At 35.8% G+C, this 70620-nt stretch overlaps 4 protein-coding genes and 3 long non-coding RNA genes across 19 annotated transcripts; 6 read left to right on the top strand and 1 right to left on the bottom strand.

The window, feature by feature from the left end:
* The first annotated feature begins 3170 nt into the window (after positions 1 to 3170).
* Positions 3171 to 9032, top strand: LOC106416996 (regulator of nonsense transcripts 1 homolog). 3 transcript variants are annotated; one of them, XM_048768474.1, is made up of 22 exons: positions 3171 to 4278; positions 4420 to 4470; positions 4555 to 4647; positions 4717 to 4812; positions 4932 to 4976; positions 5056 to 5174; positions 5276 to 5384; positions 5553 to 5675; positions 5751 to 5822; positions 5978 to 6057; positions 6152 to 6221; positions 6358 to 6500; positions 6576 to 6847; positions 7018 to 7157; positions 7232 to 7359; positions 7486 to 7599; positions 7686 to 7783; positions 7856 to 7933; positions 8013 to 8135; positions 8345 to 8419; positions 8631 to 8753; positions 8831 to 9032. In XM_048768474.1, the coding sequence occupies exons 1-11, from the start codon at positions 4177 to 4179 to the stop codon at positions 6204 to 6206; spliced, it is 945 nt and encodes a 314-aa protein (XP_048624431.1). In that variant the 5' UTR covers positions 3171 to 4176; the 3' UTR covers positions 6207 to 6221; positions 6358 to 6500; positions 6576 to 6847; positions 7018 to 7157; positions 7232 to 7359; positions 7486 to 7599; positions 7686 to 7783; positions 7856 to 7933; positions 8013 to 8135; positions 8345 to 8419; positions 8631 to 8753; positions 8831 to 9032. The 3 variants fall into 3 exon arrangements, with proteins under 3 accessions (XP_048624431.1, XP_048624430.1, XP_048624432.1); XM_048768473.1 differs by having other exon boundaries at positions 7018 to 7359; XM_048768475.1 differs by having other exon boundaries at positions 6717 to 6847; positions 7018 to 7359.
* Positions 9033 to 10871: 1839 nt separating this feature from the next.
* LOC106418523 lies at positions 10872 to 18847 on the top strand. Of its 3 annotated transcripts, XM_013859247.3 has the most exons (23): positions 10874 to 11044; positions 11150 to 11973; positions 12081 to 12196; positions 12376 to 12584; positions 12726 to 12845; positions 12948 to 13076; positions 13157 to 13282; positions 13456 to 13511; positions 13617 to 13716; positions 14027 to 14144; positions 14317 to 14526; positions 14647 to 14971; positions 15274 to 15367; positions 15577 to 15685; positions 15762 to 16024; positions 16124 to 16248; positions 16551 to 16785; positions 16881 to 17069; positions 17153 to 17442; positions 17530 to 17737; positions 17830 to 18069; positions 18148 to 18233; positions 18394 to 18847. In XM_013859247.3, exons 2-23 carry the CDS (start codon positions 11261 to 11263, stop codon positions 18551 to 18553), a joined length of 4221 nt encoding a protein of 1406 aa, XP_013714701.2. In that variant the 5' UTR covers positions 10874 to 11044; positions 11150 to 11260; the 3' UTR covers positions 18554 to 18847. The 3 variants fall into 3 exon arrangements, with proteins under 3 accessions (XP_013714700.2, XP_013714702.2, XP_013714701.2); XM_013859246.3 differs by having other exon boundaries at positions 10872 to 11973; XM_013859248.3 differs by having other exon boundaries at positions 10872 to 11973; positions 17536 to 17737.
* A 2139-nt stretch (positions 18848 to 20986) lies between these two features.
* Positions 20987 to 23390, bottom strand: LOC106417745. Of its 6 annotated transcripts, none has more exons than XR_007328609.1 (5): positions 23043 to 23374; positions 22850 to 22966; positions 22258 to 22332; positions 22079 to 22126; positions 20987 to 21961 (listed from the first exon to the last, which is right to left on the bottom strand). It is a non-coding gene; the product is annotated as an uncharacterized LOC106417745 (long non-coding RNA). The 6 variants fall into 6 exon arrangements; XR_007328605.1 differs by having other exon boundaries at positions 20987 to 21995; positions 22079 to 22131; positions 23043 to 23371; XR_007328607.1 differs by having other exon boundaries at positions 20987 to 21949; positions 23043 to 23357.
* A 1022-nt stretch (positions 23391 to 24412) lies between these two features.
* On the top strand, positions 24413 to 26800 carry LOC106418578 (ATP synthase subunit delta', mitochondrial-like). The gene is made up of 2 exons (XM_013859306.2): positions 24413 to 24783; positions 26201 to 26800. The coding sequence occupies exons 1-2, from the start codon at positions 24517 to 24519 to the stop codon at positions 26543 to 26545; spliced, it is 612 nt and encodes a 203-aa protein (XP_013714760.2). The 5' UTR covers positions 24413 to 24516; the 3' UTR covers positions 26546 to 26800.
* Positions 26801 to 44240: 17440 nt separating this feature from the next.
* On the top strand, positions 44241 to 45817 carry LOC111212979 (E3 ubiquitin-protein ligase BOI-like). 3 transcript variants are annotated; one of them, XM_022714626.2, is made up of 4 exons: positions 44241 to 44572; positions 44668 to 44762; positions 44836 to 45104; positions 45199 to 45817. In XM_022714626.2, exons 1-4 carry the CDS (start codon positions 44556 to 44558, stop codon positions 45709 to 45711), a joined length of 894 nt encoding a protein of 297 aa, XP_022570347.1. In that variant the 5' UTR covers positions 44241 to 44555; the 3' UTR covers positions 45712 to 45817. The 3 variants fall into 3 exon arrangements, with proteins under 3 accessions (XP_022570347.1, XP_022570346.1, XP_022570348.1); XM_022714625.2 differs by having other exon boundaries at positions 44271 to 44572; positions 45190 to 45817; XM_022714627.2 differs by having other exon boundaries at positions 44280 to 44572; positions 44668 to 44735; positions 45190 to 45817.
* An 8770-nt stretch (positions 45818 to 54587) lies between these two features.
* LOC106416698 lies at positions 54588 to 56361 on the top strand. Of its 2 annotated transcripts, none has more exons than XR_001283263.3 (7): positions 54588 to 54781; positions 54884 to 54988; positions 55060 to 55169; positions 55425 to 55589; positions 55758 to 55850; positions 55942 to 56055; positions 56142 to 56361. It is a non-coding gene; the product is annotated as an uncharacterized LOC106416698 (long non-coding RNA). The 2 variants fall into 2 exon arrangements; XR_001283264.3 differs by having other exon boundaries at positions 54906 to 54988.
* Positions 56362 to 59036: 2675 nt separating this feature from the next.
* LOC125592883 lies at positions 59037 to 59429 on the top strand. Its single transcript, XR_007328610.1, has 3 exons — positions 59037 to 59058; positions 59163 to 59254; positions 59347 to 59429. It is a non-coding gene; the product is annotated as an uncharacterized LOC125592883 (long non-coding RNA).
* Positions 59430 to 70620: the final 11191 nt, after the last annotated feature.

Here is a 70620-nt window from a genome sequence, read left to right on the forward strand (position 1 = left end):
GTGTTGCTTGGTTAGGTGTAATGTGGCGTCTTGTGAAGTGGTTCTTTAATTCAAGGGGAAACACCTCGGGCTCGCATATCGTGAATCACTTGGTTTGTAAACTATTACAGTACGAGCTCCAGAGAGGAAGAGAGAGTTTGTTACGATCGAGAGAAAAATATATTGTATTTTCTTATCTGTATTTTACACCGTATACATGTATTTATACTCCTTTCTATACCGGTTTACTTAACATACTACCGGTTCAATCACTACAAACGGTTTAATCCCTATGAACTCCAATACCCTCCCCTCAAGATGGAAGACACAAACTGTGGAGTCCAATCTTGCCAATCAAACTCTTGAACAAAGCAGGTTGAACAGCCTTAGTAAGTATATCGGCAAGCTGTAGTTCGGAGCGAACATGAAGAGTCTTCAAGAAGCCACTCTGTAAACGTTCCCGAACAACATGACAATCAATCTCCACATGTTTCGTACGCTCATGATAAACGGGATTGGAAGCAATGTGCATAGCAGATTAATTGTCACAGAAGAGTGTTGCTGGAGCAACGGGAGAGCAGTGCATTTCTTGTAACAATGTCGTCAGCCAAATAAGTTCACACGTCGCATCTGCCATAGCACGATACTCTGCCTCTGAGCTGCTGCGTGAGACAGTTTTCTGCTTCTTGGAACGCCAAGATATCAGAGATTCTCCCAAGAAGACACAATAGCCGGTGATAGACTGTCGTGAATCAGGACATGCTGCCCAATCAGCATCAGAATAAGCTGTAAGCTTCAGAATAAGCTGTAAGCTTCAGAGTATAAGAGGCAGAATAAAACAATCCCTGGCTTGGATCACCCTTAAATAACGTAGAACACGATAGGCTGCATTAAGATGTGAATCAGTAGGAGCTGACATGTACTGGCTCAGCTTGTGAACGGCATAGGTGATGTCAGGTCTCGTATGGGTTAAGTATAACAACCGCCCAACAATGCGTCTGTACACTGAAGCATCAGAGAGTAAGGTTCCTGAAGTTGCAGACATCTTAAGGTTGGGTTCCATCGGAACAGATAGAGGCTTACACCCCAAGAGACCAGCCTCTTCCAGAAGTTCCAGTGTGTACTTGCGCTGATTCAACGAGATGCCAGTCGCTTTACGTGCAATCTCAAAGCCCAAGAAATATTTCGCAGGACCAAGATCACGTAGTTTGAAAGCTGCCTTCAACACAGCTTTAAACTTATCCACAGCTGAAACATCATTCCCCACAATGAGAATATCATCGACATAGACAAGAACAGCCAAGAAGACGTTGTCGACATATCTGATAAAAAGGGAATGATCAGAATGCGTTTGAGTAAACCCATCACCGAGAAGACAATTTCTGATTCCACTGACGGGAAGCTTGCTTAAGACCATATAGAGACTTATGAAGCTTACACACTGAGTTAGGGGGACACTTCTTGCCAGTGATTTCTTCATAACCGTCAGGGAGACGCATGTAAATTTCTTCATCAAGGTCACCGTTGAGAAAGGCATTGCTGATATCTAACTGTGAAATGGACCAATCTTTAGCTGCAGCAATACTCAGAAGAAGACGTAGAGTGCCAATCTTAGCAACAGGCGAGAATGTATCCAAGTAGTCTAAGCCCTCCAACTGTGTGTAGCCTTTTGCTACCAGACGACATTTGTGTCTCTCAATAGTCCCATCAGGATTGTACTTGATGGTATGAATCCATTTACAATCCACTGGGTGTTTGCCTTGAGGTAGTTGACAGACTGTCCAAGTTCCTGTATCCTCAAGTGAACCCATCTCAGATTTCATGGCAAGCTTGAACTCTTTAGATAAAACAGCTTCCGCATAGGTTTTAGGTAGTTTATTTGTGGTAATGGATAGAACAAACTGTTTATGGTCTGGGTCAAGCTTGTCATAGCAAAGAAAGGATGAAATGGGATAAGAAGTTGTATGGGTAGGATGGGTAGGTGGGTCAGAAGAATGATTTAACAGATAACAATGGTACTTATCAAGATATGCTGGTGCCTTAGTCTGCCTCTTAGTCCTTGTGTTATTACTAGATACTCCCGATGGTTCAATAGGAACAGAGACAGTACTAGGAATAGATGATGTGCTAGAATGAGACGTGTTAGGCATAGAATCAGTAGACAGAGAAGGCACAGCAGCATCAGAGACATGTGTGTTAGGAGACTTAGAAAGAGAAACAGGTGAAACATCATCATGACTAGCAGGAGCAGGAAACATTGAAGAATTCAAGTCTGGTCCTAAATCAAAGAAAGCAGGAAAGAAGAATCCAGAACATGCAAAGGAAGAACATCCTGATCAAACAAACTGCTTTCACGATGCAAAGATGAAGATGCATCAGCAAAAAGAAATTCCGATTCATGAAACACAACATTACGAGATATGACTATGTTGTTCGTTGTTGTATCTAAAATTTTATAGCCTTTGTACCCATGGGGATAACATAAGAAAACACCTGATATGGCACGAGGACTAAACTTATCTCTATCTTTCTGTAATGTAGAGTAGTAACATAAGCAACCAAAAACGCGAAGATGATCATATGAAGGAACGTTTTGTGTCAAAAGTTCAAATGGAGATTTGTTATCTAAAAGAGGAGAAGGAGTTCTATTTATTAGGTATATAGCAGTTTGAATACAGTCACCCCAGTAGATTAAAGGAACTCTAGACTAAAATAAAAGAGCTCTAGCAACATTTAGAATATGTTGATGTTTCCTTTCCACCACAGAGTTTTGTTGTGGTGTATAAGGGCATGAAAAATAATGTTTAATGCCATGTTCTTTTAACAGAGAGGTAAATGCTAATTCAGAAGCATTATCTGAACGAATTGCTTTGACCTTGCATTTATACTGAGTTTGAATGTATTTTAAGAAGTCAGGAAACACAGTAGCAACACAACTTTTATTTTTGAGTAGATAAATCCAAGTTACTCTAGTGCAATCATCAACTAGTGTAAAGAAATATCTATAACCATCATGTGTTGCTGTGTGAAAAGGATCTCATACATCAATATGAATCAAATCAAATGGAAGTTTGGAAAGATGAGGGTTTGAAGGAAAAGACATGCGTTTTTGTTTAGCTAAGGGACAAATTTTACAATGGCTATCATTTTTACAAGAAGACAAATGAAGAGTCTTGGAAAGAGCTTGTATTTTGCTGAAAGACGGATGACCCAAACGCTGATGCCAAACTTCAGAAGAAATACTCAAAACCGAAAGAGCTGTAATAGGCGTTGAAGAAGAAACATTTCGAGAAGGATGAGAAGCGTCCAGGACATAAAGATTGCGTTGGAGGTTACCCTTCCCAATCATGAAGTCCTGAATAAGCTCCTGGTTTTGAAAAGGATTTTCAGGAAAAATGTAACATGAGTCAGAAGAAAATAGAACCGCCATATTGCTATTTCGAGTTAAAGCACTGATACTTAAAAGATGAAACTTGAATGTTGGAATGTATAAAACATCAAAAAGAGTGAGCTTGGAAGAAACAATGATAGTGCCAGAGACAGTGACAGGAATCCTAGAATCCTTTATCTTGAATTTCTGTAATCTGTTTTGTTGATCTTCTTCTGTAGAATCCTTTATCTTGAATTTTTGTAGTTTGCCTTGTGGTTAAGGCTGGTTGGTATAGGTATCTGGTTTGATTTGTTTGCCATGATAAAGGATTACCTTTTCAATCCTTGGTTTGCGAGGGATTGCATCCTTTAAGATTCTAAATGGATTTCATTTTGTCTGTTAATTTAAAGGTTCGAGCAAAACACAAGGAAGTTTGTCTCCATAGAGACAGTCTGCTAGGGGACACGATTCTTGAATGCTACAACTGTGGGTGTCGGAATGTCTTTCTTCTTGGTTTCATCTCGGCTACTACAGACAGTGACTGTTGTTGTCCTTCTCTGTAGAGATCCTTGTTTATACGTAAATGCCCTGAATGATTTGAACTTGGATCTAAGTCAGTGGTGGCGTCCCTTGATTGACGATAGGTGTTGTCTCCCTTGGCTTGTTAAGGTTACGTTTCTATCCTTCCTCTTTATTTATTTTTTCTTAATTAGACGTTGCATTATTAATTATTAATTCTTTATATTTTTTTTGCAGGTACCATCAAGGCAGGAACAGCCGAGGGCACGCCAAATTAGTGAACAGCAAATAAACAAAATAGAGGAATTATGGAAGACAAATCCGAATGCTATCCTTTTGAAGACTTTGAAAAACCTAGTGTAGAAGATGAACCTCAGCCTGTTCAACTTAAGTATGAAGATGCATATGAGGTATACCTATTCTCAGCCTTTTCTGAAACAAAAATAAGCAACTCTTTGTGCAACAGAAACAGTTAATACGTTACGCCAGTTAATTGAACGAGGTCAGTTTTAGTATTATGCTTAACCTTTTTGGGTGGTTTCTTTCTGCAGTATCAAAACGTGTTTGCACCTCTTATTAAGATCGAAGCAGATTATGGCAAGGTCTGTGTGTTGTATTTATAGGTTATTTTTCATGTAGTTTCTATACTTGTTCTGTTGGGACTTATCATCTGGATTCTGCTGTAGATGATGAAAGAGTCTCAAAGCAAGGAAAACCTCACAGTTCGATGGGATATTGGTCTTAACAAGAAGAGCGTTGCATATTTTCTCTTCCCAAAGGTGTTTGAAACTTATTGGTCGCTAATTAGACTTGACTGAAATATTGTCTGATTTAAACTTTTGGCGCAGAAGGAAAATAAGTTGCGATTGGTACTGGGTGATGAACTACGTCTGCGCTACTCGGGAGATGCTGCTCATCCAGCTTGGAACTCAGTTGGACGTGTGGTATCCCTCCTTCCTGGTCTTGATGTTATTACATACGTTTGATTCTGTTAGCAGGATGGATCCTGTAAGTGAGAGCGGTTAGGTTCTTACCAATATTTTTTCAATTTATTCATATCAAGCTAACTGCACAAGAGGAGGTTTCTCTTGAACTCCGAGATAATCAGGTGAGTTTAATTCAATTGTTAGCCTTGCTTATGACATTGAATCATGGAGGTATGTTCAACCTTAGTTACTCGTGTATAGGTCGTTCCAGTTGACGGGAACCATGGATTCTGTGTTGATTTTGTTTGGAAAAGTGCAACCTTTGATCGAATGCAGGGAGCAATGAAGAACTTTGCTGTAGATGAAACAAGTGTGAGTGGGTAAGTCAGTCAACAGAAAGCCTAGTTCCTTCCTGGTGTCTGTCTCTATGTTACTGCACGCTGATTAACCTCTGAATTACTACGTTTTCTGTTCTTTGAAGTTATATTTACCATCAGCTATTGGGACATGAACTTGAGGCCCAGATGGTCCGGAACACACTACCTCGGCGTTTTGGGGTACCTGGCCTGCCAGACTTGAATGCATCTCAGGTAATTAATGGCTTTCCGCTTTATCTGTTTCAAGAAAAATGTTTTGTCTTAACTGCTTTTTGGAACTATCAGCATCGTTTTGATCCCATTTGCCTTGTTAACAGAATGACTAGTTATTTTTGTATCTGTATAACGATATCTAACAGGTTATGTCGTATCCTTGATCAGATTAATGCAGTGAAGAGTGTCCTTCAGAAGCCCATAAGCTTGATCCTAGGTCCAGCTGGTACAGGCAAAACTGTGACTTCTGCTGCAATTGTGTGTCACATGGCAAAGCAGGGCGAGGGGCAGGTAAAGCTGATTATTGATCTTTCAGGATGCTTTTTGTGAGTTAACAATCAGAGATTTAAAAGTACTGCCTGGCAGGTTCTCGTTTGTGCCCCAAGTAATGTTGCTGTCGACCAACTAGCTGAAAAAATTAGTGCTACTGGTTTAAAGGTGAATATTTGGACTCCCAATAGTTCCTTTTTATTTATATTTTCATAAGCCGCTGGACACTCACTCTTATTCATCATTCATTTTTGATAGTTTATTTGAAGAGCTGAAAATATTCATGTTAAATTACTTTTTAACCTTGTTTACTCTGATGCCAGGTTGTTCGCCTCTGTTCAAAGTCACGGGAAGCAGTAAGTTCTCCTGTTGACCATTTGACCCTTCACTACCACTCTACCAGGTTAGTTCAAGGGTGGCATGCTTAAGTCTGATTCGTGATGTCCCTTTGTTCTTTTTTCTCTTTGAAAATAATTCATATTACTGGTTGCTTGCAGGTACGGCATTTTGACACTTCTGAGAAGAGCGAACTGCATAATCTACAGAAGTTGAAAGATGAACAAGGAGGTCCCACATTTTCAGCTTATTATCTGTCGTTGACATTTTTCAATCTTCATTTACCTTTCTACTGCCAGTTTTTTTCTTTGTAATTGATTTGTTGTTCTGAAATGAACATAACTTTTACCGTTTTTATTGTCACTAGGTGAGCTGTCAAGCAGTGATGAAAAGAAATGCGAAAGTATAAAAAGAGCAACTGAACGCGAGATAACCCAGAGCGCTGATGTCATTTGCTGCACTTGTATTGGTGCTGCGAATCCTCGGTTGTCAAATTATAGATTTAGACAGGTTAAGATTAATTAATTATTTAACTTTAAACATCTCTAGTTCTGTGAAATCTAATATGCCTGCTCTCTCTGATAGGTACTTATTGATGAGTCTACTCATGCAACAGAACCTGAGAGCCTATTGTCCTCGGTGTAAAGCGGCTATTAGGGTTCTCAACGAGCTGGTTTGTTACGGTTAATTATTTATTGATTACTTACAGGAAGTTTTTTGCACTAGGTTGTTCTTGTTGGTGATCATTGTCAGCTTGGGCCCGTCATAATGTGCAAGAAAGCAGTTTGTGCTGGTTTGGCACAGTCTCTCTTCGAACGCCTTGTGTGCTTATTGGTATTAAACCAATTAGATTGCAGGTACTATTTTAATCTTTTAGCAGATTTTACCACTTATACTGGAATTTTATTTGTTCATATTTGATTTTCTATAAGAATTTCATGAGACTCACGAAGATAAGATATGAGATTTTTTTTTTTTTTTTTTGGTAAAATGTTAAATATTATACCAATTTTCAATTTTTTGACAGCTATTACAAGAGAAGACTGCTAGGGAAATAAAATAAAAACAACACAACACGAGAATTGACTACAGAGTCAGACAGCAAGCAAGGACCGGGCTGAACAACAACGCAGCGAAAGCCGTAAAACAGAGTGATAACGAGATCAGGTTTGTTACCATTAGGACCTTGCAATCAGTGTTGTCATATTCTTGATTTCAGGTTCAATATCGTATGCATCCAGCTTTGTCCGAGTTTCCATCTAATAGCCTCTACGAAGGAACACTATGTAATGGAGTCACAATTATTGAAAGGCAAGGGATTGAATTTCCGTGGCCTGTGCCTAATCGACCGATGTTTTTCTATGTCCAGGTATCAAACTTCGCATTGGAGTAGTTTATAACGTTTAAAAACATGGTCTAATAAAGCCACAGCCTACACCATCCAAAACCCAATTAAAGCAAACGTGATCTCTTTATCTTGTCTTTCAATATGCAGCTGGGGCAAGAGGAGATCAGTGCTAGTGGAACATCATATCTAAATAGAACTGAGGCTGCTAATGTGGAGAAACTTGTGACCGCTTTCTTAAAGAGTGGAGTTGTCCCCAGTGAGGTGAGTGTGTACTAGGGTTGATTACTGGGTCTAGTAAATTATTTTTGGGATCAGTTGACGTTATGAGTTATGCGCAATGTTACCAGATTGGAGTGATAACTCATACGAGGGACATAGAGGATGCATTGTTAATTACATGGCAAGAAATGGGTCTCTCCGACAACAACTTTACAAGGAAATTGAGGTATTGTCAAAGTTGGATTCGAAAAGGTTTATTTGGTTCTGTCATTTACTTAACAAGCTCTCGAATTTACAGGTTGCCAGTGTTGATGCTTTCCAGGGAAGAGAAAAAGATTACATCAGATTTTCCTGCGTGAGAAGTAACGAGCATCAGGTTTGTGAGTGCTCTTGTACATTGCTTCTGAGAAATATTATTGGATTTGACTGGTAACTGCTGATTTTATGGTTTTCAGGGCATTGATCCACGGAGGCTTAATGTTGCACTTACACGTGCTCGTTATGGGATTGTTATTCTTGGAAACCCAAAGGTTCTTAGTAAATAGCCGCTCTGGAACAGCTTACTGGCATATTACATGGTACACGTTTTTTATTAAAAAAGAAGAAAAATAAATTGAGTTCTTTTACGAAATTTTTATTTGTCACTTTCTGCTGCGACTCAGTTGTTGCAATCGTTCTTTCTGAGGCTTTGGGATGTTATCCTTTTTGATTCCAGAATGTATTGAGTAATATGAATGATTGTATGATACAAGCTTGAACTTTTTGTTTGTTTCCCTTATATCAACAGGAATATGGGTGCTTGGTTGAAGGACCTCTTAATAATTTAAAGCAGAGCATGGTACAATATTAGTCGCCAAGAAAGGTTTGGTTTCTCTTCTGCCTGCTTTCGTGATTAGACATGTCATACTTTGGATATAGGACTATTTTGGAAACTTCAAACCTCTCCTACATTAAGGGGTTGGGACAGATCAATAAAACTATGTGCTGCAAAGTTAGTTAATACCTTTTGAAAGCTTTTTTCGATGGGTTATAATTGTTACCATGTATTATTTAATGGTATATATGTCTCGCAGGGAGGATATGCTGTTGATTATGCCACACAAGGAGCCCGTGGAGCGTTTCCTGGAAACTTTATGGACAAGAATTCTCAAGGCGGTTATTCTCGTTTCAGTGGGAGTAATGATTTCATGTTTCAGGTGTGTTTCACCTGGCCATACCTTTTAACACTTTTTTTTACTTGCACCTTCTTCTGAGCCTTCTATTGCTTATGCAGGAATATATGTGAGCACAATGTCTTTTCATCCAAGCTGGTTTTACCGACGAATCCCAGGATGATGGATAATAAAATTATTTTGGTGTGAACAATCCTAATTTTCAGTCTCAGGTTTGTCCTTTTGATGTGAACAAATCCTAATTAATCCGTGTTCGTTCGGTTGCATTAATGTTCACAATCAGCAAAAGAAAGGTTTCCTTAAGATGGTGAAGTTGGTGGGTTCTTCTAGAGAAAATACAACCTGTAAATTTTAACGCAAACTCAGACAAACAATTGAGGCCTTACTAGTTAGTGTTCTCCCTCTTTATCTATGCACACATGTTTCTGGTCAAAATATGCTAATGACTCTTGTCGCTCAGGGTCTCCCAAACTCACTCTACTCGCAGTCTTTGATTTGTCACACTACACACAGTCACTATAACTTTCAGGCTCACAGCAATCTCAACCTCCTAAAGCTCACAAAACCTACGACTTCCTTACAATGGCTAAAGATGACAAAAGGCAAAAGTCGAATGCAAATAGGCAATGGGTTTTTAAACCCCTTTTGCAAATTCAGCAGCTGGGTATCGTGCTATCATGGCTCCTAAAGACTGGTGGCTTTCGGGTGCATGCAAGGTACGTGCCTGTCCTCCTCTTATTGCAGTCAGATATCTGAAGCTACCGATAGTTAAAAACTGGTGGTTGTGTCTGGTGACATTGCTATGATTACTACATGCTCTTTGTTTAAATTGTTTTTAAAATATATATTTTCGCGTAGTGCTTGTCTGAATCAGTGATTCGCTACACGTTTTGATCCAGACCTGTTCCTTGTGACATTGTACATGTGTCAACACGTCATGAGGCCTTGTTTTAAGAAGTACTTTGTCGGGACCTATTGGTCCCAGAAGCCTAAATATTTGAAAAGGACCGACTCGAAACGCTCCATTTGTTTCGGTTTGACCTGAAACAGACAAGAAACGCTCTCATGTGTTGTTGGCTATATATCATCATCATTAGGTTTAAGTTTTACCGTTAAATCGAATAAATTTTTGGAAGGGACTCTCTCTCACGGGCTGGAATTTAGAAAAATAAACGTATGGAAATGCAAGATGCCGTGAGCTCTTTTATACCTGCTCTCACCAGTCACTAGATTCAGAATCCAGTTGGGCCTTCTAAATCAATCTTTTATTAATTTTTTTCCCAACTATCTCTCATATCCGTTGATATTGGCTTTTGTCACACTCACCTCAACTAGAACATGCCAAAATTATCTGAGCTGCGACACATTTTATATTATTTTTTCTGACTATATAGGAGTCTTACGTCAGAATATTGACAAGAGCTGATCGATTAAGCTCGCCTCTATTGTTTAAACTGAAACATCAATCTTTAATTTGTTTTCTTTTGTGTATTATCTTGACCGTCCCTAATATTTTATTAGTCATGGACAAAAGAAAAGTGGTGCATCAAAAAGAAGAAGAAATTTTTTGCGTTAACGGTAGTGCATCAATCAGGCAAACTCATGATGGCAGTCTCGTAATTAATGGAAAAGATGTTGATCAGTGTCGTAGTCTCCGTCATTAAAATAATCTTTTTACTGAAAGTTGTGATTTATATGGACATAAGGGCCGTTCTTTTGGTGAACACGGGTAGTTGCGGCAGCGACTGAAAATTTAAGCTATCACCACTGCAAAACACAGCAACAATGAAACACCGCCAGCCTGCTTTTCTTGACGCTGCGGCTGATCGCGAGGAGTAAATGGAACGCTGAATATTTCAGCATCAGTTGCTTTTCCATATTTTGTACTTTCGGCAGTTTATCAGCGTTCATTTTAATTTCCGTGCCATTAAATTTGTTTTCCGTCTGACTATAATTTCAGTCGCTGCCGCAACTAGCTGAAGAGCCCTATAAATAAATCAACGATCGTAAACAGATTTGATTTACCTTAAGTTATCGAAAAATGAATAAAGCAACGAGAAGAAAAAAAGGTAAATATTTATTTATTTTTAAGATGCGGACTTACAGCTGTAGATTAGACTGTATAATGTATATGCGTAAACTTCAACTCCATGACAGTCTCTCTCTCTCTCCCCCTCGCAGACGCTGAAAGAAAAGAAAAGAAAAGAAAAGTAAAGCCCAGTAAACACAGAAAGAGACTATCTCTTGACTCTCTCGGGAAAGATCCAAACCTTCTTCAAATCAAACTCCATATTCTCTTCCTTCTTCAAAATCAGGTTTCATCAACTCTCTTCTCTCTAATTACGTGATAAATAACGTATCGCGGAGCTTCTCTTGCGCCCCTCATGCGATTGTTACTCCTTGTTTGTTTGCGGAGATAGCTGCGAATTAAGATTACTACGAACCTTAACGGAATCGAAACGATGCCGTTTACTGTATCCTCGGTTTCTCTGGGCTAGTGGGTGCGACTGATACTCGATTCCCTTGTGGTGATGCTCGAACTCGTGTTCTCGTGCGTCCTTTTGGTGCTAACGCCATGCCTTAGCTTATCACACTCCCCCGTGACACTACCTCGCAGTTTCACCTCAGTGACGTGTCAAGACCTAAAAGGCGTTGGATCGTTGAACACCACTTGCACACTGAACTCAAATCACCGTTTCGATTCCGATACGTACGTATACGGAACGGGGAATCTAATCATACTACCACACGTCTTAGTTGATTGCCCCATCCAAGGATGTACGATCGCTTTCAACGTCTCCGGAACCATCCACGTCACCCAATCGGCGAGAATCCTCGCCGGATCTGTGATTCTCTCCGCTGTCAATTTAACCATGGAGAGCAATTCCTCTATCCACACGACGGCGTTGTCTGGACCCCCGCCTTCTCAGACTAGCGGGACACCTGTCGGTGGAGATGGTGCGGGTGGAGGACACGGTGGGAGAGGTGCTTCGTGTGTGAAGAGTAATGTGTCGAGTTTTTGGGGTGGTGATGTTTATTCCTGGTCGAGTTTGGATGATCCGTGGAGCTATGGGAGCGAAGGAGGGGCTAAGTTGAACGCAGGAGGTAAAGGTGGAGGTCGTGTTAGGATAGTATTGAAGGATACGATGCTGTTGAATGGTTCCGTTTCTGCTGAGGGCGGTGATGGTGGAGAGGAAGGGGGTGGAGGATCTGGAGGAAGTATCTGTATTCGTGTGGTTAAGCTGTGAGTTCATTTGAGTCTTATCTCAATCATGAAGTTTATCTTACCTTGACGACTGTAACAATTGTTTTGGTATACTTTGAAATTGATGGTAACATTTGGATTTGTAGGAGAGGTTACGGTAAAATATCTGCATCGGGTGGGAGGGGATGGGGTGGAGGTGGTGGAGGAAGGATCTCCCTTGACTGTTACAGCATTCAAGAAGATGTCAGAGTTCTTGTGCATGGTTTGTATTTCTCTTTTGCTACCTTTTAGCGCTCATGCAAATGACATAGGTCTTTCACATGCTGTATCTGTCATCCGCGCAAATAGTTATATCCTCTTCTTTTTCCTGTTGATATAGGCTGTGTGTTGAATATTTGACTAGTTTTTGCGTACTGAATTATTTTGTTCTGTTTACTGGAGGTGGTGCAAGTCTCGGATGCCCCAAAAATGCTGGAGCAGCTGGAACGTACTTTAATGCAGAATTGTCGAGTTTAAGGGTTGGAAATGATAACATGACTACAGAGACTGAAACTCCTTTGCTCGATTTTCCTACGAGGCCTCCGTGGTCAAACATCTATGTAGATAATCATGCTAAAGTTTTGGTTCCGTTGCTTTGGACCAGGATGCAGGTCAGTTAATTTCTTGAATGTCTTATTTTCTCCGATAATGTCTTGAATCATCTTTTCTGCCTTGAACTTTTGTGATCCGCTTACACTTTTTTAATCCAATGTATTTGTTATGATCCTAAATGTTCTTTTCTGGTTATGAAGATCAGAGGTCAAATCAGTCTTTATCGGGGAAGCAGCATTGTCTTTGGGTTATCAAATTTTCCAGATTCAGAATTTGAGCTTGTTGCAGAAGAGCTTTTAATGAGTAACTCCGTAATAAAGGCAGGTTATTGTTCCTGACCATTCTCAGTAACAATCTTATGTCGCTTTTACCGTCTTTCTTTTCAGTATGCATTGTTAAAGTTGTTTTGTCCTTAAATGAAGGTTTACGGTGCATTACGACTTGTTACGAAGATACTGCTCATGTTGAATTCTGTAATTAAAATCGATGGCGAAGGAAACCCTGCAGTGCCTTCCTCTGTACTCGAAGTTCGCAACCTTGCAGTTCTAACGGTATACTTGTAAATCTTATCTTTTCCCTTTTTCTTCCGTTGATTTGATTAGAGGCCAGGTTTGATTTCTTCTTGTTGTAGGAAAATTCCATCATTACTTCTAATGCGAACTTGGGTGTATATGGTCAAGGAATGTTGATGCTCACCGGTCCTGGAGATGCAATTAAAGGGCAGAGACTTTCCTTATCTCAGTTTTACAACGTAACTGTAAGACTTTGTTGTTTTAACATGATTATGCTTCTGTTGATTTTTTTATATCTATCATGTTCTTGTATGCTATTATGAGATCATTTTCTGTCTCTCTGTTACAAACATTCACTTAGACAGTATCGGTGGAGTATGCAAAGCGCTTTTTTTTAATAGTTCCTTAAATTTTACAGGTTGGACCAGGTTCTATACTTCAGGCACCACTTGACGACGACGAAAGCAAAAACGCGTGAGTACTACTTCCTATACGTTTACATTATTTTTGGGAATGTAGTTAGTGCTGGACTTAGTAACTGAAACGCTTGTGCTAGAAAATCCCTTTCTTTTTTTACAGGGTTACTCATTCCCTTTGCGAGAGCAAGACATGCCCAGTAGACTTGATAAGTCCGCCAGATGATTGCCATGTTAATTATACACTATCATTTTCCCTTCAGGTAAGTTTAGTAAAGAAGTATCTTGATGATCCAAAATTATCTGTTAGGCAGACCTTTTACTACGTACTAGGTAGTTGCACAAGTAAATAATCTAGTATTAATGAATTATCTGGCTGATTGAAACTTTTTGCTAAGATAAGCCAAACAATTGTGACTTCCATTATCCTGTAACGCCTCTAGTTGTGGCATCGTTAGTCCTTTCTGTGTTTCTACCCTAGAGGAAAATCAGACTTGACTGCTTAAGTAGCTTTTCTTCTATTTGTAGCTTCCAACCAAATTTTGATCATCCTTCAGCCTTTTAATTGTGTAGATATGTCGAGTTGAGGACATTCTTGTGAGTGGTATTGTTAAAGGAAGCATAATTCAAATCCATAGAGCAAGAACGGTAGTAGTTACTAATGAAGGCCTGATCAGTGCATCTGAATTTGGTACGTAAACCATCGAAACTCAATCTTCTATCCTTCTCAGCAAATTCCTATAGCTGTTTGCCCTTTCCCCACAGCAGGATTCTCACCATGTCTAAAAATTTTAAATACGTTTCTTTGTATTCAAGAAGATTAATTTGGTTTCTGATTCTATGCATAAAAATTGCTATGACAGGTTGCAGTGGTGGCCTGGGGAAAGGACTTTATTCAAATGGGGCTGGTAGTGGTGCCGGGCATGGAGGGCGAGGGGGATCGGGCATTTTCAATGGGAGAGTGTGCAATGGAGGTCATACCTACGGCGATCCTGATTTTCCCTGTGAGTTAGGGAGCGGAGCTGAGAGTCCAGATAAATCATATGGGAATGTGATTGGTGGAGGGATGATTGGTCAGTACTATTTCTCTATTAAACTAAGAAAGCTGCCAGACAATAGCACACTGTGAACTATCTGTTTACTCATCCGACACTGTCATGTCACATATACAAATTTGTTTTCCACCTTTTCAGTAATTGGCTCCATCCACTTTCCTCTTTTGACGCTTAATCTACGTGGATCATTAAGCTCTGATGGCCAGAGCCTTGGAAAGCCAATAACGAACGGTAACAGATCTTTGGTCGGTGGAGTTGGTGGAGGATCTGGTGGCACGATTCTTCTTTTCCTTCAGATGCTTGAACTCTCAAAGAACTCATCTCTATCAGTAAGAGGGGGCAGAGGTGGCCCTCTCGGGGGAGGTGGGGGTGGAGGTGGAAGACTTCATTTTCACTGGGACATGTTACACACTGGTGATGAGTATTTTCCTGTTGCAACTGTCAAGGGGTTCATTAGTAATAGGTATGCACCATTATCATGATAAGTGAAGCAATTTCCCTTGCATACTTGCTACTTTGTGGGTCTTTTGTAGTTACTAGGGTAAGGCATGCATATATAAGTTGATTCCTAGTCCTATAGCTCGCCATGGTTTTAGAGGATAATGGCTAGTGTTTGATGCTTGAAACTCTGCCTGCACTATTTTCTTTATGCCGAATTTGGAACGTATATTGGAACTCTGAATCTTACAGACCTTTCAATATGCAAAACTATCTTCATGAAATTTAAACACTGGCCTTGAATTGCTTGCTCTGTGATGTCTTCAGAGGAGGCGCAGGGGACAATGTAGGCCGTTTTGGGGAAGAGGGAACAATGACTGGAAAAAAGTGTCCGAAGGGACTCTATGGTACATTTTGCTTGGTAAGTCTTATGGTTTATTATGTTGTAGTTGGTTCCGCCCTGGTCAAGTCTTTTTTTAATTCTTCTTATCCTTATTTTCAGCTACAAGTCGGTGTAATAAATTAGAATTTAGACAGGCCCAATAGTGTTCCTTGACCATCATGGCAAATCTCTGCTTTTTTGCTTGTGCTTGATACTTCTAAATTTTATGGCTTTGTGTGTTGTTTCAGGAATGCCCCATTGGGACTTTCAAGAATGTTGAAGGTTCTGACAAACGTCTTTGTACACCCTGCCCACCTGAGCATCTTCCAAGCCGTGCAAAATTTGTATACGTACGAGGTATATTATCTTATAGTGCTCTTATATCTTCCATTCCCTGATTAGTCTTCTGATAGTAGAAGCTGTGAATCTGCAGGAGGAGTTAGCGAACCTTTTTGTCCCTACAAATGTGTGTCTGACAAGTACAGATTACCAAACTGCTATACACCTCTGGAAGATCTCGTCTATACATTTGGAGGGCCATTTCCATGTGCTCTTCTTCTGTGTTGTGTGGTGGTAGTCTTGGGTCTGTTGCTAAGCACGTTAAGTATCAGATTGCTAAGATCAAGTTTCTATAGTACCAGTTCCATCGAACACCAGAGTACTCATTGTTTACCCCATCTCCTGTCACTCTCTGAGGTATGGTGCTGCGAGTATTGTCTTGTCCCCAAATATTCTGTTGTTGTTATAAGACAACGAAGTCAACCAAACTCTCTGGCCTGTGTCTTATCATTATAGGTCCGAGGCGCAAAATCTGACGTTACACAAACCCACGCTTACCGTATGTACTTCATGGGTCCAAACACTTTCAGGGAGCCTTGGCATCTGCCCTGTTCTCGTCCCCATGCAATCATCGAGATGGTGTAAGGATATAACGTGACATGTTCAAATTCTGTTGCGATTGGATGCCATTGAGTGTGTGAATGAAATGGTTGTGCTAAAAACTCTTGGCTAAGTGACAGTCTCTTTTGTGCTACTTATTTATAACAACTACGTGTTTTCTCTTTCTCTTTACCTTTTCCGAAGTAATGACTGTGTATATCATTAATCCATATTCTGTTTTCTTAAGTCCTACTCTTTGCTGACCAATGTGACTTTGACGTTTGGCTCATTTCATTACAAGGCATGTCTTCCACTCATTGTTCTGTACACTTCTTGTTCGCAGGTACGAGGATGCTTTTAACAGATTTATCGATGAGGTCAACTCTACTGCGGCGTATGATTGGTGGGAAGGGTCTGTGCACAGCATTTTATCAGTTCTGGCAAATCCTTGCGCCTGGTCTTGGAAACAATGGCGTCGCAGGAGAAAAATTCATCGCCTTCAAGAATACGTAAAAACTCAATATGACCACTCTTGCCTCCGCTCATGCAGGTCTAGAGCTCTATACAAAGGCATGAAGGTTCGGATTCCTTATTATCTAATATACTTGTTCCTTCACAATCAGCTACCTTTTTTACTTTGCATTTTTACTGTATGTATCCAACGTTAACACAGGTTGGAGCCACTCCGGATCTGATGGTTGCATACGTAGATTTTTTTCTCGGCGGTGACGAGAAGCGTGTAGATATGGTCTCTATTATACAGAAAAGGTTCCCAATGTGCATACTTTTTGGTGGAGATGGAAGTTATATGTCACCCTATAGTCTTCATAGTGACGGACTGTTAACAAATCTTCTTGGCCAGGTTAGCTTACTTCTCTCTCTATATTATTTCTTTCAAAATCTATCCTCTGAGAATCTCCTAAGAGTTCCAAATCACTATTTCAGCACATCCCACCAAGTGTTTGGCACCGCTTTGTTGCCGGTTTAAACGCACAGCTTAGGACTGTGAGGCATGGATCAATTCGTTCAGCGTTACTTCCTGTCATTAGGTGGGTAAACAGCCATGGGAATCCTCAACTCGAATTCCACGGAGTAAGAATTGAGCTTGGATGGTTTCAAGCTACAGCTTCTGGATATTACCAACTTGGTATCTTGGTTTTTGTTGGTGATTTTCCTCTGAACACTGTGAACCAGTCGATTTCATTCAGCAGAAGTGACGACGGCGAGTCCCCTCGGTGAGCCACGATAGATTGTGCCTCTCTTTGACTTCATCTACTTATTGTCACTTCCTCAACCTGCGTAATCGTAACTCCATTTTCCAGGAACAGCTCTGCATGTCCCAGCAATTCTCTTATCGAGTTGCAACAAAACTTGATCCAACCAGGGCATGGGTTATCTCGGAAGAGAATCAATGGAGGAATAAACGGAGGCCTCATCAACGAGATCTCAATACAATCTCTGGAGTACAGGAAGGACTTGCTTTACCCGTTTTCTCTCTTGTTAAACAATACACGACCCGTTGGTCGTCAGGTTACATATATTCTCCACTCCTGAATCATTATTTTCCTGATTTTGCCTTTTGTTTTGTACTAATATAAGCAGAATCTTTTCATGATATGCAGAATACTCTTCTACGTTTGATCTCCATCCTTCTTCTTGCGGATCTTTCAGTTACAATCCTTGCATTGCTTCAGTTCTATTGGCTTGCTCTTGCAGCCTTTCTCGCTATCCTCCTGATACTCCCTCTCGCTCTGCTTTGCCCATTCCCCGCTGGCCTTAACGCTTTATTAAGTAAAGAAATTAGAAGAGCTTCACTTACTCGTGTCTACGCCCTTTGGAACGCTACATCTCTAACCAACGTCGTAAGTTGACACACATATTTAGCAACAACGTGACCTCGTTCTCGCTCTGTTGTCTCTTATTCCCAAGTATTTTTGCAGATTGTGGCTTTCGTTTGTGGTGTCATTCATTCCGTATTTTTCTCTGACAATCCAAGTGATAAGACAAACATCTGGAACGCCATAAGGTAATAAAAATAGTGTTTCTGTTTTGTTCTTTTGTCTTCTTTAATCATCCAACAGAATGAACATTTTGATCATAATCGGTCTTAATCTTAAGCTTTTGTTTATGGAACACCAAATCTCTTTATTATATTGAGTACAAAATTTGGTTTATGTATTTGGCAGAGATGATGATAAGTGGTGGGTATTACCAACAATGCTCTTGTTACTCAAGTGGATACAAGCTCGGTTCCTTGACTGGCACGTCGCGAATCTAGAAGTATCAGACTTTTCTCTTCTTTGTCCCGATCCAGATACGTTCTGGGCATATGAATCTGGAGCTTGACGATCCAAAATGAGTATAAAGGAAGACGATGAAAAGATGGTATCTTATTTTCCATGTAAATCTGCTAAAAAGTACAAGTAGGTAGTTCTCACTTCTCAGTGTTATCTGGAGAAGGGTTTTGCCAGACGAAACGCTAGTTTTATAAACTAGAGAGTTTAGATGGAGATCAAATTCTAAACCCTAACCGAAAGTTAAATTTATTATTTGTTTGGTACGTGAAAATTTCAGTGTATATTATACGTTCAAATGTAAGTTGGTTAAAGTTTAGGTATAAAGGCAGAACCATTTAAAACATTCAACCAAATCCGAATTCTACACCTGATCTAAGTTTCAGGAATCAAGATTGAGAGTTGTAGTTTGATACTTGTTCTTTTGCTGTCAACAATATAAAATATAAACGATCTAAAAAGATTCAGATAACCAAATCAACATCTGATATATGTATAACTAGTTTTGTCTCGTCTTATGGGCGGAATATACTTTACTTGCGATCTAGATTATTATTTTTGTATGATTTTATGGTTTATGTTTTAGGTTTGCATTTGTAAGTGATAGATATGATAATGATTTTTGTCTGTTAGAAATTTTTACGTGAGGAGGGATTAAATATGATAAGATATATTTTGCTTGTTTACAATAGTTGTTTAAGAGTTGTGGCATTGATATGTTGTGAGGGCTTCAAATGGTTTTTATGTTGTTTTCTTTTACAAAAATTTGATCTCATATTCGGTGCATTGTGGTTTGTAATATTTCGGGTTCGGAATGATTGAGTTGTGGATAACTATTTTGTGTATGTTATAAGAATAATTACTCTTTATGTTGAAATCATAATCTTTCGACATGCTAAAGGAGTGGAAGTGATGATTATTTGAAGTTGCATTTTTTTATTAAAAGTAGAATGTTATATTGAATCCAAAAAGGGTAATAAAGCAAAGTTAATCAAAATAAGAAAACATTGACACTCAAAATTATAAAGATCATTTTAGTTCTATAACATTTCTTTTCAATATAGAGACGCCACGTAAGGAACATTTAATCTATCTCCAGCATTTGCCAGCTCGAGACATGTCGGTTTACCGTTCATGACAATACATAAATTTCATGGATTCTTCATATTCTCATGTTCATAGCAAAATTATGGCATAGATATAGTTATCTTTACCACAATTGTTGTTTGCATATGTGAAGATGTATTAGTCCTTATTGCGGTTTGTTTCAATGTCAAATTTGTTTGTTTGTTTTCCTAATATTAATTCTTGTATAGAATAAGTAAAAATTTTCTTATTTAATCTCTCATACACTGACTTTTACAGTCATCGATCTGAAATGAATTGAACGGTTTTAGGATATTTTAAATTCTCTATGTTACAATTAAAAAAAGTAAAGAAAAACGCATTGGTTAAAATTTAATCGTATGTTTAAAGAGAATCCTGGACAGTGGTCCGTCTTGGAACTTCTACGTGTTCAGCGCCAAAGTAAATTATTAAGTTCTTTGTGAACTTTTATATACTATCATCTCTGTATACTTTATAACATAAAACTTCTACAATTACCTCTTTAAATATTTAGCATGCACATTTGGCTATTTTACTATGAAGATTCCATTTCTGACCTAAGTTTTTGTTTAAAAAATAATAATAATACAGTTATATCATCACAACTACATCATTCACAATTTACATTCGCATCCAGAATGCTCTTGCTGACGTGGCGCCCTCAGTTTATAATTAATATTTGATTATATTATAAAATTACTTACAAAATATGAAAATTATTTAATTTCTACAAATTGTTTTTAATTTAACTTAATAGTACAAATATTATGATATTTAGTTAACATATATTATACTTCCTTTTGTATCGAAAATCCACATTATAGAAAAAAAATGGTTTTAAAAATTTTTTTTTTTACATTTTCAATTCATTACTTAATGGTTAATTGTAAATTTCAAAAAATATAAATGTTTTTTATTAAAATTTTATTGGTTAAAAATTACGAAGAATAGTTAGTTTAGAAATTAATCTATTGATAATCAAAATTTCGTATGTTTTCTTAATAGTGGTAAAAGTTTTGAACCATATATATTTTTGAAATGGAAAGAGTATTAGATTAAATGGTTAACTAACGTGGGTTATTAAATCTTTAAATATATTGGGATTTATGTTTGTTATCAATTTTTTTTTTTTTTGCTCGTGACTCGTCACCAACATGTTTTTCGTTTTTGATGTTCAATAATATGTGAAAGTAGGTGTTTTTTTCTTCACATATTTCAACCGCGCAAATGTGGATCCGTTTCATTTTTGTTATATTTTTTTCTCTATTGTATAGTTGCTTGTATAAGGGTTATGTTCACCTTACCAAATTATATTATTTCTAGATCTGGTGTATTTGATAAACAGCGACAAAACCATAAGTTCTCATAACAGCCTCTGTACCCAGTAAAACCTTTAAAACACATCCAAAGCCAGGTAAATAACCGAAACAGGAAGCATTAACTTATTTTACAGTAAAGCTTAGAAGAGTCGGATCAAGACATAAATTAAAGAGTTAACAAAAGTCCAAAACCATCAAAATCCAAAACGTCTACGAAATCAGCGGAAGAACAAATAACAGGCTAAAGTCATTGAGTATCACTGTAAATTTCGGAGGCAAAAACCTACACAGTGCAGGTTTGACGCCTTTTTGTTTTTCAATTTTCATCTGATCCCATCTTTTTTACTCTCTTTGATCCTTTCTTCTTATCTTCCTCTTCCTCACTATATTTGCTTTCATAATTCTCTTCATTCTCATTTTCTTATTCCTCCTCCATGCCTTCTTCTGTAACCTCACCCTCCAAATCACTGGTTCTTTTCAAAACCTCAACTTTAAGTAATGTCTTTTGATCACAACTGATCCAAGCATCTCTTACGCCAAACTCATAAGCAAGTCAAATTATTAGTATCTTCTGCAAGTTTTTAGCGTTTCCCCATTTCCAATCTTGATCGGCTTTTAACCTTCTCTAACTTCATTGTTCTTTGCCTCGACGCTTGCTCCTAAACTTTTCAATGTCTAACAAACATCAGTTGAAGAAGAGTATAGCTTCAGCTCCATCCATGAAACTAACCTTTTGAAAGAGCCATACATTGTTTGAATCCGCAAGAAGAGCCCATAAGCCTTTCTCTTTGTGGTAAGGAGAGGGAGGAATAGCGCCTAAGAGTCAATTGAAAAGTTTTAGAGTGATCCAAGCTTGAACTATCACCTTCTGTTTTGCACGTGACTCCTACTTTCAAAGAAGGTATCATTTCTATACACCTTCTCGATGTCTACAACATTGCTCTCCGACAAACCAGCAACCCCCGGAGGAGTTGAAGACGTTCTTCCAAGTGAAGCTCTTGAAATTCTCGGAATGATCTAACCTGCAACGCAATCTTTTGAGCGATGAATTTACTGAGATAAGGGAGCCTACAATAAAAAAAAAACAACAATAATAAACCTGAAAATTGTAAACGTTCTGGAAAGTTAACTTTAAAAAAAAATCTTGATACCTTAACAATGCACTCATTTAATCTTAAAGCTTTATCCCCTTGCCAACACTGCTCTGTTTGCAAGTACCATCGATTAATATCGTGTTAATAATCACATATGATCGTATTGTAAGTGGCAACATCAGGCAAAACAATCACTATCAAGAATAAACATAGGCTTATTGGTCTCCTCGGATTACCAGAACAATTAGAAGTTATCACATCAGGATGACAGGAACAACACCAGAAACTTTAGGAAACCAAATCTTGTTGACCTGACCAGACCAGAAAACAATTAATCTGTGAGAAAACATTTCCTACAATATTATATGAAAATTCTTGCCATCATTAAACCCTGTTAGCCCATTAATCAATCTGATATAGAATCTATAAACAATCCATCACCGACATTTCCTACAGGTTAGTTCTCAATCTATAAGCAATTAAATTGAAAATAAGGCTAACTTTCTCTATAATTGACGCTTTACATTTCCAGTGGTTTTTTTGCAGTGGATAATAAGTTGGGAAGAAGGTAATTTCGAGGCCAAAGTGGTTTATTCTGCCTTGCATGTTTGAAGTTGTTCACCCTCTTTTAATTCAATTCCTTCCCAAGACTCTGTTAATTTCTCAAAACCTTGTAAGTGATAACATCAGATTTTCATAAAATGGTCAGAGAAGAAGGCTTAAAACAAAACCTCAAAAAACAATTTGTTCAAAGAATTAACGTTAGTTTCCTTTTGAAGAACTTCTATCAGATTTCATAAAGTAGTCAGAGTAGTATGAAAGCAAAACCTTGAAACTCGATCTACCCAGACTTTAGGTACTGCCGCTTCCAGTCAACTGATTCTTAAACGGTATTAGGGATTGAAACCGGGACCCTCAAAATCATTGTACGGAGCCTTCTTAGATCTGCAGCAAGAAAATTGTCATTGTATATCAAATCAATAAAAAAATTGCAGATGAGAGATGAGGATGAAAGAGTTACTCATGTTTTGATGAAGCCACGAAGACCTGGTTTAAAGCTTGAGTTGATTGCATCTCAAAATATCATGAACGCATGGAAGCTTGATCGCCCTTATGTTCACATATTTATACCTAACACACACCGTCTCGCAGAAATCATCGTGAGCGACTGAATCAATGAGATTTAACACGAAAGCCTTAAATCTGACCGTTTCAGATAATCTGAAGAAACTCAGGTGTCAACGCCGTCGAATGAAGGGGAGAGAATGTGTTTTGTCTTCCTGAGACACGTGTCACTTTTTAGAGCATGACTTTCTGACCTGTCTGCTGAGGTGGCGCGTTCTGGAGTGAATAAACTCTATTTTATATAAATAGATAGATAGAGAGATAGATAGATATATCTCCTAGACTATATTTGCGAAGTGATTTATATGTCGTCACTACAATCATTCTCGCTGAAAAAATGATGACATGACACTTAAAATAGATGACATAGTTTTAAAAAATAGTGACATGACATCATATTAATTGTGAGATGTAAAATTTCCTTATAAAAATTTAAATTTTTTGCAGAGATTTTAAATATGCTAATAAAAATAACTCATATATCATCATTAATGTCAATTTTCCATATAAATATTTATTTATGGTAAACTATTAAATATATTAATAATTCATATATCACAATTAAAATAATAATATATATGTATATATGTATCTCACATTAATAAAAATAAACTAAATAAAGTAACACTAATCCAAAAAAAAATTGATAGTTAAATATTTAAACATTATTTAAATTTATCCGTTCATCTTCATCATTTAAATTAACAAAAAGATTTTTCAGTTTAACTAAAACAAACAAAGTCTCAAATTTATTAGAATTATATATATATATATATATATATATATTTAAAATAAATAATCATTAAACACAATAATATAATTAAAACTATTTTTATAAAATCTAATTTTATCTTTATTAAAAATTAAATCAAATCAAATTGAAATAATTATACCAAATAAAAAAAAAAAATAAGATTACAAAAATACGTTTATGATTTTTTTATAACTATTGAAGTTAAAATATAAATTAATAATGTTGAAATATAAATCAAAATTTTCTTTTGAAATGAAAAATGTTATGTTAAAAACTTCTAGTATATATATATATTAGCAGTATAAGTGGCCTAAAATGATATTTGACCATCTACACTATGATCTGAAAATCTACACGACCAAAAGTTTATTGACTTGCCATCCACACAATAAAAAGGTCAATGTCAACCACAGGATTGACTAAGTAAATGGGTAATAAGTGGGCCTAACTGTCTAGGCCTTCCTAGTTTATGTGGGCCAAAGCTAAAAACACGCGCGCAACCAAAGCGCGTGAACCTCAGACTTACAGCATTTTTATTTTTAAAGAATCTCAAGGATCGACTCTCTCTCTCGTCTCGTCTCATCTGCAAATATTCCCGAGACTCCAAATCGCCGCCATGTTGAGACAAGCTTCCCGCCTCATCTCCCGATCCGTCACCGCAGCATCCTCCAAATCGGTGACTGCTCGTGCCTTTTCAACGGAGCTTCCGTCGACGATCGATTCGACTTTCGTGGAGTCATGGAAGAAAGTAGCGCCGAACATGGACCCGCCGCGGACTCCTTCTTCCTTCATGAAGCCACGTCCTTCGACTGCTTCTTCTATTCCGACGAAGCTCACCGTCAATTTCGTCCTCCCTTACGCATCTGAGCTTTCCGGGAAAGAGGTCAGTTTCCCATTTTCATTTCTAGGGTTTGATCCATCATTTTGGTCTATAGTACGAATCTGGAATGCTGGATGTTTGTGTGGCTTTTGGTTTGGGATTCATCTGCCCATTTGTGGAAAAGTCTTAATCACAGCATTTCGGATTTGATTAATGGGTAATGTATCAAAATGTGCCTTTGATTTTTGGTTAGATCTGACGGAGATATATTTTAGGGTTTTTGCTGACCTTTGCAAGGTAGGATTGAAAATTTTCTAGAGAAAAAAAGCTGCACTTGATCATAGTTGTGATTAAGAAAGAAAAATGTTGCTTGTTTAGATTTATTTATTTTTCTTTTCGGGACTGAAGAGCACACTACCTAGAAACTCTTTGTTGATCGATCGATCGATCATTAAAGTCAGATATTTGCATTGCAACTCTTATAAGAGATTTTTTTGTTTCTATTCCTAGTAATGATCCCAACTTTAAGTGTTTTCTGGTTATTATAGTTACAATGAGATTGAAAAAGTAATCATGTTTCGTATATATCTGTAATTTTCACGAGTTCCATCTCCCTGGAAAATAGTAATCTATTCGTATAGTATTTTACAGATGAATGTTAGTGTGCTGTTCGCTATGGTATCTCTCCCTAGGCCTTGGCGTTCGGGTCTCAGGTCGGGTTCGGGCGGTCCAGGTCCTTCGGGTCCTAAACATTTAGACCTAATAGGTATTTAGAAATTTTCGGTTCGGTTCTTTTCGGGTCCGGATCGGTTCGGGTTATAATTAAAATATCCATAAAATACCCGTAATATTTCGGGTCCATATCGAATCTGGGTCGGGTTCGGGTATTTAGGATCTAAAAAGGACATGACATATCCAACTCCATCAAATTTAGTCGATATGTGTCATATATATCTAAAATTTTACAAAATAACTTAAATAAAACTATTAATAATTAAAATATAACATTTTTGAACTCTAAATTTTACATTTTAAAGCTTCATATTACTTAAAGAATGTTACAAAATAATAACAAATGTTGTTAACAAAAGTATTTCAACTAAATCATAAAATAATATATATAAAATAGAACACAAAAAAATTATAGTTTTGGATATACATGTTTTTTAGTCGGGTACAAATTGGTTTTTATCGGGTCGGTTATTTTCGGGTTCGGGTCTATTCGGGTCGGTTCTTTTCGGTTCCGGTTCTTCCGGGTAAAAGAAATTTAGACCCAAAAGGTACTTGTAAATTTTTGATTCGATTCCGGTTCGGGTTTTCGGGTCCAGGTTAAAATGCCCAGGCCTATTTCTCCCTGTAGGGATCTTATCTTCCCAGACTTACTTCCTCATGCATTGAAAGCTTATATCATCTTCTTTGCAAATTGAATATCACCATCTCCATATGTTCATATACTAACCCCTACTTTGTCTACCTCAAGGTCGACATGGTCATCATTCCCGCGACAACAGGACAAATGGGTGTTTTGCCTGGACACGTTCCAACAATCGCTGAGCTGAAACCCGGTATCATGTCCGTTCACGAAGGCACTGACATAAAGAAATACTTCGTGAGCAGTGGTTTCGCGTTTCTCCACGCAAACTCGGTCGCTGACATCATAGCGGTTGAGGCCGTACCGCTTGAGAATATTGACGCAAGCCAAGTCCAAAAGGGTTTAGTTGAGTTCACACAGAAACTTGCTTCTGCATCAACGGATCTTGAGAAAGCTGAAGCACAGATTGGTGTCGAAGTTCACAGTGCTATGAACGCAGCTCTCTCAGGCTAAAAGAAGGTTCTCTTTCTCTCTCATTAAAACAAAATCATTTGGGTTTACAGATGATTAATGAAAGTCCCTTTTTCTTACTACAACAAAGGATGATTTTTCCTTGTTTTTACTGTGTTGGAGTTTGTTTGAATAATAAATTACTTTGTGGAAGGCACAAACCAACAACAAGTTTCTTGTGTTCATATTCTCTGTTACTTGTTTGTGTTGAGCAACTAAAAGTTTCCGAATTTATTTATGGTCTCCGAGTTTATGTAAGGACCAGTTTTAAGTTTTTTTTTTTTTTAACTCCTCGCTTTTCTGCATTTTTTAACGAAAATATATTAGAGCTAATGTTGAGAAAATTACGTGGGAGTGTATTTTAGAAACGGGAGGCCCAAAAAAACTAAAAAATACGAAGCCTAATGCATGTGCTCCAAAAAAAAAGACGAAGCCTAATGCATAAGCTGTGAGACACGTGAAAGAATATCGATCGTCACGTTCAGTGATAGAGAGCGTTACAAAAATATTAGACGGTTGCAGATGTGACAAAAACATATTATGATTTTGAACGACCATTTTCAGACATCGAACAACAACTCGTACCATGATTAACAAATCAAGTTTTGAGAGTACTGGTTTTGTGGAAGATGAGCAAGTTAAATTTAAAAGCCCATTTACATACACAAACTTACAATATAGATGAGATGTGAGTGAGAGGAAAACGAAAGAAGTCTCATTGCTCTTTTGCCCGATCTTCTATTTATTATCATATCTCTCAATTTCTTCTCCCAAACCTAGACTTCACATCTCCCTTCGTCCTTCTCCCGATCACCTCTCCGGTGCCGTTCGGCGCTGTGAGAGGGCCCTTGCCGACCCGTCATATCCAAATCCATCTCCGGCATGAAGATTTGTTGGTGTTGTGATTCTGCTTTTGGTCGTCGTCTTCGCAGATGACATGTTCGAATCGTCGAAGCTGAGAAGGATTCGCGACGCGGTGCCTCTAGCGACTGTGCTGCTGCTTCTTCCTCCTCTTCACCGAAGCTTTCGTTACTCCCGACTCCTGACTCTTCTCGCTGGACTGCAAAATAAAAATGTCGCTTCTTGGCCTCTGCCTCCAAAGGCTAACCGGGTACGCATCGCCTGAGCTAGAGGTCTCGAGACCTCGGAATGGATGCGATATGGTCATCTCTGTCACTCCGTTGAGTCAAGATTAGGCGATTAGCTATTGAGTGATGCATTAATTTAGCTCCTCTCCCCTCCTTTGTTGTTGGTGTTGGCGTTGCTTGTTAGTTTGGATTGGAATTGCAGGTTTATTCGAGCTGGGGTGTGGAGGTTCTTCGTTTTCTTGGAGCACCAGGTAACACTTTTCGGTTGGAGGAGGTAGTAAGACTCGGGAGGTAGTGATTCTGCCCCTTACTATGTACCGACGTAGAGGGCGAGTGCGGTCGAGTTGGTTGAGCGCTATTAAGCACCTGTGGTGTGTGTTGTCCTGTCTATTGCTAAATTCCGGGTTTAGTTCCTTCCCAGCCCGGACCTAGAGGACAGTCTTTGAGCGGGTCTGTTTCTGCTCCACTGAGGAAAGCAATTTGTGCAGGCGGCCGTTGAATCCACTTCCCACTGGCGTTGTGTCCCTCGTGTTCTAGGTCCTCGGGTCTCTCCTTTGATGTCTGTCTCGGCTCAACCTTCCATCTGGCTACTACAAGTTTGTATCGATACTTGATGTCATGTTCGCTCCAAAGCAGAAGGGCTTCAAGTTAGATTGTTTTCTGCTTTCTTGTTTTTACCTTTTTGCCATGGAAGTAGATTTTAGAGGTCTTCTAGTTTGTTAACACATCGTGTAAGCCTCAACAATTCATTTCTGAAATGATATTTACCTTTTAGCAAAAGAAAAAAAAAACGAAAGAAAGAAAGATGCACACATTCGGATGATACCTACTTCAAATGAGAGCTTTGGGACCTTTGCTATTGTTGTCATAATTTAGAGTGATTCCACAATGAACAAACCTACTTCAAATGTGTTTTCCAGAACGTCTTCCCTTCTCTTTGCCAATATTCACCTATTTGCCCATCCATTCTTTACCAATTTATGTCATCGTCGACCAACCCAATCTAGACTCAAGCAAAATATGAATCAGACCAGACGCGGTCCATGTGGGACCAATTCCGTAAAGACTGAACAGGACCATATTATACCTTGCAAAACCTGATTTTTTTCTTGTATTGGTGGTTGACTGGGGACTTATCCGCAGAACCACTTAGCCTTAACTCTAGAAAACGAAGGCAACCCAGAGCCCGACTTTAATATTGACCATCCTAGGTTGGATTAGCCTGAGCAAACATTCTTACTCCTAATATAATACCAAGAAATTAAAGTTTAAACCTTACCTCTAAGCTGGAAAGTACAGCGACTGGCACTTCAACCAAGTCCTTCGAGTTCCTCTGTGGTAGAATCTATTAGAGACCTCAGTCCATATAATTATTCAACCCCATGAGCTTATGTATCTAGGTTTCAAGTTGAGATAGAGTTGATATAAATATGTGTAAGGTCATTGTATTTTAGTAACCTTGGCTGTCTATAGTCGCAGCCACACCAAACTATCTTATGAAATCAAGCAAACTCTTTTAGTTTCTTCTTTCTTTAGTTTCTTGCATTTCAATAAAGTTTCTTAAAGCTCACTAGAGCTAGAATCATTCTTGTTTATGATCTGCTCATAGAATCACTCTCTTGATACCATACCGGTGTCCAGACAATATATGTTGATACATTAACCCAAAAAAATGTTACAAACAATTTTGTTTTTCTACCAAATGTGAAGTTGTGGAGGGATGCTAGAGCTAGAGTCAGCTTACCTTATCTTTGATGACAGGAACACATCAAGGAAAATTATGGGAAATAATAATAAAATGCATATTTGCAATGAAGAACTAACAATTATGTGATTTTCTTGCGACTATTTGTTAGCAATAAACTGCGCGGAGAATCAATTACTGTTGACATGAAAGTAAACAGTAACTCCGATTGTTTTGGTTGTACTAGTAAAATAAACCTACTAATAATATTGTAGTCACCATTGTAAAAATTAAGGAAATCACTTCTCTCCTTCTTCAGTTTCCAGCAAGTAAACTATTATGGATACGTAATCTAATTGGTGATAAGTGGATTGACACTATCCTTTAATTAAGGATTTATGATATTTGGGATCTAGGCTCTGATACCATGTTAGATTCGAGTTTATTATGAGCTTCCAACTTAAAACTAATTAGTGATAACTTGATTGATTGGTCATATTTATATATTATTTAATGTCCATTAGAATTTCATATGTGGAATACATACCCCTATATAAACTTTCTCTAGATCTCATAGTCTAACAATTACATTTTTAGCAAGATCTCAAAAACAAAAAGAAACTTCATTATCAGCCCGGTCCTATGTAGGATGTTTGTGCGGCTTTCGACCCAACTTAGATCGTTGGGTGTGCGACGATTTTTTTCTAAATGGAAGATGGAAGCTTTCTTAATGCTAAATTTTGTAACAAAAAAACAAGCCACAAACGAACTGACACATTAGGTCCCGTAGGAGAATTACAAAAGGAAGCTACAAAATATATCCTCTTTGAAGTATCAAGCAATTGTATATCGGTGGTCGATAGTTTCTTCCAAATGATTACAAGAGACTCTTCTCCAACATCATGATAGGAATGCCTCCGCTTTGTCCGTCCGTCCTATCTGCCCCCATATCTTCCCCCATATGTCTCGATTTGATAGCCTCCCAAACCTGCTTTGCTTTATCCAGTTCTCTGACTTGCAATATCATAGTTTCGGGTATGGATTGGAACAGCAGAGCAGTCGCCATATTATTTTTATCATTATCATCGGAGTCATGTTCAATAACCTCCCATACTTTATGCACCTTGAGTAGGATTTTTATCCTTATGGCCCACACCGTATAGTTCGTTGCATTAAGCATAGGGCAGCTTATCGAAAATGATCCCCCCTCTTTAGGTTTCATTGAAACCGTTGTAATGTCTCCCATTGCTTACAAAATCGCAAACTCCTGTAAGCTCGGATACCAATTATAGAACTCGACGATTGTGTAAATATAAAGAATTACTCTCTTTATTAATCTTGAGAAAATCACTCAAAACTCAAGAATTCAAGAACTCAAACACAATCTCTCAAACTCATAAGTTCATGCCACAACTCAGCATCTTCTTATATAGAGATCTCAATTTCCTAATCCCAATAGTTTAACTTATTTAGATGACTCCTAAACAAGCATATTTCCTATTACGATTACAAGAGACTCTTCTCCAACATAGGAATTCATGAATTTTGTTATTATAAAAATTAAATTCATTGAGACCCTCCTATTAGGCTATTAAACCAACTCGGCTATAGCTTTATAGAGGTTGGGTTACTTTGATATTTCTTGTTTTATTCACCCATAACTTTCGTTAAAGCTTGTTGGATTTAAATTATTTAGGCCATACCCTAAAATATGGTTGGTCCTAATTGGTCCCCCTTATAAAGGATTACAAGAATTTAAAGACAAGTAGAGGATGGATTGATGGTTGAGAATTTCTAACGATAACAACAACAGATCGTATTCTTTATTTAATGGTTTTCCTTCTGTGCCTTATCAATCCCCATCTTCATCAAACTTCTTTTATTTCTCCACCAATGTCTATTTTCTGTTTTCTTGAAGATTTGGTAATAGATCTTTCAAATCTTACTTGATACTTTTTATTTGGTACGTTAGAAAATATATACATACATTAATACATACACACACACACATATATTCTAGTGGTTTCATTGGGTCTATGCTAGTGAGGTAGATTATCAATTTTCTTTGGGCATATTATTTAAGTTATTTTATTTATGATTTGTTTTTATCCAAAACATGGTAATATATAAATTATCAGATGTTATAGTTACATTATCTTTTCATAATAAATAATGAAATGCAATATACATGTTCACTACAAGAAAACGTGTCCATAACAACGAACATTTACGACGAAAATATTTCGTCGTAAATTTACATGATGTTTACAACGCAATTAAGAGGAATCCAACTTTCGTCGTAAACGCCATGTAAATTTACGATGAATAGATTTCGTCGTAAACTCCATGTAAGTTTACGACGAATGTACGTAAAAAGAGAAATACGTTGTAATCATTACATCGACATTACAACGAAACATGTTACCGTTATATTTAGGTGAAAACGTGTATTCAATATGCTTTAACTTACCTAATTTCGTCGTAAAGTCGTTGTAAATAATATGTTAAAACCATGTAAAATATTCCTTGTAAAATCGTTGTTATATTTCAACTACCCAACTCGAAAATTTCTCTATATATATGTCATTTCCCACAACTCTCTTCCTCACAACACACAAACGGGAGAAAAAAAAATCCGAAAAAAAAATCAGAAAAAAAAATCTAAGAAAAAAATGGCCGGTGGCGGTAGTATTTACGAGTTACGGAGTTGGATGTATTTGCACAAAGATTCCGACGGGAGGGTGACGAACGCATTTCTGAGCGGGCTAGAGACATTCATGCACCAGGCGGGCTGTACACCGATCACACAGGAAAGCGGTAAGATGTTCTGCCCCTGTCGGAAATGCAAGAATTCAAAATTTGCACGTAGTGAAACTGTATGGAAGCATTTAGTAAACAGAGGATTTACACCACAATACTACATTTGGTATCAATATGGAGAGGGTTATGGGGGAAATGAAGCTAGTAGTAGTAATAATAATTTTGAGGATGGTCATCATAGTGAAGAACCGAATCATTTGCATAATGAATATAATTATCATCAAGATCATGAGCAGATGGTAGATTAGGGTTCAAGATATGATTAGTGATGCATTTTTAGAAACAACTACAACAATAGCTGATGGAACTGGAAATGTAGAAGAACCTAATTTGGATGCAAAAAGGTTTTATGAAATGCTAGATGCTGCAAATCAACCAATCTACACTGGTTGTAGAGAAGGTCTCTCTAAATTGTCTCTAGCAGCTAGGATGATGAATATTAAAATGGATCATAATTTACCTGAGAATTGCATGGATGCATGGGCGGAGTTGTTTAAAGAGTATTTGCCAGAAGACAACGTGTCTGCTGAATCTTATTATGAGATTCAGAAATTGGTTTATAGTCTTGGGTTGCCTTCGGAGATGATTGATGTTTGCATCGACAACTGCATGATCTACTGGAAAAAAGATGACAAGTTAGAAGAGTGTCGATTCTGCAAAAAATCACGATTCAAACCGCAAGGCCGTGGGAGGAATAGGGTACCGTACCAAAGGATGTGGTACCTACCAATTACAGACAGATTGAAAAGATTATATCAATATGAGAGGACTGCTGCGTTGATGAGGTGGCATGCGGAACATGTCCAGAGAGATGCTGAGGTTGCAAAGAATATTGATTTTTGACCATATTAATCCCTGGGTCGAAGCATCCAAAACGGTCTCTTGATGTTTTTCTTCAACCATTGATAGAAGAGCTAAAGCAATTGTGGTCAGAAGGGGTGAAGACGTACGATTGTTCCTTGAAAAACAATTTTACGATGCGAGCAGTTCTGCTGTGGACGATAAGTGATTTCTCTGCTTATGGGATGTTGTCTGGCTGGACAACACATGGAAGATTATCTTATCCATATTGTCTTGGATCGACAGATGCTTTTCAACTGAAGAATGGTAGGAAGAGTTGTTGGTTTGACTGTCATCGTCGCTTTCTTCCACTTGCCCATCCGTACAGAAGAAATAAGACATTGTTTCGGCACAAAAAAATTGTCAGAGACGGTCCTCCTCCATATCTCACCGGCCAGCAGATCGAAGCAGACATTGATTATTACGGAGCTCAGGAAACAGTTAAAGTTGGAGGAAATTGGCATGTTCCTGGAAATATGCCTGATGGGTATGGTGTGTCTCACAATTGGCATAAGAAGAGTATATTTTGGGAGCTACCCTATTGGAAGGATCTTCTCTTACGCCACAATCTGGATGTCATGCATATTGAGAAGAACTTTTTTGAGAACATCATGAATACATTACTTAACGTCCCTGGGAAGACAAAAGATAACAAAAAGTCAAGGATGGACTTACCTGATATTTGCTCAAGAAGTGAGTTACATATCAAGAGCAATGGAAACGTTTCTGTTCCCATCTTCCGGTTGTCATCAGAAGCCAAAACAACCTTGTTTGACTGGGTTGCATCAGAAGTTAAGTTTCCTGATGGTTATGTTTCAAATCTGTCAAGATGTGTTGAACGAGGTCAAAAGTTCTCCGGAATGAAGAGTCATGATTGTCATGTGTTTATGCAACGACTACTTCCATTTGCTTTTGCCGAGCTCCTTCCAGCAAATGTCCATGAAGCACTTGCAGGTAATTATAAAACGTTAATATATATACATATGTTATGAAATGTTATTAATTTGATTACTTTTGCAATATACAGCCATCGACGCTTTTTTCAGAGATCTCAGCACACGTACGTTCAAGGAAGAAGTCATCGAACAACTTCATCATAACATTCCGATCATATTGTGCAACCTGGAGAAGATATTTCCTCCTTCATTTTTTGACGTCATGGAGCATCTAGTTGTCCACCTACCGTATGAAGCATTGCTTCGTGGACCTGTTCACAACGGATGGATGTATCCGTATGAGCGACAGATGAAACATTTGAAGGGGAAAGCAAGAAATCTTGCAAAGGTGGAAGGTTCAATAGTTGCGGGAAGTTTGACAGCCGAAACATCTAACTTCACATCATACTACTTTGCTCCAACTGTTCGTACGAGGAAAAGAGTTCCTAGAAGATATGATGATGGTGGAGTACCGACATCATATCCAATTGATGGTGTTCCTGACATTTTCTGCGAAATTGCACGGTTTGGTGGTAAAACGAAAGAAGTATGGTGGTCATGTGAAGAGGATAAACATAGTGCCCACACTTATATTCTGCTCAACTGCGAGGATGCAGTGACCCGTTACTTTGAAAGGTAAATATTTTTGTGAATGTTAATTATATGAATTGCAGTTAATTATGTATGACTTGATTATTTGTTTAATTTGCAGCATGTTTGTATCTCAAGTTGAAGAAGCAATACCAGGAATATCTGCAACTGATGTGGACACACGTAAAGATAAGCACTTTGTCAAGTGGTTAAAATCACAGGTACGTAATATATCTCATACATTGATTAATTAAGTAAGTGTTTTGATACTTCAATATTAATTAAGAATAACTGCTTTTTGCAGGTTGATTATGACGATCCTTATTATCCCGTATGGTTTCACGAATTGGTTCAAGGTCCAGTTGCAAAGGTCACCACATCACCTATGTATTTCACACGAGGATTTACCTTTCACACATACGAGTATGGGAGACATCGGGCAACGAGTAACTACGGAATATGTGTGAAAGGTGAAACGGACTTTTACGGGATCTTGCAGGAGATTATTGAAGTGGAATTTCCGGGGTTATTGAAGCTAAAATGCGTCCTCTTCAAATGTGAATGGTTCGATCCTGTTGTGAACCGAGGGATTCGGTATAACAAATTTGGTGTTGTGGATGTCAATTTTGGGAGAAGATACAACAAATTTGAGCCTTTCATTTTAGCTTCACAAGCCGAGCAAGTTAGCTTCCTTCCTTATCCTCGGCTTCGAACTTCCGGGATAAACTGGTTAGCTGCTATCAAAATTACACCTCGTGGACGCATTGTCGCTGGAGAAGAACCGCCCTTGCAAGAAGAAGACGCTATCAATGAAGTTGAGGTACCAGAACAACCAACTGATGAAATCCTTTTGATCGACCCGCAAAACTTTCAATATGAAGATATTCCCGAAGATGCGACAGATGAAGCACGTGAAGACGAGTTCGAGAGAAGCGACGATGATGATTGTAATGATAGTGATGAGAACGAAAACGATTTAGAGTGATGTAATATTGATGAGAACGAAAACGATTTAGAGTGATGTAATATATGTCTCTGATGTTGTATTTCTCTATTGTAACGTATGTTTAAAGAAATATTGTTTTTTTACCATCCTAATGTATGTGTAACAAATGTTGTTTTATATAATATGTATTTGTGTTAATTTTAAAAAAATTATTTGGAGTTTTAGGGTTTTAGAGTTTAAGTTGGAGAAAGAGCACAAAGTAGTAGAGGAGAGATATGATGTTAGATGATATGTGACTTTGGGGTTTAGGGATTTCATTCTCGGTGTTTAGGGTTAAGCGTTGTAAAATCGTCGTAAATGGTTATCTATTCCACGTAATTTCGTCGTAAATGGAAAAACGCGGGCCTGGTAACTTCGTCGTAAACGTGGGCCTGGTAAATTCTTCGTAAACCGATGTTTCGACGTAATTTCGTCGTAAATCGAAAAAAGCGGGCCTGGTAACTTCGTCGTAAATGAAAAAACGCGGGCCTGGTAACTTCGTCGTAATATTACGTCGCGTTTACGACGAAACTTTTTCTATATATTGGGACGCCGAGACGAGGCTGCCTCGTCCATTCCTCCCAAACTCCTCTCCTCACCCTCTAAGCTACATTCTCTTTCCTCCTTTTTTTTTTTTTTAAGTTAGTTTAGGTTATTAATTAGTTAGGTAATTAGTTTAGGTGATTATTTAGATAATTAGTTTAGGTGATTAGTTAGATGACGGAATACTATAGTTTAGGTGATTAGTTAGGTAACGGAATAATTTTTTAATTATGTCGTCATAATTGATTAAATTTATTTAAATTTTTTTAGATGGCTCCTAGAAGGAAACCAGCAGCACCTACTTATGCCCAGTTGTTTGGCGATGGTTCCGGTACATCTTCTTCCGGTCCATCGTCTTCCGATGCAGTTCCAGACTCTCAGACTTCTCAGAGAGTTTTTTCGAGTCCTCCTCTTCCACCGCAGATGCCTCCACCTCCTCCTCCAGCGGCTGCACCTGAGCCTGTCCCAGAAGGTGCAGTTCATCCGGATTTGCGTGTGCCTTCATATGCTCCCTTCGCGAGATATACGGTGGAGGATTTGCTTGCCCAGCCTGGACGGGAGGGTTTGGATGTTCTAGACCCCGATAGACCCCGAGGAACTTATTGGTAAGTTATTAATTTTTATTACTTTAAAATTTAATTAATTTTTATTTTCTAACGGTTAAATTGTTTTTTTTCAGGTTTGGGGCTAACAACCGTGTTAGCCGGAGCGTTTCGGCGACGATTAAGGGTTACTACGACGGGGCATACCCGAACTGGAGCAAGACACCAAATCACGTTAAGATCACGTGGTTTAAATGTTTTGCGGTAAGATTTTTAAATTTAATTAAATTTTCATTTTAAATATATATATATATATATATATTTTTTAATATTTATTATTAATTGTAATTTTTTCAAAATTTTATGTTTCAGAAAAAGTGGCATTGGTCTTTGGGAATCACCGAGAGGGTGAAGGCGGAATTCGTTGCAAAGGCAAAAATACGCCTCTGCAACACAGTCTCTGATTGGAAGGACAAGTGGGAGATCTACGGGTATGAGGGAAAGCCCACTGAGCTCACGACGGATGTGTGGGATGGCCTCATCGCCTATTGGGAGCACCCCTCTTCGATCAAAAAGGCCAATTCGTGCTCGGCTTCTCGAAGGACGAAGGATAAAGATGGTCATTTGCCCATGCTTCACAGAACCGGACAAAAACCTCATGCAGGAGTCCGTCTAGAAGCTGTAAGTTTTGTTTTAAATATATATTTTAAAATATTCAATTAATATAATTTATAATATTTAATTTAATTTTTTTTTGTAGTTCGAGAAGACGGGAGTCTTACCTTCTCTGTCTGACCTATTCAAGATGACTCACGCCACATCCGACGGAGTTTTTGTGGATCCTGCATCTGAGAAACTCTTCCGAACAGTGGCTGGTCGGATTGAAGAACGGGAGACGCAACTAACCCAGGAGTCTCCCGATGGATTACCAGTCACATTGTCCACCGAAGAGGTCGACAGAATCTTCGAAGAGGTAACTTAAAATTTTTGTTTACATTATTTTAAATATTTTAACATAATTAACTATATTAATATATGTTTTGATTTTATAGGTGGCTCCTAAAAAGAAGGGACGGATAGTCGGTATAGGCTCTGTTAACGAAGTTGCAAGGACAACTTCGTCATACACTTCGAGACGGGATGAAGAGACTGCTCAGATGAAGGCTCGAATGGATAGCCAGCAGGTTCGTTTAGACTCTCTTGAGGATTTGCTAGACGTGATGGTCGTGGGAAACCCGGTTATGCAGAGAATGTTGAGTGAGAGACGAGCCGCTCTTGGAATGCCACCACGAGATCCCCAAGAGTCCGATCCAACCCGTCAACAGCCGAGCAACCCCACCAACTACTTCGAGAATATGTAGTTTTTTTTATTTTTCTGTTTGTATTATGAATTTAAATATTATTGTATGACTTTTTAAAATATGTTTTCCAATTTCATATTTCGTTTTAAAATTTAAATTATTTAAGTTCTGAATATTAAATATAAATTAAAATCTATTATATACTAATTAATAATAATATAATAAGAAACGATGTAAACTCCCCGTAAACATTACATGGAGTTTACATCGAATGTTTACGAGTGATTAACATAGAAATATTTACGAGGGTTTTACATCAAAATGTTTACGGGTGATTTACAACGAAAGTATTTACGTGTGCTTTACATCGAAATAATTATGTGGGCTTTACGACGAATATTTACATGGCTTTTACGACGAATTCTTTCCATGCGCTTTACGATGAATATATTTCGTCGTAAACGTAACGAGTCGTTTACGACGAAACCTCCGTTACGACGGACGTTTAACAACGAAACGTCTTTCGACGTTAATTCGTCGTAACACCCGGTTTACGACGAATTTACAACGAATACTGCCCTACTAAAAAATATGTTTTCTTGTAGTGGTTGGTTTTCGATCTGAGTACCAAACATCAAATTAATTATTCATATCGTAACTGCATATCCACACTGGTATATTACCATATATTTAAGACTTAGAATATCAAAATGGATGTAAATGGGTTTTAGATTATTAGATCGAATCTTATATATATCTTAGATTGTAGCTCTGTTATACTTTAGGTTTTGGTACCATATACTTTGCTAAGAAAATTATGAGCTAGTGGTGTTGGGTTTGATTTTGGATTAGTACCCAAAAAAATATGAAAGTTGATTCATATATGCAAAAAGGTCCAAAAAAATCGGGTATTGTCTTCCACCAAGTGAAGGATGTGTCTTGTCTTTCTCACTGGAATCATTAGCCTTCGAAATTCAAAAAGTGGGTCCAAAAAATAACATTATAAAACGAATTGGCCTCATTACTCCAACATTTAAGTTCATATTCGTGAATCCATATAATAGAGAAACTGGACACATACATGTATAGAGATAATCAAGATTTTCGGATCGGCTTCTTGATGATGATGAATAAAAACCTATATACATGCAATTGACTTGATCGTGACGTTGAATATATGAATATATCCCTATAAGAATCGCATACAAGAATCCCATGTAAGAATCTATAGCAATTCACATGTATAAAAATAAGACACAATTCTAGAGAGAGTGCTGATTAGTTAGTTTTTTGTTAGTTTGGTTTTTCTTGAAAGCTACAATTTGGCTAACTTCTGAATCCCTTTGATAGAGAAAACACACAGATATATAAAGAGATAGAAGAGAACAAATTAGGTAAAGTGTGACAAATCGCTAAAAAGAATTTCATAACAAAGGAAACTAAACTCTAGTTTGGTTATAAACAAGTTGTGTATATGATTTTGGCTAGCTAAGTAAACAAATTAAAGATGGTTTTGTTGATCTTATTTTCGTTTACATGTTCAAAAAGAGTCTTACGCTACATGTTACCATTATGCATTAAATTGGAGCGTTAATTTATCTTTACGTATTATAATATATTTCGTATTTTGTCAGGTCCTTACGTGAGGACATGAGCCATGGCGCATTGCCACATTTCTCAATAATATATAGACTATAAAATACAAATTTGACTCTTATTTTGTACTACTTTTCATATTTTCAACAAACAAAGATGGGCTCATGAAACTTAACCAGAAAATGGAAAGTAATAAATTGATAGGCTCAACATCCTAAGTTATGTTCAGTGTATGGTGCTTTTACTATACAATAAAATAAAATAAATCATAATCAGATTAATTAATCGAATAGAAAATTTTACTTAGTAAATCATGTATTGTCTCAAGAGATGCCATTCGTTTACATCAGTGTTTTTGCCTACCTGTCTAGCTCTTGCCACCACATTTCAGCTTCTATAACTTTTGTCCGTATACTTAAAATGTATGCGTGTGTGTATAGTCCATAATCATCTTATTTGTGAATTTAAGTAATAAGAGTCTAATATTCTTACATTTACCATTACTTCTCACAATTAGAGAGATATATTACCATATGATATACACGTATGCATGTGTTTATGTATAACCTTCGTTTTGAAGAAGGCGGAAATGACTTTTTTTTGGTTGAGAGTGTTTCTCAAAAAAAGAAGACTTTTTTGGTTGAGAATGTGATATTGCAAGTGTGAAGCAGCATTATTGTTACTCACGAGGAAAAGTGAAGGTGGACAAAAGGGATAATTTCTAAAATCCCATTTTAAGAAAATAATGATGTCTAATTGTGTATTTTGCATCTAATCAAATCTACACATTTGAATATATATTCACTCTTCTCGTTTTTACTTTATATATCTTAATTTGTTATTTCCCTAAATTTCCACTTTATTCCCACTCGTTTTTCATCATGGCCAACAAACAATCCAACTATAGGCTAAAGTTACACCTAGCAGATATGTACGTACACGATAAACATTATATAGAGAGTATTCTAAGTAACACCAAGCATCTCATTTATAAGTTATATAACTACTTGTTTCTAACCTTCACCAAATTACTCTCGCACTAGATATACACTGACGTTTTTGAAGACGCCTTGTCACATGCACCAACCAATAAAAATATACTATTTTCAGTTTGGAATCAGATATTTGAGTTTCGCTTAAGCATCCAGCTAATCTCAGATGTGATCAAGTTTTCGTAAGAAATAACTCGCAAACCTATCACATTTAAAGCACTAGCACCAAAATGTAAGGAACATGCATTGTCTTTTATATTTTGTGATGCATATATATTTATAATTTTGATATATGTATATTTAAAAGAATATGTATGGAATATAAGATTGTAGGGTGAGGCGTACGAGAGATTGAAAAGTGAGGATAACATGATTTAGGAAGAGAAGAAATGAATGTTTTTTTTTTTTTTTTTTTTGAACATTGAAGAAATGAATGTTCAAGAAGTTTTTCCCAAGAATTCACAAATTGGTGTGGTGGGCACCTGTCAAGGGAAGAAACAAAAGTGTGTTATGACTCCATTACTATCTTTCATTATTGTTCTTCTTCTTATAATTTGTTTATTTTACTGGCAATCACTATTAATACTCAGTTTTGGTCAAATCAAGACAATATATACTCCTTCTGTTCCTTAATACTCCTATTACATATTCTAGAAAAAAAATTTGTTAAAAAAGATCCATTTTTTACATTTTCAAGACATGTTTTATTAACTAATTGTAAATTTCAAAAAACTTAATTGCACTTATTGAATTGTTATTGGCTTAAAATTATGAAACAAAGATAAACACAAAAAAATATGCAAATTTAATGTGTTTTATTAAAATGTGTGAAAAATCTAGAATATGTAACGTTAAAAAACAGAGGGAGTATACAACACTCGAATGGCCATCTCTCAGCTAGGTTATAGTAGAATTTGATTTTTTGCATTACTCAATATTCTTATCATCAGTTATAAATTGTATGTCGGATGTATTTATTCAGAGAATTAGTCTCAACTTGAACCAAAATCCCTCCTATCACTCTATCAGTCAGTCATATATATGTTTCTTCCTCGCCTAATGTTTAAACTGTTTGGAAAGTTATTAGGTTAAGCGAAGAGCATCAACCCACCTAATATCTATGATAACATGCTCGTAACTTACAGTTTACTTTGATAAAATTTGTTGATTATCTTCGTTTTTTTTTTTGGTTTTTGTTCCATCATACTAAACACAATAATATATGTATATCTATTATATATTAAAAGAGGAACATCATAATAAATGAGTTCAGACTATAATAAACACGTGACAGTTTTTACACTGATTTGAAAATGAGCACACTGATGTATCACTTGCAGAGAATTTATCAGCCAAACTTTACATAAATGTGTTCACACTATGTATTTTACGTTTATTTTTAAATATAAAACTCACATATAAGGTTCCAATAAAACTCACACTATCCAGATTTTTCGATTCGAATCAAAACGGATAATGAATCGAAAGTCCAATTATACATATATTATTTTATTATTTATAGATAGGCTGAACAAAATTTTCGTAAATTTTTGATTCGATTCGTTATCAGTTTGATTCTAATCGAAAAATCTGGATATCCGTAACCTTACGAAGCAAATCAAATAATAAAATGCATTATCTGTAAAAAAACAAAGCAAATCACAAATAATAATATTTTTAGGAACGGATATCCAATTCGATCTGTTATATGTATATATATACATATATTTAAAGAATTATATATATAAATTATATATATTATAGTTTTATATAATTTTACAATATTTTATGAATTAAATTTATTATATTAGGTATTAGAATTTTAAAAGTTAAATAATAATTTATTTTTGCAATTAAATATTATTATTTTTATTATTTTTATATTTTTATTTATTTTGAAAATTTTATTTTATTTATGGATCAAATCAACACTAATACCTCCAAATACCCGAATATTCGATCCGTGTCCATCCTTATGTACGAATACAACTTGCTTTTCTTTATATGAAAGAAAATTCACTAATGTCTAGATTTATATTATTTTAAATTAATTTTATTTTTAAAAAATTATCTTTCATGTTCTATTTTGAATAAAAATCTCATTTAATATAAATTAACAGTATCTTTATATATTTACCGACCACTTTTATATACTTTAGATACACATATATGTAGATATTGATGTGATCACTTATATAACTAAATATTCACCACAGCTGAAGTATTTAATTCTCTTGGAAGTTGAAATATTCTTTTTAATATTTTTTTCACTATCGACCAAATTGTAGTGAAATGATTTGTCTTAATAATATTATTTTCATTTTCTTTAACTATTATATATTTAGAAACTATAATATGAAATCATTTCTTCGACATCAAAACTATATAAAATTCATATAACCTGAAACAAAACAAATAATAATAATTTTTGGTTATCACCAAAAAACCAAAAAAATCAACAATTTGAACTGAACAAACCAAAATAAATATCAATTTAGAATTATAACTATATTTTAGGAGATTAAAAACCAAAAAAAAATAACCTAAAATTAAACCGATATTCAGATTAAACAGATTTAATGTTTCTTCATTTAAAAAGTAACCAAACTAATAATCACATAAGCAGAGTTAGTATATATATATGTGTTCGCACGCAAATGTGTACAATGTCTCTGTCATGGACAAAGTCAGTTACCTGCAATGCCATAATTGTTAAATTCAATCACGTGTAAACTTAATTTGAATCTAATACATATTTCTTGGTCAAAAAAATATAATACGTATTTCAAAATCATGAATAATATGAATTGTATTTAGTAAAATAACAAAAAATGAAGCGCTAACAAAATAAGTATACAGTTAAAATAAAATAAAATAATAAGTATAAAATGCAAAATCGACAAAATAATACATTTCTATTATATATAAATAAATAAATATATATATACATATCTTTGATTTAATTATCCAACTAATTTACACCTTTACATTATTAATAAAATTTAAATTTGTGCTTGTATATATACTTTATTAAAAATAAAAATAATAATTATATATAAATGATTAAGGATAACTATAATTTTATTTTAAAAAAATTGTCAAAAAATAAAAAAATTATGTCAAAATTAAATTTGAACTTTGCTACTGCTCTAAAATATACCGAATATTATGTTGTCATTAGTTGGATTGACAAATCCCAATTCTTATGTTTTGATAGAGTTAAATTCTGATGAAAAATAATGGAGAAATGGACATTTTAACCACTTAACTAAATACACTTCTTCATCACCAAATATTAGCCAAAACATTTTATATTAAATATAAATATACATACATATTGAAGATTTATAAAATACCTTGTAAAAATTCTGTTGTTTCTTTAAAAAAATACTGTCTTTTCCTATAGGTATAGGGGAAAATAATATTTACACCTTTTATTTTGGTTTTCACTGAAAAACTATAAAGCAAGCAGGAAATTTGAATTATATAGTATAGTTAATATAAACTTAATTATAAGTAATGTTTCAGAAAATTTAATCATACGCTAAAGGAATTTATAGCCTAAACGAATTTAATTGTAATTTTTTTCTTTTCCAAGTTATCATACACGTACAAAGATCGAAATGTGATACTTGCAACTAGTTGCCCTTCTTATTTAGTTATTTTCGTTAGCAACATTTTTATATTAAAAAAAAAACTAATATTGACGAATCTATAGAAGTACAGTATAATACACCTGGAAAACGAAATATCCGTTTTCCATTAGAAAGTAAATAAATGTAGATGCGATTCAAGTATTCAACATTGATTTTATAATAAATGAGAATCATGCTAACTATATGTGCATTAGACAGAGACTTTAAAGCCTTCCCTTAGAAAACCTCTATTTCATTCCATTCCAGTCCTTAATTAACCTCTTCACCTCTCACAATATTTTTTGTAATATTTCTTCGACAAAACATAAAACTAGATTCCCGAAGCAAAGTTTCAATCTTCACCAATGATACAACCGTAGATATATATAACACATATTAAAGATTCTCATTAAAAAGCTTATTTCTTTGTTTTTCTTTTATCTTCTTCTGTTCATTCTACTATGTTCTTCCTCAACAGGTACTCTATCCCTCCCCCCCCCCCGTCACTCTCTCTCTCTCTATGTATATATATATGTGTATGTAATTCATATGTTCAATATTTCGATGTCTCAGAAACGGCCAAGAAGGGATTGATTTTTCACCGGAGCTGCAAAAGTCTCACTTGCCTTCAATCACCGCCGGTTTGCCTTCTAATTCCAAATCGAACGGTTATCATAAATAAATAAATAATCGGTTATCTGAAGAAATGAATCGGTTTAACGTTTGGTCGGAAAAAAACAGGGGTTGATAAAAGAAAGCGAGCCAGAGAAGATTATTCGGTGATTGATTTAGAAACCACGGCGGCTCCTATGAACCCGCCGCCATGTACACCGCCGCAGTTTATCAGCAGTCGACAAACTCTTAATGTAGTATCCACCGGTCTCCGTTTGTCTCAGGGACAATCACAGAGTATAGAACAGCGGTCATCATCTTCGCCGATGATAGACGGTAACTTCGCCGGAGAAATCAATGGGCAAGCGGATGAGTTAGATAGATTTCTTCAAACCCAGGTAACAATATTTTTACTGAAATATAAACTACCGTGTAAGGAAGTTTTTTCTAAAGACCGAGTTGAGTTTTTAAAAATTTGTAAAGGGAGAGCAGTTGAGGTGCATGTTAGCGGACACCAGCGAGAGACACTATCGTGAGCTTCTGAGAACGAGGGAAGAATCTGTCAGGCGGAGATTAAGAGAGAAAGAAGCGGAAATCGAGAGAGCCACGCGTCGTCACGCGGAGCTCGAAGCACGTGCTGCACAGATCGAAAAGGAAGCACGTGCTTGGCAGGTGAGAGCAGCGGCGAAAGAAGCCGAAGCGATGTCGTTACAAGCTCGACTGCAGCAAGTTGTTGCTCACGGCGGTGGAGCTACGGCGGCGGAACCAAAATTAAAAAGCGTAGACGGTGTGGATGAAGCTGGAGACGCTGAGTCTGTTTACGTTGATCCTGATCGATTCGAATCGAATGGATCGAGTTGCAGGATTTGTCGGCGGAGAGCGGCGACGGTGTTGGCTCTGCCGTGTCGCCATTTGATCCTGTGTAAAGGGTGCGACGGCTCTGTGCGAGTTTGTCCGCTTTGTCTTAGCTTGAAGAATTCAAGCGTGGAGGTTTTCTTCTTCTGATGGGTTTTTAACTTTTTATTTAATGGGCCTACCAAACTTGACGATGGCCTTTTATTAATTAAAAACAAAATCTATATATATGATTAAATACATCATTTTGTGATAATATAGCCTAGTTAGTTTTTGGCCAAATCTCCAAATTAGCATCTTTCTAAGTTTATATCACAAAAATAGCACTCAAAAACTAAAATGACCAAAATAGCACCTTTCTAAGTTTATCCTTTGAAAATTTTAATTTTTTTTATTTTTCAAAATTTGAAATCTTATCCCTAAAACCTCATTTCTCAACTCTAAACCCTAAACCCTAAACTCTAAACCCTAAACCCTAAACCATAAACCCTAAACCCTAAACTCTAAACCCTAAACCCTAAACTCTAAACCCTAAACCCTAAAATCTAAACCCTAAACCCTAAACCCTAAACTCTAAACCCTAAACCCTAAACCCTAAATCCTAAACCCTATCCTTTAACTCTAAACCCTAAGTTTGTGACTTTTGATAAAACATTAAGTGCTATTTTTGTGACTTTTGACCTTAAATGCTAGTTTGGAAACATAAACTTGATTTAGCGTTATTTTTGTCCTTTTCTCTTAGTTTTTCTTTGTACCTAAAGGTCAATAAAGGTGAGAGGTTAACATGTGTATACTACATAGCCACATGCACTGCTCTTGTTTTCTTCTTTATAATTCATTTTTGGGGATTTTTTTTGTTTTGTTTTTGACATTGCCATATCTCCTTTGCGCCATTTCCAATGAGATTCTATTTTTTCTTCTATAATTTACAATAAAATAAAATAATTCTATTATAGTGTAATTTTTACTCTAATGATATTACTCTATGATAAAGTTACTCTATTATAGAATGAAATATAGAAGAATGTCATATTTTACTTTACATTTAGAGTAAAAAAGTGACATTCCTCTATATTTAAAGTGAAAAAATAACTCTGTTATAGAGTAATACCATTAGAGCAAAAATTACACTATAATAGAATTATTCTATTTTGCTATAAATTATAGAAAAAAAAATAGAGTCCCATTCGAGATGGTCTAAACTTGCATCTTTTGTCAATATGTCATTTATTCAGTTATGCAATCACAATTAGAAAACTAATTACTGTGTACAAATAGGGCTCATAATTTTTATCCAAAAACGAATCCTAAACCAGATCTGACTCAAAATGGACATTCTGAGCGGTTTCGAAGATAGCCTATTTAACTGTTGGATATCATTATGAATATTTGTGGATATTGGTTTGATTTTCAGTTCCTACTCGAAACTGTTAGGATATTTGTTTAAATCAAAACTCAGATTTGAAAACACAAAATTTACTTTCTAAAGTTAAACTCAGGTTGAGAAGGCAAAATAACAAATCCATAACTATTGGGCTACTTCAGTTTTGTTACAATACTTTCATATTATAAAATATATACCATTTCAGTTCTTTTTAAGATAAAAATAAATAAGTAAAATATAATAATTCAGGTTTGAAATTGTATATCCAAATCAATACATAACTGGTTAGAATCAACACAGATTCGAACAGACACGGATTCAAATCAAAAACACTATCAAATTTTATATGGATATAATTTTTCTATATACTCTTTATGTTCTTAAATGTAAGATGTTTCAAAGAATTTTGATGTTCCAATATATAAGATGTTTTTAACTTTCTAAGTAACTTTTACTTTATTAAAAACCGTATAACTAATCATATTTAATCGTTTATTTTGCAATTAGTTGAATACAATTGTTTAATAGTTTTAGTGATACTTTCTAAACAAAAAATCATATTTTTAATATAGATTTTTTTTCTAAACATCTTAAATTTAGGAACGGAAAGAGTGTGATTTACTCGAAGTTGAAATCGAATGGATCTCATCCAGAACCACTACGGATATCTAAATCTCATCCCTATTTAGAAGAGATGGATACAAACTTCTACAAAGATTAAAAATGTCAATAAACTTTCGAGACTCAATTTTTAAAAAAATTGATAAGACTTTAACAAACAAAGGGATTTGTTCACATTTGAAAATGGTAAAACAAATGGATCATCAGAGCATCTTTATCGCTCTAAGAAAAGAGTTGTTTATGGTCTGGAGCCCCACCAAAAACACAAGCATCATCTTTTCTGTATGCAAAATAAGCACCGAGCTTTCTTTGTTGCTTGTAATATTCGCGGACTCCACTAACACATGACGGTCCGCGATTGATGCATTTCTTTTTTTATTCAGATAAAAAAAAAAATTTAAGCAACTTTTCATGGTTGGTGGTTGCTGGGATAACGATGCTTTTAAGTCGGTAAACATGAGACTGCTTTTGTCTTAAATCAAGGAAAGTGGAAGACCAACTCATACCTGCATAAATAAAATAAAATGATAATTATATAATTATATAGTCCTTTCCACGTCTCTACCCATATGCTAATAACTTAAAGTTAAACTAATTATGCGTATAACTTAAATATTATTATTTTTTTCAAAAAAAACTTAAAATTATGTTTTACAATAAAGTTGTACCTATATACAATTATGCCTAATCGTAAATCCCTTGAAATAATTTATCTAGTTATAAATATTGCTTACTTATGCCTAATCGTAAATCCCTTGAAATAATTTTAGTTATAAATATTGCTTACGAATGGATTCGTTTAGTGCTCGTTAGATGTGTGGTCAGTTCAATCAAACTTTTGTTAATTGTAATAGAGGTTTTATGATTTTGATTTCTATGACTATGGCTTCAAGGTGGGTTCTTGAAAATGTCCGAGTCTTTGAATTCAGCCATGTTTACAGATTGACGAAGGAATAAGAAGACCAAAAGCGTTTGTTTTGTTTTATTTTTATACAGTATGTTTTTTTTTTAAATCGGGCCTGGTTTAATTTTGAATTTGGTTTAGTTTTAGTTTATTACTAAAATTTTGATAGTTTTGGTTCATTATTAAAAATTCTAAACCGAGTAATTTAATTTTATGGAGCTAGAGATTTTGAACTTTTAATCTATAGAGATAAGTGTTAAGCTTAAGTTTTCATGGGGAACTAGGTCTCGAACTTCTATTTCGGGAACATTTGGAATAGTCATAGTTTAGAAAACATACCCATACGATACTTCAGGGAAATAGCTCGTCTTCTCTATAAAAAAGCTGAAACTTCATTTCTTTATCATAATTTCGAACCTATAAACCGTATTTTTTTCAATAATGACAACGTGGAACATAATTGGGACAAAACAAAAGACCAGAAAATATTAAATATAAACATAAAAGAATGCTACGATATGGAACACTATAAATTAGAGGGTCCATGAGGATGTGATAACGCACCGCCTAAACAATGATGCAAAGACATGAAGGAACGGTTCAATCAAAACATTAGTAATTAAATCGTATAAAATTAATTAATTTAGGAAAATAAAATAAAAGAAGAGAATTGATCCAACACTTTGATATATTCCAAGCTTGGTGAGACAGCTTTCTTTATGAGTTGCATCAATAGACTTTTAAATTTCACGTGACAATAATTCAATCAAACTGTTTATGTGAAAACAAACAATATGCAATATAACATGGCATCTAAGTGGTTCATATATATCTTTGAAAAAGAAACAAGTACATAAGGTATGCCCACATACGTAAAATTGAAGATAGACGCATGGCTTATTCGTCCATAGTTACGAACAGAATAGTAACATAATAATTCTTACATGATTTGAACCAGTTGATAAGCTTGTAAGCTTTATGATTGAGTATATGATAATATCAATCAAACAGTGGTAGTCTGATGGCAAAAAAAATCTGAAACAAGACATAAATTTGTCAATTTTGAGGTCGAATTATACCATGAACTAAATTATCATTTGCGTTATGTGAAATAAGACCATGGTCTATGCTCTATTCAGAAAATACAAGATTAGACTACTTGTTGGTTTAAACCTTTTGCGGAATAGTTTGGACTTTGGAGCGTAGACATCCACAATTACAAAGAAAAAGAATACATCCCCTGTATATAAATGTATGATATTAAAGATTTTTTACATACATTAAAAACATTAAAAACAATAAATATATTTTTTTATTATTACTTTTTGTTTTATCAATAAAGATTCATCATTCATAATTTTACTTTTTAATTTACATATTAGTTTTAAAAACAATATATTAAGTATATCCTCAAACATCAGTCTTTTGTATACAAAATAAAAGTTTAAAACATCATATCTTTGTTACTTTGTATACGGAAGGAGTATACGATAATATCAGCCGCTGGGGAGATGATGTTGCCGTCTCAATCTAAAAGTTGGGGAAAACCAAATGGTGACATGTGCCAAAGCTGGTGTTCGAGACCGATAGTTTTTTTAGTGCAGCCCAAATGGAACCCAATCAGTTGCGTTAGGTCACAAATGGCCCATAATTAACAAAATTAGTCCAGTGCCATAGTTTCATATGTCTCAATGACTCATTGTGTTTTGGTTTATTATATATCTACCCCATATTTTTTTTTTTGTCATCTGATGGATTTATATTAGATTCAACCAAGCATTACACTGAGCCGACAAAGGTATGTAACCAAAGGTATGTAACCTTTCCGGAGCCATAAGCCGGTGAGGTAAAAAAACCTACCGGAGTCAAAGTTTGAGACAACAACTTAACCGAAACACTAAAATAAAGGAAACAAGGTGCTTAAAAGCCACATTAAAGAAACATGATAATCTGCAAGAGAGAAGGAGCTGAGCAGTGCCGGAAGAAGATATAAGCGAGAAAGTGATGCCAATCTCTATTATTAGAGTTGGAAGATGATCTCCAAGAACGGTTTCCCTCTGGAAACCTAACAAACCACAACACACAAGCTGCTTCTTCAACAAGAAGCCACCAGAGAACAAATCTACATCTCGAGCAGCCAAAGAAGACGATGGTTGGCAATTAACTACTCCAAGACAACACGCAATTGAGCCACAGCTCCAAAGCCCCTTACAACCTAATTCAGAAAACCCGTTGGTTTCAAAACAAGGGACAGCACATCTACGCAACACAGAAGCTTCACCCACTGAAGATATATAAACCAAGCACTGAGATCGAACGACGAGGCCATACGCATACGAACGCCTCAAGAAACAACCAACCCACAATCCAAAGCAGTATAAAACACTACTCTAGAACATGAAGGAAGCCATCTTTAAACAGCCGAAAGACCCATCAAACTCTAACGAGCTGAAGAAACCTTGTTCACCTTTTTTAACCGCAAATTCAACATCTTTAACATAATCCGCTACACTCCCTCGAATTGCCTCCACAGAGCAGCCTCAGGATGAAGCTACACAAGATCACACCGGAACCGGCTACCTTGATGTAGAACCAAACTCATATCGGCAGGTGTTGGATGAAGACCACAGAACAGAGAACACAGACTAAACAACTACCCGAGACTGAGACCAAACGACATACCAAAACATAGACATGAGAAGAGATAAGCTTGACAATTTTCCAAGAACTAGCTGAGTCTTCTGCCTATCCAGATCCGATGGAAGAAGTACCACCCCACATCAGAGCCGGCATAACCTACACCGCGCACCAGAACAAGCTACGAATCTGATTAAACTACCCAAACCAGATACAAGGAGAAATCGAGGTCAGATCTAAACCCACAGATCTTCAAGGATATCAATAGCTTCAGCTCAGACTACAGACACAACAAAAAACATACACTAAAAGCCTTCTCACGGCACCGACGAAGCTCGCCGGCCACCGGAGAAGAAGAAAGCAAGGATCGTTTTTTTTTCTCTAGCGGCGCTTAGGGTTTTCTCTAGCGGCGGTTTTTTCTTCTGATCTACCCCATATCTAAACAACTACTTTTAGTTTTATAAACAACCAAATTGAAAATTTCACAAACAGAAAAAAGGTGAAAAGCTACAGAGTAATCTAGAGTTAACACAACTAAAGAGATTAACTAGACAAAACGCATTTCTTTTTCAAAACGCATTACTTTCTTTGACTGGTAACATTATATGAAATAGTGGATGAAATTAGTTGAACCTCAGCAGTTAATTATTTTACTGATTATGTTTTTATATATAATAATTGCATGTTTCAATATGCTTTTGAGGTTTCTACCGGCAAGAAAACATGAATTGTAGTATATAACTTTGAACCAGGCTGTCTTTTAGCATGTGTAAATGGAACTGTTCGAACAAGGTCTGAATCTAAGAGATTAGATTTTTTTTTAAAAAAATATCAATATCTACAATTTTAAAATTTTAAACAAATTTCTAATTTTTTTATGCTTATAACTTCAAAAATGTTAAACATATAAAGACCGGACGGTTAAATTTTAAAACTAATCATTACTTCGTTAATTATATCGGTAAATATTTTTTCAATATGGTAGAAAAATAATTTTGAGACAACACAAATTAGATGAATGTTATGTCGATGTTGAGCAGAAAAAAAAATATCTTGATAGCTTCTTTTTGCCGGCTGATAGCTAATTTAAATATGGTAATATCAATATATGTTCTCATCCCCTATATGTTAAAAAAAAAGTATTATAACATTTTAGTTAAGACACGTGTCATCAATAGAATGTTTATTAAAATTCTTAGAGAAGTATGTTGGGTCCACCAAACATATATTAAACTAACCATAAAATATAATTAACAATCTAAAATTAATATTTTTCTTTTTTCTTTAAATAAAAGCTACAAAATTACCAAAAATGAATACAATATATATTTGAAAATTATTGATTTTTATAATACAGATTTGACAACAATTTATATATCCTACATTATTTTTTTAATGTTATATTAGAAAAATAAATTAAACATTCATATTAACAATATAATTTAAATTTAAATTTTCTGTATATGTCATATTTTGAATTTTTAAAGCGACTATAAACTTCAAAAAAAAGTTAGAAGTCTCACAATGAAAATTTTGTGATAATTGGATAATTTTTTTTTTGTTATAATAAGATACAAATAATCATAAAACCATATGAAAAAATTACATTTAAATATTTAGATTATAAAAAATTTAAGCATATAATAAGACATAAAAATAATTTGTACATAAAATGGTCATTCCGCGTCAAACGCGGGTCTTAAACTAGTGTATTCATAAAATAAAAAACGAACATGAACATGTGTGATACATTTTCAAAACTACGACATGGGAGTAGAGTGGCTTTGAAGTCTAATTATTGTTTAGCCACAGCCCTGTTCGAAAGCAATACATTTCCAAAACAGATACACGCTATATGACATGAAGTACATAGCAAATGGTGCAAGGATAAAAACTCCAATAGCATAGCTGAAAAGAATTCAATATAAAAAAAAAACTTTAGCATAGCTGAAAAGAATTCAATATAAAAAAACGAACATGAACGCTGGAGGTCTCCTCGATTGAACCGGTAATACTGGAGAGGCTTGAGGAAACCCATGTCGAGCATATGGGTGAGTGGCCTGTGACATTATCCTTCTACTTGCACAACCTCCTAGCAAACCGCGAGAGCTGGGTCCAGATCTTTTTGATTTCCCGTGATGGCCTCTAGCTCTGTACGTTGTGTGAAGTGGGTGTTTGGCGCTCAGAGGGTGTTTGCACCGCTTAAGGGGTGCTTAGGTTCGGGTTATGAGGTTTCCTAGGAGGAGGGGAAGCGATATCAGTCTCCCGCAAGTTCTGAGAAGCAGCTTTAATGATTCCTGCAGCGGTTTTCTCCACTAAACCTTCCATCTCGCTTTGGAGGACCCTTTGTATTCTTTTCAGCTATGCTAAAGTTTTTTTTTTATATTGAATTCTTTTCAGCTATGCTATTGGAGCTTTTTCAGCTATGCTAAAGTTTTTGATATTCTTTGGCAGTTGGCGATTATGATTTTAGCCAATTGGCCTTCCACCTTTTACTCTTTGTTTTCGTATTTTTCTTTGCTCTATGTTTCTTAAATCAAAATGTTCGCTATTTTGAGTTGTGGATTTCAACGCAAAGTGTCACATCTGGAATTTCCGTTCTGTTGGAGTAGTAGCAAGATTTCCAATGAGACTAATGCTGGGAGAATTAGATCTCTAACCTTATTAACGAAATAGTTGTGCTCTGACGTAAACATGGAGGCGCATCTCTCCTTTCGATATGTTGGTGAGGTCTTTGGTGTGAAGATCTTCTACTAGAGCTATGTCGCTTATATTTGGAAACGATGGAAAAAGTTACCAGATCCGCAAGTCAGTTATCGGAGATTTTGAGGTTTATCCTCATTATCACAAGTTAGTCTGTTGACTGCTGGTGCATTTCAAAGATAACGATTTTCGAGATACATGTTTTTTCTATAGTGAATTTCAACTCTTGACAGATTGATCGTGGAGATGTGCATAGATTCTCGGATTTGTGTGATGGTAACGAATTAAAACAATAAAGGCGTTTAAGGTTTCGGGAGTCGGCTCTTCATTTGGAGTACCAACGCTTGTGGCTGGGAGACGCCTCTGATGGTGGTTCCTCTGAAGATACACCATTAATGAGTGATCGATCGGCTGGACTTAAACACCTCGACATAAGAGATGTCATGGATAATCAGATTTGCTAGCCATTGGTAGCTTGGTTTCTAGTCTTTTTCTCAGCCCTTGTTTTTTATGCTAGTTCTGTGTATTTGGATAGATTTACCTAATCTTTGTAACCTAGGTTTTATTGTTTCTCCGGCGTATCAGATGCGTACATTCGTTCTAACTCCATTCCCTCCCCTGAAATATTTAATTATTACTGATATCTTCTTTATATATAAAAGACTGTTTGCTTCTCTCACATGCCTCCACGTCGCGCGTTCTGGAGCCGCCACGTGTCCCCCTCCTGAAAAACTCACCGGTTTCGTACGAGTTTTTTTATTTTTGTTTTTGGCAAATTTGGGCTTCGGTCCGTTCGTGGCTTCCTGCGAATAACATCATAAAGCGTCACCCCCCTAAACCTAATTATCGCCTTCGTTCATCCGAGTCTGATCTCGGCGGCGAGAATGACGATCCATCGTTCTCCTTCTCCCTGTAACAGAACTTGACTTTAATGGCATCAATGCGTCCGTCGAGATCTCCGTTATAAATAGGTTAGTATTCACCCTTCTGGAGATCTTGCTCTTTTCATCTCTCTGTTGCTTATCCTTTATTCTTGATCTTCTACGATCATCTCTCTAAATGGCCATCTCTAGGTTTTTTTTTTCTGATTTGAAGACCAGGAAGTGTTCAAACGTTAAGCGGGATGGATATTGCGGCTTCATCTAATCTCTTTGCAACAGCTTCTTCCCCGTTTATCTGTAACATCCTCATCCTCAACATTATTAATACTATCCTCTTTCTTTTCGTGACAATAGTGTTTCTTTTTTAGCCGCAGCAAACAGGAATTGAGTTTTTATCCTCGCCAAATCATGCCCAGACAATCAGAGCTTCGGTTCGAACGATTCCAATTTTCACTGGAGACAAACCAACGAAACCCAGGTGCAAAGTCTGGGTCTTTTTATATTTATCAATATTAAATTCATTATATTTTGTGAAAGTCAATATCTTTTTCTTGGCTTCCATTGATGCTAAGAACATTAGTGTATGTATTTAAATGTTACTGGTCACTGTAAGTTTGGGAGCTGAGCTAGCTGTAGTTTAAAATCTACACTTGTGTATGCACGTCCTTTACATTACCTTTTGGTAAGAAAAATCTCAGAGTCTTCTTAGTTGGGTTGTGTTCTTGGTCTGCAGGGCATCAGCAATCGATGTCAAGGAGACAGTGAATGATGACATGTGTGTGCTTATCTCCAGCTTTAATTACCAATGCCTACACTTTGGTCTCTGTACAAAACGCAGATGCTTTAGACAAGAAACCATGAGTTTGCCGTAACTGCCAGGGCATTGGTACTGTTCTTTGTGAGTTACATTTTCTTAGCCTACTAAACTCTTATATATATATATATGATTACTCTGCGTAAGCTGACATCTTTCTATGTTCAAAGTCGTAACTATTCTCTGTTTCCGTTTGATATGCTTAAGCTTCAAGAGCTTAGCATTGATGCCCTTATGTGTTTATATGATTAGGTGATATGTGCGGGGGTACAAGAAAATGGAAAGCTCCCAACCGAAAACGAGCCAAAGATAGGTTTGAGTTTACAGAATGTCCGAACTGTTAAGGTTTGTCTCTCCCTCTTTCCCAACATTTATTTGTAATGTAGTTTGGTTTCGGTAACCCATGTTTTATTTGGTGGCTCCTGTTTGCAAACAGGTGGAGGATTTTCCCAGTCTGTTTAGGTACATGTTTACCAAACAACAAAGGACTCCTTAGAAGGTGGTGCTCGTACAATGTACAATGGTTGTCTTCTTCCCAATTCTTGAGCAGGTATATAGTACATGTCCTCATTTTTTCTCCACATAAAGATAATTGGTCTGTTTTGACTGGGAAAAATGTGTTACTTTTTCTCTCAGCACAATGGCAATAGTTATGATTATAGAAGAGGAAGAAAAGTAATACATTGTCGACGCATGGAAGCTATAGGAGAATGGGATGCTAGAACATGTTTTTGTAATGCTGCTAGAAATGTGTTGTTAATTCTTTACAAACCTAAGAGTTTTCTTCTTCCTTAGACAGTCTTGACGACTCAATTTCACATTCCCTACATCGATGACAACGATACAAACTTCAGTCCTCAGACATGAACCAGTCCCTGAGAAGAACCTCTTCCCTATGCATTTGAAAGAAAAAAATGTAACACCCCATCAGCCTTATATGTTGGATTGAGATATGACCGAAATTGATAGTGATCCGATATACTTATTTAAACTAAAATAACTTGACGCCTGATCCTTATAAGGGAAGGAAAAGACAAAAAAAAAAAAATAAATAAATAAGGAGGACAAGAGAAAAGAAGGGAATGAGGAGGAGAAAAAAACTAGACGACTGAAGGAGAGGAAGATGATGATAATGGCAGCGTTGATTTCTTTAGAAAGAGGAAGTTATAAATAATAATTTTTAGTCAAAAAAAGTTATAAAAAATTATGTATTGTCTTGACCAGAAAATAGGTACGTAGGCACACGTCTACACACAACACACAGTAAAACACACAGAGATGGTTTAAAAGTTAACTAATTCATTAAATAACTAATCGGTTAAGCAAATCAGGTCATTACAATTTTCTAAAACACAGAGAATGTTTCTGTTCAAAAGTTATTTCATTCATTAACAAAACTAATTGGTTAAGTAAATCAGGTTAGGTAAATTTTGGTGTTATATAATTAAAAAAAATTAAAGAATTTTTTACCTCAACATTCAAATTTTTTTATAATGATGAATCACATTATTTTATTATTTATTTCATATTCATATTTCATATTTTAAATTTAAATTTGCCTATTAACAATTTCCAGTTGATTATTTTAAAACAGCATTTTCATCAAAAATCCTAACAATTATTAAATCTAATTTTTTTTTATAATATTGCAAATGAGAATTTATTTTTTAAAGTAAATATAAATTCACTAACATTGTTAACTTCGTTTTCGTATATAATATTTACATATAAGATACTGTATAACGCAAATAAATGATTTTGTATAATAAAATTAATGTAAGGGTTATATAATATAAGTTAGTTAGTTATATATATAAATATTTTTTTTTGGTCAAGTTAGTCAGTTATATTTGTTTCAAAACTTCGAATTAATTATATTGATATCATGGTTGTTTTAGTTATAAGATAGCTCTGACATCTCTCCAGAACTGTTGGATTTTTTTACTTTCGAACCCATAAGAACTATAAGTACTATATTCAGTTTAGCGTAGTTTTTTTTAAATTGGTTTTATATTTTTACACTTTCACACCAGATGTTACATTTCAAAGAATAAATTCTCCTTGCCTACGTGTGTTGTCCTTATGCTTCAAATTAATAGCTATAACTTAATCTCCTTTAAAACAGAAATGAACAATTTTCTTAAAAACAAAAGACATACCAAACCGTAATGCACACTTTAGTTCCAACCCAATATATTTCAAATAAGTTTGTAGGTGTTCAGTATGCACCTTATACTCTAACATGCAAATCAAATATACACATCCACACATTTAAGAGCCCAAATTAGAGAAACCCACAATTAACCAACAAATTATAGATTAATAATTATAAATAAATACAATAAGAAAGTCCACATACGCCTCAAACATAATCTCTACAAACCCTAATATTATTTGAGACCATAAACGTCAAAATACACTGTTTTTGCAAAACAAACATAAAATACAAACAACGAAAGTATATAATTATATAGTTACATAGATCAGATGTAAACCAAATTCCGCGCTACCGACCCTAGTCTTTATATATAAAGATCTGTTTTATCTCTTCTCTTTCACCCACGTAAGCTTCCACATGGATAAGTCGACTTCCCTCGCACCGCCACGTGTCCTCTGCCTCGATACTCCGCGTTTCATTAAGTGAATGAAGTCTGAAAGCCCAGTAGAGTGTGAATCCTAATTGTATCGACGCAATTTCTTCGATGGATTCTAAGGTTCTTCGTCACAAAACTATTCTCTCTCTCTCACCACCTATTTTCCTAAGAGAGAAATTAAGTTCCGATTAACAGATCCTTCCATGGTTTATACCGGGTTTGTCAAATCTCTTTTTTATCTGAATCGTCGTATTGATTCAGATTGAATAATATAATTCCCACTTCGTTTTGATCTGTGTTTATCAAACCATCAATTTTGTTTGTGTTTGTCTTTCTCTTTCCTCGCCACAATCTCTTCTGATGAACACTACGAATCCCTTCTGATCGTTTTAGTCTTATCTACCACTGGCTCAACATAAACCATATGGAGATCGAAGAACTTTACTGCCGCCGTTCAGTGTTAAGCGGACTTCGTCGGAAGTGTACGGCGAAGATTCTCAGTGAGGAGATGGAGTTGAAATGAGGATGAGAGCTCCTACTTCTCTTTGAAGAAATTTATGGACGGCTCAAGAATATTACTCAGTTAGCGCCGTTGCAAAACGTATTTGGCTTTAAACGTAGCAAAAATAAGTGGCCATTTAGTTCTTGAAGTTGGAGTTTTTCTAATTGGATTTATATTTATCGTGATGGCGCTTGATCTCTCTGTTCTTGGCATAGGTGGTAGAGATGGCCACTTACGCATAAAAGGTCAAAGATGAAGGGGTTGTTTCTGCCGATCGAAGGAGCATTCGTGCTTGCCGACGTAAGCGAGATTCAATTCTTGAGTTATCATCAGTTGTAAAACGTATGATCAGGACGGCTATAGATCGTGATAGACTCATGAATGGGTTTATGAAGCATGGACCATTTGATTCAGTGAAGAAGAGAGTATGAAGCATGTACCATTTGATCCAGTGAAGGTTAGATTTCGCGTCTTTTACGTGTAGTGTAAGCTTGTGGTATTCTAATGTTGGTTTTGTTGAAAGTTGAGATTATTTAATCAATTTATATCTTTCTTTTACAGGTGTGTGAGCTTCATCCACAGGGTGTTGTTCTTATAAGATTCAAGGATCACAAAGATGCTCAGAAATGTATAGATGCAATGAACGGTCGATGGTACATATTCTCTCTCTCTGAGTCATTTCAGCTTAATCGCCATTAGAGATGTTGTGATATCTGTAGCTTATGCGCCTGTTCTGTTTATGCAGGTATGCAAAGAGAGATACATGCGAGCCTTGACGGTGGATCAGTGAACCACGCTGCGGTTCGTGACTTTGATTCAGAAGCCGAATGGTTAGATCAGTTTGCAGCTGAGCTCGAAGCTGAATAGAAGAGAAACAAAATCACAATAAATCTAAAAGCTCTTTTGTAGAATACACGATGTTAATTGTTCAGAGGTTTCAAGTATAACCATATTTTTTTCATTTTTTGTTGTTGAAAACTAACTTTTTCTTCAGGTAGTAAAACAAATATGTCTCTATTGATATATGAATATAAGGTAAGCTTCTCAATTATCTAGACCTTCGTACTCACTCACCAGCTCAGGTAGGAGCTTAGCATACATGTCGCTCCACAGTTTCTTCTGATTCGACATGTGGGCACACCTCATCAACCTCAATTGGTTCAACGAGTATCTTTGACTAAACTCATTAAAATATGAAATATAATCTTACAAGACTTGGTCGCCAAACCATTCATCTTCCTAATTAGGCAGAGTATCAACCTCATTAATATCTTTAAACTTCTATAATTTTATTAAAATATAAAATCTATATAAGATAGTCACATTTAAAAATCATTATTAAAATATAAAACCTATATAAGATAGTCACATTTAAAAATCATTATTAAAATAACTTCAAAGCTGTGTCCCTCTGTTTTACTTTTTAGCCGTTTTACAATTTATTTGTTTAATATTATGCAAAACTATTCATAATATCAATAAACTAAAATAAATTCATAAAATAACTTAATAGCATATAACTCAAAGATATTGGAAAATATGTTACGATGTTTCTGTAAATTGATTACTTAAGTGATGTATATCAGTTACTTAATTATTTTAAGTGAATAAAATATATAGTCTTATATATTCATACAGAAATAGAAAATTATTTTAATATGTTTTCATGATTTTTTAACACAAATATGTGTTCAATTTTTTATTTTTTTTACAAATTCATTACTTTTTGAATTTTTAAAATTGATTAATTTTTTTTTTGTTTAACCTGGGGTATCCCAGGCCAATGGAGAGGCCCGGACTAATCCCTAAGTGGAGGTCTAGTCCACCGATAGACCCTCTTTCCGGGTATTCAAATGGGCCCTGAAGCATAGGTCCATGTCCGTGTTAGATGATCAGGATAATTGAGACTTAGTTTCGCGTAGCAGAGATCGAACCTAAAACGTGTTGGCGTCTCAGTCCGGTTTTCTTATCACTCGACCACAGTCACCGGGTCAAATATATCCGGGAGTAGCACTCCAGTGTACCAAAAGCTAACATGTAAATTAATACATTTGTATGTTGATTAGTTCTGCTTTGCTGATCTTATCGCATTCAATGTTTCCATAGTTTTTTTTAATAAGAAATGCACTTTTTAATAAGAAATGCAACTTCTGTTTGTTAATTATGAGCGATATATTCCTACAGAAAAATCAACTTGATTATAAACAAACAAAAATTAAACGAACACAAAACATACATAACTAGACCAATGCCCGTCTGAAAATACACACATGTCATCTTATTTTCACTTTGTCAATAACAAATAAAATGACAATTCTTATGGGTAAGAAATTCTCTGGAACATAATAAATAAAATTTAATCATACTTCAACACTACTCATAAAACTTTCTTATACCACAAACTTTGTTCAGATTACACATCCTCTGTAACTGTTGGTTAACTTCAATAACAACTATTTATTTTACATTATATTTTTATTATTTTCCTATCCTCTTCCAATATTATACGTAGCATAAAATAAAACAATTATGAAATACAATCATCTAGAACACAATACATTCATACAAATGATAATCATAAGAACCACAAGTACATTCTTGAGAACTAAAATATAGTAACCAAATTAAACCGGCTAATTATGGATTCAAAATTATAAAAAAACATACAGAAGATCAGGTAACCTCATCCAACCTATATACTATGTTATAAGCCACAACCTCCTAACATCAACTCAAACAGCGAAACCAAACATAATAATTTAACACATAATCTTTCGATGCCCAAAAATTCTTAATTACCATAAACATCTTTATACATTTCTCTTGCAAATGCTAACACAAAACACACGCAATAAAAATATACAATAATATAGTTATATATATCACACATAAAGCATATTCCGCGCGTAGTGCGGACCGGCCCTAGTATATATATATATATATATATATATATATATATATATATATATCGTACAATAAGTAAAAGGCGAATATACTCATCGTTTAGACCCTCCACGTCGGTTTATTAAATCATCCAATCGGGTTGCGTCTTTCTTTCACGTCGGTTTTAATCATACAATAAGTAAAAGGCGAATATACTCATCGTTTAGACCCTCCACGTCGGATTATTAAATCATCCAATCGGGTTGCGTCTTTCTTCCACATCGGTTTTAATTGGGCTATCACTTTGTTTGTCCTTTTTGATGGAGTTGGCCCATAAGCCCGATAACTAAGCCGACACGGAGAGCAACGCATCGACACGTCTCGACGAACCCTAGCTTCCTTCTCTCTTGCGCAGACAGTCGATTTCATCTCCTTCGTCCTTTCCACTTCTTTCCGTTAATCGGTTCAAGTCTGTTCAATCAAACCTCCATCAAACCTCCATTAACCTCCATTAATGGGTTCCTTTCGCATCCCTCCCTCTGATTTCCTTTATAACACCGATCATTCCCCCAGTTTGATTACACACAATAATATCCTCTCAACCGATGTATTCCAACAGCAAAAACTCCGTTTCCGGTGATCTTCTCTCCAAGAAGCCTAAAGGAAAAGACACTGTCTCCTCCGCCGCACTGGTGAAACCCTCCGCCGCACCGATGAAACCCTCCGCCGCACCGATGAAATCCTCCGCCGCACCGGTGAAACCCTCCGCCGCACCGGTAAAACCCTCCGCAGCACTGATGAAACCCTCCGCCGCACCGATGAAATACTCCGCCGCTGCGATGAAACCTATTGGCCAATCCGGTGTCTCTGGTGATTCCTCTTCGAAGAAACGTAACGGCAAGGCCGTTGTCTGCTCCGATGTCTCCTCCGACAAAAACGATGGCGTTGTGTTCTTCAAAAATGTAACCTTTGGACCACAGGAAGACGAGTTAAGGTTTCGTCTGATCCATTTTTGGGAGGCCAGGAACGCATTCTCGAAGATACTTATTGGTCTAGATATGCTTCTGATGGACGAAGAGGTTTGATACGAAATCTTTTCCTTTTTGTTTTTGGTTTATGTTACCCGATAGATTAATAACAATCGTTTCTTGGTCGTTTTGAACAGGGTACTGTTATTCAGGGATTCATCCCACCATCGAGGATTAACACTTATCTGCAACACATGATTCCCGGTTCCACTTACAGACTCAACAACGTTTTTGGTTCTAAGACCAAGAATGTGTACCGAGTTGCTGATCCAGACGTTACCATTGCTTTCTCATGGAACTCTGTCCTCTCTGTTCTCAAAGACAGTTCGATTCGGTTTCCTGAAGATCGATTCCGTTTCCATGGTTATGAACAGTTCGAAGCGGCCTGCGACCTCAGAGGGGATCTGTATGGTAAAATCTCTCAGTCTTAACCGTTTATGTTAATCAAACATCTCACAATTGTTTAGTACGTAGATGATTAAGTTCTGTTTTTATACGCAGATTATATTGGTCATATTAGATTGGTTAATGAGCAGACTCTTAACGAGAGTCTTGTGCTTGATGAAGTCGAGATAGCTTCTATGCGGCAAATTTTGGTTCATGTTCAGACACATGAGTAAGTTATTCTTTTTTTTATGCTCTAGACGTATATGTTTTTTATTAATACATGTGTTTGCTTTGATGCAGTGGTCATGTGATGAAGCTCTACATATGGGATAAGGCAGCTACAGACTTCTGTGAGAAGTTTAAATCGCTTGGAAAACCTCCGAGTGTTATTTTGGTGACAACTGTGAATCCTAAGCGTTTTGGAGGTTAGTTTTACTTAACTTTTGTTGTGGTTTATAGATCTTAGTAGGCTGCCTGAGAACATATCGTAGTAATATTAGGTGTTGAGTAAGACAGTTTTATAGCTAGAATGTTTGATTAATTTGTTATTCTTTGGTATGAAAATTGGTTATGCTGCAGGTGCTTTATCTCTGTCATCCCTATCATCTTCACGGGTGTTCTTTGATATGGATGTTCAACCAACTAGGGAGTATTTGGCTTGGTATGTATTGATCTGTGTATTTGCAACGTCAACTTTAATCTATCGAATGTCTTGCTTATTTTTTTTTTAACATTTCAGGCTTGAATCAAACTCGAAAGTTGCTAATAGAGTTAATGCTGAAATTGTCACCAAGGCTGAGACAGCTACTATAGGGGAGCTACTCTCTTACATGAAGCAGGAGGAAGCGAAGGTATGACATCTCATTCTTTCATACTTGCGTTGCGCTATGATAAGTTATTGAGTATCTTCTCTGTTGCAATTTTATAGGTCGCTTGGTTCGAGTGTACAGCCACTATTACATTGCTTGTGGTGGGTGCAAGACTAAAGCAACTAAAGGACCTACCACGCTTATGTGTAAGAAGTGTGGAAAGACTGAGATTACTGGTGCTGCAGAGTAAGAATTGTACTTATAGCTTTTTTGTGTCATATACACCTTCAACATTCATTATTAATGTGCCTCTGAAACATGTATCTCACTAAGCTCTATGTCTATGACGACAATGATTATGCGAGCTTTGTGGTTCTCGGTGACGCTGGGCATGAGTTAACTGGGAAGAAAACCTCTAAATTGGTTGAGAGCTACTATGAGGTAATCACAAACCTGTCCATCATTCATCTTTCAGTTGTGTACTTACGATTGTTTAAATTTGTATAGGCTAATGATGGCGCAGGAGATGGGCATGTAGTCCCGGTGCCTCAAGCCCTGATTGATACCATTGGACAGACACGCACGTTCGTTATCAAGATATCAAACCACAACCTGGAAGGCAAGACGCAAGCTTTAACTGTCACCAAGGTCTTCCCTCTTGAGGTTCCAGCGCTTGGATGCGATCTAGATGACAGCGTGGTTATCCCTCCTACTGCGGTGACTTTGGAAATTGGTAATCGTGAGGAAGGTTCTTCAGTTGTGAATGAGGAACATGCAGATGAGGGGGGGAAAAGAGGTTCTGATATGATTGTGTCAGAGGATGCTAAGCATGCTAAATGTGGCTAACATGTTTTATGTACTTGGGTTGAGTTTGTTGACCGACTATGCGTTGGTTCATTTGTTTCGGAATTTGCTTTTAGTTTGTTAAAAGACTATGTTTTGGTTCATTTGCTTCAGTTTTTTTGTCTTGACATTATTTATATCATATGCTATATTTGGATATTTTTATGGTTTGCTGATTCCTTTGTTTAATTTTGAGGGTTTGATCATTTTAGTGTTGCTAAAATTTATGCATTTTTTTTTTATCTTAAGTAGTAATTATGTTGTATATTTTGAAAACTATTCAAATAACTGTGTTTTAAAGAACAGTTCGATTTTTCTATTTAAAAATTAAAAAATAAGGAACATTTGAAAACTTGAAAAATTTATTTTACCTTCTTTATAGTATAGTTTTTCATTTTTTTGGCATTTATATCATTTTTAATTTTTTATACTTTTTTTAGTAGAAAACAAAATGTATTACTTCCATATTGTTTTATAAAATTTTCTTCTATTTTATATGTAATAAAAATTAGGGAAAACAAAGATAATTGAATCTTTCTATCTTTTTTATAATAAAGTATTTTTTTTTGGTTATTAGGATTTGGAAATATAATTATACCTTCTTTATAGTATTTTTTTTTGGTCATGTATGCAATTTTTTAATTTTTTATTCTTTTTTAGTAAAAACAAATTGTATTTCTTCTATATCGTCTTATAAACTTAATTTCTATTTTATATGTAATAAAAATTAAGGAAAACAGAGATAAATGAATCTTTTTACCTTCTTTATATCAAACTTTTTTTTTTTTTGGTTATCAGGATTTGATGCAATTATCAATTATCCAACATATACATGGATATAAAGTTTGGCAAATCTTTGTCTTAATAATTTAATATCTAAGGAGTGGGATTAGGTTTATGTTGGATTATGTTACTCAATAAATAGATTAAAGAATATGTAAAGTTAAATATCATACTTAAAAAATAGAGATTTAAATTCTGTAAATATTAGTGTTTTATTCGAATTTTACTATAGATACATGTATACTTTAGAAAAAATTGATTCTATAAATTAACTGGTTCATATACTAATAGTTGTACTTTAAAAAAAAATCTAAACTCTTTCTGATTATATATTTATTAGATTATATAATTTGTAATATAAAACAAAATATTTGGTTCAGCACGCTTCCGGGATTTGAGGGTTTGTTAGGGGCAAGGAATGTAAGGGCAAGTCTCTCACCTCTTCATGCAGAGTTGGAGGCTCTAATTTGGGCAATGGAGTGTATGAAGAACTTACGACAGTATCGGGTCACGTTTGCAACGGATTGTTCTCAATTGGTGAAGATGGTTTCGGAACCAGAAGAATGGCCGGCATTTGAAAGCTACCTGGATGACATTAAGTTTTTGAGAAGAAGCTTTACCAACTCAGAGATTGTTCATGTTCCAAGGACGGAAAACATAAAGGCGGATCGCTTGGCACGTACTGGTCGGACACAACCGTCTTTCGTCGTACACATGGATGCGGAGTTACCACATTGGTTTACAGAGTCTATATGAGTCTGTAAATTTTTTCTTGCTGTCAAAAAAAAAAAAAAAAAACTATAATTATTCTTAAAATTTGTTGCTATTTATATTTTTTACCACATCACTTGGTTAATAGCAAACCAATTCAGAAATATTTCAAATTCCGAATTCAATTCACATCTATTATTCTGGATTGAACAACTGGTTTTTAATAATGGCTAACTATATATATACCAGAACAAATGGTAATATTTATATATATTTACCACATCACTTGGTTAATAGCAAACCAATTCAGAAATATTTCAAATTCCGAATTCAATTCACATCTATTATTCTGGATTGAACAACTGGTTTTTATTTAATTAGAGTAGAATTAGTTTGTAATTTTTTAAGTTTACTGTGTGATTTAATAGTATGATATTAGATGATTACTTAGCATTGTTTAGAACTAAGTTCTTTAACTAATTCGATAAATATATGTAGACAACCATAAATGATTAAATACATTAACTCTTTATATAAGCCAATAATGGAAATTTTGCCGAAAAAAAAAATGTTGATATGAGGGTTCGAACCCTAGACAAGAGCATATGCGAAGACTATTCTACCACTAGGCTAAAGACACACATTGCAAATATATGCCCAACATTAAACATATCTATGAACCGATCGGGAAGATTTAGTTGCTTCTTCTTCCTTTTTAGCGAGGGAAACTCGACTCTTCCTCTTCTATATTCAACTGCCTTCCAATCCAATCTCCTCGCCATGGCTGATCAAAATATTTCCTCTTCTGTTCGAACTAGGATTCGGAGGTTTAGCGAAATTGATAATGCATTTGGAGAACACTATCAATTCCATCCCGAGTCCCGTTGAAGTCGTTTGATGATCGTCTCCAAGAAAGTCGATTGATATTCTCCGGAACTGTTACGCCAATCGGGGGTTACTCTCGCCGTCATCACAGCCACGAAGCCACTATCGGGTATCGCTCTCTTTGTCTCCGAGGGTTTGTGGTTCAAGGTTCTCTAGATCCTAGGAATCGTCTTTTAGAGGATGTGTTTAGGATTATCGATAACATAGGGTGGTCTTACACGGTGTTGCATGTGCATCCATTCTGTCCTAGAGTTGTGAGAGAGTTCATCTCTAACAAACCCTTCAACGAGAAGGGAGCTCTTATTCGGGGATTTGTGTACCGTTTCTCCCCTTCGGTGATCAACCAATTGATGATGACACCGACTATCGAACACTCTTTTCAGTGGAAAGACATCGTGCTGAAGCAGGCAATCACACACCTCACTGGGGGTCAATGCTCTGGATGGACGGGATTTAATCTCAATGCTCTGCTCAATCCCTTCCAAGTTCTATATCGTGTGTGTGAGCGTAATTGGCTTCGAGGTCCGGAATCTGATTTGATGATCAAAAAGCGTCTCCGCCTCCTGTATGTTGTTGCCAAACGCAAAGAAATCGACTTTGGTCAGCTTGTGTATGAACAAGTGATCGACATGGCTCGCCTAACAGACTTGGACACAAGCTTGATATTTCCAAATATTATTTATCAGCTCTTGGTGCTTTAAAAAGAAGTCCTTCTGTTACCAGGAGATGAAGAACCTATTGGAAGAGGTCTCCCCATCTATGGCTTAGGAAGTGACGGAAGTGGTCCAAGGGGACGTAGAAGGCTATGTTAGTGTAATTGCCAAGTGTTTTTTTGTAAAGTCCATCGTTCTCTCATGAATGTAGCAAACATATGATCTTTTTGACAAGTAACTTGTGTCTGAATCCTCTTCCGAAGGTTGTAATCTCAATGACAGTTATGTTTTTGTTATGATGTCATTGTCTAAATGAAAATGTTGTTTGGTATGAGATGATCCTTTCAGTTGTTTCTATTATTACTCTTTTCGTTCCACCATTGTTGAGATGAGCTTATTGTTGTTAGAAAGACAAACATATTTATAACCATTAAGAAGTTTATGAGGAATCATTTTGGTCTACATAAATAACTCAAAATGAGATTCTTGGCTTTGTTGTAAAGAAGCAGTACGAAGAGGTACAGCTTCTTGGCTTTGTTCGATTATATACATTATGTGTCCGCTTGTAAATCCGGAGACAATACTCTACACAGCCAAAGAAGTTGTACTTGGACATAAACGATGCATCTATAAAAAAAGAGCAACATATAAACCCTCAATGCGAGGAATAAGAAGAAGTCATGACTGAGAATTTTTTTTTAAAAAAAAATTGTACAGTGGATAAAAGGTGTTTGATGGTAATATATAACCATTTTTTTTATAATGCTATGAAGACTTTGTTTTCCCTTTATTTAAAACATTGCTTTAAATTTTTTTTATTTATATCACGTAAATAATAATTAGTATTTCTATGGTATCAATTTAATTTGATATGTGATTCCATGTATTGCAATTTTGGATCCTTTCATGTACGGTCCCTATAGATCTTGATATAATTGTTAAGATATCAGATCACAATCCAGACGCACTCCGCAGAATTGACCTATACGTCTATATCATCGAGCTTCGTGAAAATCAAAGGGAACCCACCCCTAGCGAGAAAGATGATATATGCCCAATTTGCTGCGAAGAGTTTGGCACAGAAGGAGAGATCAACTCTTTGAATTGTAAACATTCCTATCATCATGACTGCATCTTGGACTAGATTGAAAAAACCTTAACATGCCCATGTTGTAGGGCAATACTTGCTTAATGTCCATGAGATCCATTATCTCATCTACATAGTTGTTCGCTTTGTCTTAATAATTTAATTGGAAAAAGGAAATAAAAAGATGAAATTTTGCATTATCCAACATAATAATAGTTGCACGTATAACAAATAATTGCAAACTACAATTACTTATAATCCATAAATTTTGAAAATAATCATATTTCAGATTTATATTAGTTATCTTAATATCATTGATTCAAATTTTGTATTACTGATAACCAAGGATAGGATTTGGTTGTGGGATAAAAATTCATGTATTTTATATTGCATAATTTACTGAATTTTAATGGTTGGTTTTTGAGGAAAACTTATATTGAAACCTGATTGTCTACACAAACTATTAGCTTATAATGAAACTTATTAGATAGTAAGAGTATAATATAGACATAATATGTGACAAATCTATATATTTTCTTTTTAGGAGTTCTAATCCTTTTGTTATTCTTGAAAATAGAGATGGTGATGGTGATTAAACAACTATTTGTATAAACACATTAACTATGTCTACAACAATTACATTAACTATGTTTACAACAATTTTTGGAAAGAAATCAAGACTTACACAATATTATTAATACACATGATTATTATTTTAGTGCAAAAGCATTATTAAATCGAAGTTATAGAAAATTTTAATCAGAAAAGGAAAGAAGTATAATTCATTGGATGAGCATTAACAATATTTCTATATACCCATATAAATAAATAAAAATTGATACAAAACCTAATTCTGCCAAAAACGAATCTTCCTCTCGCATAGCCGCAGGAAACATATTCGACCTTCTTCGCTGGCCTGTGGCAGAGGTGAGAAAGGAGGGAGCCGTTAGGTTTGTTGGAGGAACTGTCGAGGCTTTACAAGAAGGCTTTTTAAGCATAATGGTTACGCCACCTTCCGAGCAACCCGTTCAATCTGCAGGTAAATATATTAACTTCGTTCCTCACTCTGCATAAACCACAAGATATATATTCGGGGTTGGTCTCAGAATCATGATGGTCAACGTATTACACTATATAATCGAAAACAAACCATAATAATATCTAGGTTAGTGCTACGATATCAATCATGGTTTCGTTATGGCAGTTCTTGGTTTTAAGTTGGCACAACATGTTTCACGTATTTGTTCAATTTTGTATACAAACAATCGATCCAAACTATAGGAAAAAGAAAAAAAAAACAATCGATCCCAATTAAATTGGTGAACTATTTTTCTTCAGAAAATTAAATAAAAAGGACGACTAAAACTTCAACAAAATAGGACAATCAACAAAAGCCAAGCCCAGAGTTTAAAAGAGGTCATCTTATATCTGTCTAAACCAGTCTTCGCTCATGGTCAACTTTATGTGGCCCTCTCACGTGTCACAAGCAAAGCATGATTAACGATTATCAAAACCGAAGATTCCCCCCAGCTAAAAGTGAATAACATAGTCTACAAAGAAATATTCAAAGGCCTTCCACCCAACAAAGGTATTTTTACTTAAATTAGTAGTCTTCACTCCCATCATTTTTCAGAGGTCTTCTGATAAAATATTATATTCACAGATTTACAATGACCAACATATCAACCAAGCAATGATACAATCAAATGAAGGAATTAAACGGAGTTTTCTCCCTGCTAAGCCAGGTATGTACCTTTTTATATAAATAACAAAATTATTGTATTTACTTAAATTTATGCGTACTAACTTATTCTTAACCAATTTCAGACTATTTCTTTCTTATGAACTTCAACACAACTTCTGATCTACAAAAGACTTAATCTGTTTCTTACATTATTTATTATGTTTACTTACCTACTATTTTAGCTTTTAAACAATTGCGTAAACTCA

This window comes from Brassica napus, chromosome C9, assembly GCF_020379485.1.
Source record: "Brassica napus cultivar Da-Ae chromosome C9, Da-Ae, whole genome shotgun sequence".
Lineage (NCBI taxonomy): Eukaryota > Viridiplantae > Streptophyta > Magnoliopsida > Brassicales > Brassicaceae > Brassica > Brassica napus.

What these genes read in the sequence shown, in the direction of transcription:
- LOC111212979 (XM_022714625.2), top strand. An exon ending in TTCTAATTCCAAATCGAACG is followed by an intron (nt 44,763 to 44,835) that starts GTTATCATAAAT and finishes GGAAAAAAACAG; the next exon opens with GGGTTGATAAAAGAAAGCGA. An exon ending in ATAGATTTCTTCAAACCCAG is followed by an intron (nt 45,105 to 45,189) that starts GTAACAATATTT and finishes AAATTTGTAAAG; the next exon opens with GGAGAGCAGTTGAGGTGCAT.
- LOC106418578 (XM_013859306.2), top strand. Translation starts at nt 24,517, where the DNA reads ATGTTGAGACAAGCTTCCCGCCTCATCTCCCGATCCGTCACCGCAGCA. An exon ending in CTGAGCTTTCCGGGAAAGAG is followed by an intron (nt 24,784 to 26,200) that starts GTCAGTTTCCCA and finishes GTCTACCTCAAG; the next exon opens with GTCGACATGGTCATCATTCC.
- LOC106418523 (XM_013859246.3), top strand. Translation starts at nt 11,261, where the DNA reads ATGCTCGAACTCGTGTTCTCGTGCGTCCTTTTGGTGCTAACGCCATGC. An exon ending in TGAGTAACTCCGTAATAAAG is followed by an intron (nt 12,846 to 12,947) that starts GCAGGTTATTGT and finishes CCTTAAATGAAG; the next exon opens with GTTTACGGTGCATTACGACT. An exon ending in CTACATCTCTAACCAACGTC is followed by an intron (nt 18,070 to 18,147) that starts GTAAGTTGACAC and finishes GTATTTTTGCAG; the next exon opens with ATTGTGGCTTTCGTTTGTGG.
- LOC106416996 (XM_048768473.1), top strand. Translation starts at nt 4,177, where the DNA reads ATGGAAGACAAATCCGAATGCTATCCTTTTGAAGACTTTGAAAAACCT. An exon ending in CATATTTTCTCTTCCCAAAG is followed by an intron (nt 4,648 to 4,716) that starts GTGTTTGAAACT and finishes CTTTTGGCGCAG; the next exon opens with AAGGAAAATAAGTTGCGATT. An exon ending in GGAACTCAGTTGGACGTGTG is followed by an intron (nt 4,813 to 4,931) that starts GTATCCCTCCTT and finishes ATTCATATCAAG; the next exon opens with CTAACTGCACAAGAGGAGGT.